General features: G+C 41.8%; 2 protein-coding genes and 1 long non-coding RNA gene across 5 annotated transcripts; all 3 read left to right on the top strand.

Annotated features, from left to right (window-relative positions):
- The first annotated feature begins 36,296 nt into the window (after positions 1-36,296).
- Positions 36,297-38,634, top strand: LOC107311769. The gene has a single exon (XM_032443857.1). It carries the CDS (start codon positions 37,956-37,958, stop codon positions 38,571-38,573), a length of 618 nt encoding a protein of 205 aa, XP_032299748.1. The 5' UTR covers positions 36,297-37,955; the 3' UTR covers positions 38,574-38,634.
- A 951-nt stretch (positions 38,635-39,585) lies between these two features.
- Positions 39,586-44,587, top strand: MARCKS (myristoylated alanine rich protein kinase C substrate). The gene is made up of 2 exons (XM_015858769.2): positions 39,586-40,164; positions 41,182-44,587. Exons 1-2 carry the CDS (start codon positions 40,066-40,068, stop codon positions 41,926-41,928), a joined length of 846 nt encoding a protein of 281 aa, XP_015714255.1. The 5' UTR covers positions 39,586-40,065; the 3' UTR covers positions 41,929-44,587.
- Positions 44,588-44,655: 68 nt separating this feature from the next.
- Positions 44,656-66,481, top strand: LOC107311773. 3 transcript variants are annotated; one of them, XR_004306646.1, is made up of 5 exons: positions 44,656-47,907; positions 59,106-59,409; positions 59,937-60,038; positions 65,018-65,215; positions 66,396-66,481. It is a non-coding gene; the product is annotated as an uncharacterized LOC107311773 (long non-coding RNA). The 3 variants fall into 3 exon arrangements; XR_001554246.2 differs by lacking the exon at positions 59,106-59,409 and having other exon boundaries at positions 44,670-47,907; XR_001554243.2 differs by lacking the exons at positions 59,106-59,409; positions 59,937-60,038 and having other exon boundaries at positions 44,669-47,907.
- The last annotated feature ends 5,451 nt before the right edge of the window (positions 66,482-71,932 follow it).

Genomic DNA, 71,932 nt, shown 5'->3' with positions numbered 1-71,932 from the left:
CTGACCAATCTGGCATTTTCACTTTGCACAGCAGGTCAACCCGTGTTCTCTATGTATGTCAGGGACAGTGCAGAGCCATCCTCTCCTATCTGGGTGAAGGAGGCGGATTTCCCCCAGCAGAGCTTGCCCTGACTGACGGTGCCCCTCTGCCTCCTCCATCACTGCAGCTCTGAGGGTCTGCCTCAGTGCATCTCTGTAGACACACTGCCCACAGAAATGTGGCTCAGCACACATACACTGCTATACAGCAAACATCTCTACAAAGTGTCACGTGTTTATCTCCAGCTCAGTGTAACTGAGCAGGCAGCATCTATACATTGAGACCTGGCATCCAGAGCAAGCAATTACAAACTGCTTTAGTTAAACTAGCCCTTAACAGAAGATGGTGAGCATAGTCTTCACTGAAATATTAGCTTTTAGACAACACTATTTTAAGTTTCACATTCTTCAGTTTGTTTGTTGTCCTGACAGTTTGAATAGGGATCCATTCACAGTTAAGAAGCAGCAAAGACCTACTGGCGATCCCAACCAAGGAAACACATGGCCACCATAATTTGTTTCAATATCTAACTGTTTATTTTAAGCTTTTAAGACAAAAGTTATCCATTAAGCCTAATTGCTTCGACTCAAAATCAGACTGGCTTGATATCTGCCATCTGACACATTCTTGAAATTACAGGATAATGAACAATATCATACAGACTAAGGCAAGTATAATCTGTAAAACATTTTTTAACTAAATATGTTTGACTCTTTAATGTTTACTGCCATACATTACATACTTCAAAGCACAGAGCTGGTCCTGGAAAGTTTTACAGTACAAGGTGTGAAATCTAAAATACCACAAGGACAACCAGATCAGCCTTGAGCAGTCTGAACAGCAGACTGAAAACACAAAGGATATTCCATGTGAAACTAAATAACAGGAAAAAATATCTTGTTGGTTTTGTTTAAATCATTTTGCAGTGATTTGAAATTTTAATAATTTAGCATGCAGTCAGCCCTCATTTTCTTCTATTTCCACCATCCAGCATCACTTGGATTGTTCTGGGCTATGAGTAAAACTCAGGATCTTTTTTCTAAAATTGAAAGGCAGTTTTATGGATTGAGCATTGTGCTCAAAGCTGGCCTTAACACAGTCCAGTGTTTAGCAGCTCAGTGTCAGAAAGCCTTTGGTGCTGTTCAGCTTTTCCACTGTACATAAAGACTGTAAGTCACTGTATCAGTGGGGCATAGATGATAGAATCTTTACTGGCTCAGGACCACTGTGTGCTATAATTTGTAGAAGCCAGTGCTGAACACATTTGCAGCAGGTATAATTCTGGGCTACTAAAACTGTTTGTATATCGTGACAGTTTCTGATTACAAACTCGTTTTACATGCTCTCCTTCCTTCAAAGTTATATCACAGTTTCACTTCTCAACTGCTTGAGCTATAACGTTTATGTGAGGATTTATCTTATTCAGCTTCAGCATTTTTCACTAATAACATTAATGCCTGGCAATCTCTTCCAGCCACTGAAATGAAAACTGTCTAGATGTGCAGCATACAAAGTATTTTTGTACAGAAACATCCTCTCAGTGCTCATCATGCCAAAAGCTACTTCCTTTCTGTTTACTCACGCTTCATAGAAGTGAATGAAAACTGCAATAAAATGCTTAATCTTAAAAGGCAGCCTGTCATTAAAGTTCATTTTATACTCTTTTTTTTCCTCCCCATCACTTGACCCTCCATCCTAGTCATAAAAATAATTCCCTAAAATACACAATTCCAAGACTAGCCACACATACATTTCAATTATACAGAAAAGCTATTATTCAAAGCAGCAGGGTTACTATACGTGTGATCTGAAACCTAAATCATGCACAGTATAGCATGTGCTACTCATACTGTTAACAAATAGGTGTAAAAGTATATGTAATACTCCACATTCCCAATGTCTGACATTGAAAATGCAAAACATAAGACCAAGTCAGTTTGTTTTGAGAAGAGACTTTATTTTCTGTACCAGTCTCCTGCTCTGATCCATGTTATATGTTGCAAAATCAAAACTTACTGTAATAGTCTGCTTCTGTCACGTTTCTCTTTTTTTAAGGCTGGTTGCTGAAACACAAGCAGCACATCAATTCCTTCTGCGTTTGAAAGGTGTATGAAGAAGTAAGACCCACAATGGAATTTCTGAGCTTCTATGGTTAAAGTCAGGTGCTTAAGGCAATTTAAAACAATTAGAGCCAGATGCTCTCAATCACATACAAAATTCCTTTGATATCCATGAAAAGCAAATAAGAGCTTTGTTTTCTTTTTATAAAGAATTTCAAAAGCTTTGCTTTCTAAGGCTGACTTCTGGCTTTGTCAGAGGTCTCACAAATATGAATATGTTTTTCCTCTGAATTTCCATTAGCTTTTAGCAGTTGAATCAATTTTCTGGAAACACTGTAGAGCACAAATTAGCAAAGACAAATAAACAAAACATCTCAACTTATTTGGGCAGTCATAGGGAATACATTGATATTGTAATATTTTGAGGAACCATCATGGAAAGTATATTTTCACATAGAGAAGGTCACTCATGTAGGACCCTGCTATTGGAGCTGTTATAATGAGGCTTTTGTCATATGTTTTACCTGATAAAAGTCTGGCCTAGCTCCAAAGGTTACTGAAGGCACATTGATCTAACTGCAAGCTTGCCCTTCTGGGTCTGAGCCCCCAGCTGCTGGCTCCCTGATGGAGGAACAGGGGCCAACCAAATACCCAGATGCGAAAGGGTCTGGAACTCCCATGGTGAAACCAGGCAAGCTGATCTGCTGGAGCCATGTCAAGCAAAGGCGCATATGAATATAGAGAAGTCTCTGTCAAATGATGGTGCTCTCAGAGAAGGGGTGAAGCAGCTGTGGCTCGCAGCATGCCTGTTTGTGAAGCATGATTTACAAAAATCCTAGCATAATTCAACTGTAGGTGCTATCCAGAGTCATTCTTCTTATTCAATATTGAGGCATCCACTGCACTGCAATAAATGCTATACAACTATTTTAACTTCACAATGTGTTTAATTAAGAGTATTTATTTATGCTTGATTAAACTCTTGCAGGTCTTGTAGGGTTTTTTTGTGGGATGGGGTCTGAAAGATGTCTAATACAATTATTTTCAAATATTTACTGCACCTATTGTTCATCCATAGTAGAAGCTAAAGTAGCATATATATATTAAATCAAGAAGTAATTTGTAGGGCAGGACAGTCATATTTGTTCCTCTTCAAGCAGTAGTGAAGAGACTGAAACACTGTGGGTGAAAAACAAACCTTTAAAATCAAATCCAGCAGTTCTTTCCAGAACATTTTGAAATACTCAGCTTACTAAATGCCTGTACTGGTGTAAGGTAAGTGACAGCAAACCCCTTAGAATGAGAAAACATCAGACAAATGACTCTGTCTGTCAGTTCAAAATGCTTTTATAGAAAAATTGCAATTGTGACTTCAATGAGATTCTGTAACAACAACTGAATCATGGACAAAATCTGACTGTTTATACATGAGCTGGAATTTCCTAAGTCACCAAAATCTTTTACTGTTATAAAATATTCGCCAGGGGCACAAACAAAAAGTGTTTGAGAAAAAAAAAAAAGAAAAAAAAAAAAAACACATCAGAAATTTTACAAAAGTTCCACTTCAGAGGGGGATGTACTTTTATTTGCTTATTTTTAGCTTGCTATCTGATTTCATATTATGGATTTCATCCTGAGTTCCCCTGCTTTGTCTCCAGCTGCTCTGTGGGAAATTCCAATTCAGCACGGCCACATGCCACTCCTGTTCACATGCTGCCCTGGCTGTACCGCCACTGCATGAGATCCCATTGCTTCAGACTGATTTACAGAAGTCAGTGTGACCTGCTGCGGGATCATTGTTTATTTTACTTGATGTTTCAAATATATGCCTTTATTCTTTGACAGGGAGAAATAACACAGCAAACTGGTCACAATCTCCCAGCATAGCAGACATATGCCAGCATTAGGAACACTGTCATTTCTGAGTCAGATCATTACTGCAGAAAAACCTTTCTAACTCTTCTCAGAATATTCAGTGAAACAGTAAAAAAGAGGTAGTGTTATTCTGTTGCTGCTGGGCACCTTCTTCTCTACAGCTCCATGTAATGACAACAGAAGGAACAAATGATGCCACAAGATTTCCTGAAAGTTGCAGTCTCCTGTGAAACAATTCAGCATGAATTCATTTCCATTTTTCTCTGTGAAGAAAGAACAACTGAGTAGTTTCTGAGTAGAGAAACAAAAATGACTGTATCTAGATTTTTTTTTTCATACAGAAATAGGAAAGCTTACTTTTTTTTTTTGATCAGTTGAGAAATGACTGGGAAATCCTGTGGTTTAAACACCTAGCCCTTAAAGAGAGAGGAAGGGAAGTCCCATAAGAAACTGCAACCAACTGAGCACTCTTTACCAACTGGGGAGAAAGGATTACATATTTCCAGGCTCATCACAACTCACAGAAATAAAACAGGTTGCCCATTACATTCTCACACCTTTACAACATTAGTGCCACCTTGAAAAGAACTAGTAGGACTTCTGTCTTGGATACTAAAGTATGGGAAGTGGTTTCAGGCATGGAGTCCATTTTCACCAAGTTACTTGTATTAACACTGAGTGAAATATCTGAGGGAGAGAGCTTCAGAAGCACAGCAACCTCAGCCCTTCTTCAGTTAGGCTATTGCAGATCCGATCAATTGCAGATTGTCCCACATTCAAAGTACAAGGAACTCAGCAACATAAACCCCATCTTTTGAGAAAGGCATCCATTATTTTAATTATTATTATTTAATATTTCAAGAATGAAAACAACACACACAACTGGGTGAAAGAAATGGAATGATGATCTTGACTTAAACCTCTGAGGCCTCCACCACAGGCATTCAGTAAGTCTAAATTAGAGTCTCGGTGAGTAAGTAAGCAGAAGTTCATTTTGCACTCAAGTATGTTATTTCCATAGCATAGTTCCTTATTATTCCTGGGTAGAACATTGAAACAGGCCACGCTTTCATGTTCCTTAAGATTTTTAATGAGAACTGCACATATCAAAGATCACATTTTTTGTGGAGTTGCATCTCAGGGAGCTTGCACATAACCACCTCTGCTCCACAAGTACAAAGTACATCTCCCTAGTAGTGTCATCCATGTATCAAATGTGCATCACTATAAATCCCGCACTGTCCAGAGGACTCCATATTCTCACCTACATTTTACAGAGGATCACTCTCAAATATTTAGATCAGGTGTGTAGCTTTCATGACATTGTTTCTTTCATATGAAAATGGGGATCTTCTTTAAAATAGGCAGTGATAAATGATAAAACTTACAAAAATGGTGTTGGGACACAGGGATGCAATTCTGGAAATGTTTTGTGTTTGCAGCTTACTCGCCTCAGTCTCTACTAAACGTTAAGCTCTTCTTTAGTCCTTTTGATTTCATCTCTCCATGTACCTCTGACAGTCTGCTTGTCTCTGCTGCTGTATCAACAAATTCAGTTCAAAGAACTTTCCTGACAATTTTTCCATAGATGGTAGGGAAGCATTTGCATCCTGTATCTTAGGTAGCTACTCTTACATTTGCTGGGTTCTGTACTCAGCAGCAGGCAAGGGAATTATCCCAGTCTCCCTAAAACTGGAGGAAACATGTCTCTATTGAACATCCAAACACATCCAACCTCAGCTGAATTTATCTTGAGTGTACAACTAAGGACTATTCTCTTGTTTGTGTTTTCAGTAACATTAACAATCTCGCAGATTATATGGCCTTTATCAGAATACAAATGGGAACAGGAATGTTTTTATGTTCAGTGATCCAATGGTCTTTGAGGGCCATCCTGGCCTATTGGGTAAAATTGTGATGGTAACGCTCTAACTGAATGACCGTACAACCCCTGCAACCAGAGATCCATGTCAGCCACCATGGCCCAGTATTACCAGGAGACTGCAGAACCCATTTTCAGTTGGACTGCTGCAGCAGTTTTGCTCTCTCTAATCCTATGACAGGGGCAATTACAACAGAAGTATAAAGCAATCAAAAAGCAGTATAAAAGTCACAGGGCTTTTCTTCCCCTTAAACTGGCTTTTTTCTGCTGTGGCTTACTGCTCTGATCTAGCAGAGAATATGCATAAAAGTTATGTAGGAGTATATTTTGGCTCTGAAAAAGGCAACAGAATATTGTAAAAAATTCTATCCATGACTGGGAGGGTTTTGCTCTGTTTCTTGTGGAAACTATTTTGCAGCTGCTGACCATTTGTCTGAATTAACAACAGATCTTTATTCCTTCTTGGTCTGACAGATTGTGTATGCTGGACTGCTCCATACGATTTTTCCTATGCATCGTGGCAGTGCATGTGCACATTCAACTTTTTTGAGGGGGAGGGGGAAAGCCAGTCAGATATCATTTGTAGAATACTATATTCAGGAAGTTCTGAAAATTTTCAGTGTTGCAGAACATTTGTGAAGCAGTCCAAGGACTGCAAATTTTATTTTGCATTTAACTACTCCATATACGCATCAAGGAAGCAACCAGCAGCCTGTGTAGTATCAGATCAAATGAGTGGTGTTTGAACATGGCCATTAGGCTTTGCCATTAGCCTTGTCGATTAGTTCACCTATACTAGGCCTAGCAGCATAGGGAATCCTAGGGTAGGCATGTTGCCATAGCACCATTTTTAGCAACAAACTAATTAAATCTGCTGAAATTAAGAGATTCTAATAACTGATACAACACTGAGTGTGAGAGATGGAGCCAGCATCCCAGTGTTTTTGGTAGCTGTGGTTCGGAAGAAATGGACATTTTTATGTGTATGTGGTATAGATAAAAAAAAAAGTCACATCACTACCCTGACTCATCCCTAGGATATATTAGTGGCAGGCTCCTTATCTGTACTGAACAAAACAAAAACTGTATTCAGTATTGATTTATGTGCTGAAGTAAAACAACCAGTCCGTTTCACACATCTTACAAAGGCACAGACACTACAGTGCATAAATACTGGCACAACGTACCAAAGCTCCATAATCTGTAAAAGAGCACAAACTGTTCCTCACTGTCTTCACTCAGATCTACATTGCAGAGTTTGTTTTTTTTTTTTTATTTGCAGAGACTCCTTGCCTCCTTGGTTGTATCACTCTTCCTATTCTTACACACACATCTTCTGATGGAACTGTTGTTGTTAGCAAACTTGTACCTTGCATGTTTTACTGTGCCTTTGAATAGCCCAGCTGAGATCCCAGTCTGTGTCCCACTCTGTTGCGTCCAGCAGAAATACTGCAACACAGCAGAAACTCGTTTTGAACTTCTGGTCCTAAGTGAGGACTAGGACTTTAAACTACCACTCATCATGGTGAGTTATTCGGCTCACTTTGGTTGTCAGACAATGACTTCTGTTTATGCTTATTCAGAGGTGGCAAAATGTATCAATTTTTTCTCCAAATGATACACACCAAGGTTTTGGCTGCATTAAAAATCAACAACTTTTAGTAGTGACTTACCTGGCCAGAGGACAAGAAACACAGAACAAGTTCATATCTATCCACAAAGGATTTCATGGCAACAGCCTCACTCTTCTCTATGCTTTCTGCCTCCATCTTTCTTTCATCCCCTGCTCATCTATGTTGGCTTCTAACATCATTTTCTCTTGCTGATTCTTTTCATTCTTCACATATTGTGCTTGGTCAAGGTAACAGAAGCCTTGTTAGTGAACATTTATATAGTACATAAATAATTGTTGGGTTTTTGCTATAGAACTAAGCAATTGTGTAAAACTTTTAAGAGTTCTTATCCAGGCATGGTAGGAGATTAAAGTCACATACCTGAAACAGGCATGATGCTCTGCCATCTGCCCTATGCTTTCTTGGAAGGGCGCTGCTCTCATAGGATGGCTGGGCTGCACTCAGAGCAGATAGAATCATTTGAATTGGAAGGGTCCATTAAATGTCACCTAGTCCAACTGCCCTGCAGTGAACAGAAATGCCTACAGCCAGATGTGGTTGATCAGAGCATGCATCTGACCTTGAATTTCTCCAGGTCTTGAGCTGCTGCAGTGTCTCCAGCAAGTTTGTTAATACAAGCTAAATTCAAGAGCTGCTTCATAAGTCATTCAAAGAATTCTGCAGTCAGGAACAGCCTCCAACGTACATGCTGGGCAGGTGAAATCCCAGTTTTTGCCATTCTTTTTAATATGCCAGTCTGTACAAACTGCAATTCTCAGTTAACAGCTATGGAAAAGGTGTAACCCAACCCCAGCCACAAGTGCATGTTAACATTAGCAGAATAACACCTCTCTGAAAGCTTTATACTGCTGCACAGGTAATACCAACAAAGACAGGAGAGCATGTACATGGCAATTCAAGGGATCGATGGTATTTTCAGATGGCATACAGTATGTCTCACTTAAAAGCATGCAAGAGTGCTATGTCAATGTGAAAGACTTAATTTCACAAATAAATAACCAGGAGGAGACAGAACACAGAGAGCCACATCCTGCCCATATGGGAAAGCATCCTGGAGGCCAGAAAAGAGGTGTGGTTGCCTCATGCCAGCTTCAAGAACCACTCTGCCAGAGCAGCAAAATATTTCAAAGCAGGAAAGTCAGAGCCATTCTCAGAGGTTTAACAGGCCCCACAGACATTTCCATCTGCTGCTTAAAAGGCTGTGAGCAGACTCTGCCCTCAGCTGAGACATATTTGGGGCAGGAGAGTGTGCACTTGGTAACAGCAGCTTTACTATTCAAATAGGAAGTGTTTTTTCAGAAAAAAAAAATAAATAAATTATTGCAGTGTTTGTTTCTCCTAACACTGGAATGAATGCAGAACACTTCTGGATTTTTAAAGGAGTAGAAAGGATGTGAAAGAAAGAGAGAGCTTCTCCTCTTCTGAAACAGTTAAGAGACAATTGCTAGGACACTCACCTGGGATGTAAGTTTAGCTGTCAAACCCCTCAGTATAATATGAGGTGAGACTCAGCCTATCAATTGATATAAGGAAGTCCGGTGTCCTATGAAACCTACTGCATCATCTGCACTCTGTGAGAGACAGGTCAAAAGTCATCCCAGCCACATAGCTCAGGGGGATGTGAGAGAACTAAGATTTTATGTATATTTTTAATATATATATGTATACATACAAATATATATATATACACATACATATAAAAGTGGACAGCTGTAGCAGCATGGCCTTTTCCAGCTCCCTCCCTGTTTGTTTTGTCCCTCTCTCTCTCCCAGGATAGACTTTGGCACAGTTACTCTGAAAGCCTGACAGTATGTTCTGCAGGAACACAGCTAATTACTTGGACACTAAGCCAACTTCCTCATTTTTGAGGCTGAGCAGGGAACACTTCTGTGTCCATGTGCATTTATCCCACTGCACGTATTTCTGCAAGACAGGAAGCTGAGGCAGCTGAGCTCGTCACATTCCTGAGTACCAAAAATTTCTGAGAAGAATCACTACAGTCCTGCAAGGCCATCTCATGCTTTTAGGTTGAAAGAACTGTCAAAACTCACCAACCTCTGTACCATCAGTGACTCCTACAACCCATCTATAAACTAAATAACAAAACCAAGACACGACTTCCAGGGCTGCAAACACTGCTTTAGAAGCCTGTGCCAGGGAGCCAGATGTTGCAGGAAAAACATCTGGGGTTTTTGATTGCCCTTATGAGTAGGAGGAGAATTGTGATGTGGTATGAAAAATAGCCTGCTGCATAATTTTTGGACTAATGACAAAATTATCTCTTTTAAAATACTGTAAAATGTAAGAATTTTAACTCATATAGAATGGCTTAGCAGTAATATATATATATATATATATATAAAATTTTTACAGTATGGAAAATCATGACAACCTTCCAAATATGACATACTTAAAACACAGAACCCAGAAGAGTTTCATAAGGATATTTAAAGAGAAAAATGTTCCTTTTCATCCACAAGCAAAGAAAATGAGGAAGAATGGTGGAAGGAGGAATGAAAATGGGGACAACTAAGTGAAGCAATCCATTGCAGTTATCATTGTTTTATGTAGAAATCTGTTGTAGTGTACAGCCTGGGTGTTCCCTTGATGCAAGTCCTGAGAGTGTAAACCAAGAGTAGGCCTGGACCAGGGGGCATTTTTCCTATTTAACAATATCTTTTTAGATGTCAAAAATGCCCCATATTATATGTACACAAGGGAAAAAACAGAGACCTACAAAGAGAAATGCAACAAAAACTTCCTCTCCGTCCTTCTGGATGGTGTTAGTGACAGCATGTGTACTGTGTGGCAAGGGAGCAAACACCACACCAAAGGTGCCTGTGGCCATCCCACATCCCTGGCTGGAGGCTGCTCTTGGAGAATTTTTCCCACCCTAGTGACAGCAAGAAATCCAAGCCTGTCCCAGACAGGTACCAGGGATCCTATGCACAAGAACACCTTGCCCTGTGAGTTGAGTTAGTAGAAGCTGAACCATGAACATAGATAATTTGGTATAGCATAAGGTACTGTGAAAAATCAGCTCCTTATGATCTCCATTTGGACACCAAAAATCAATGGCTACTTTCATTTTAATTTCTCTGTTCTTTATAAAAAATAAACCTTCCAACTCCACAAGCCTGTGCTGAAAAAACAGTTTCACAGGGCAGTCAGGGAAGCCCATATGGAAATTAGTAATTCTGCCTTTAAAGCAGGGTTACAAAGCATGCAGCCACACACAGAACAGCGAGGCGAAAACAAGCCATGGGCTGTCTGCCTGCATCGTGAGCACTGCCCAAGCTGCTCCAGGAGTGCTGGAGAAGCCCTTTGGAAAAAAACAGAGTGTTTCAGCCATTAATAACCACGTTATAATGTTTGCATGTGGGGGAACTGGCTCCAGTAACAAAGCGAGTCTCAGCAGTAGCACAGCCCAACTTCAGAAATTCAGCGTGCCCTGTTTTGTCATCCACATGTGCTGTGCGCCAAGTTCAAAGAACCACACGGAGCAGAAAATAGTAGCTCCAAGTAACCTTTTCATCTGTGAGAAATGAACTTCTTCAAGAAAGGAACTACAGCACATTTTGCTTTCCAAACTGTTTTTACTTCTTCCATCTACTTGCTTCAGCTAATATTCAGTAAGGCATGTCTTACCCACCACACTCAAACTGAAAGCATCTTTTTAATAATGGAAATCACATTTCTTTAGTGATGAGTATCTACTGTATTTTTCTCATATTCTGGAAGCAGCTTTCCTTGCCATTGCCAAATTATCTTCTTTACCAAACTGATCCACAGAAATCTATATTAATGAATTTTCTAACTGGATTGCGTTGTCCAACCTTTCGTTGTAGCACCTACCCCAGCTATTGCCATGAATAGCATTTATCTAATTGAAACATGCTCCCTTCCACAGTTTTGAAAATAATTCACTATCTAAAGATGCAGACAGGAACGCAGGCAGATTTGACATGTTTGTGTTTGTACATACTTGCTATTTCCACTCACAATAACTGCTTTTCATCTTCCAGCAAGAGAAAGGGCTTTGCAGCTATGCATCAGAACTTTACTGCATTTTTCAACCCATCAATACCTTAAGTGCTTTTGGAAACCTGAAACATACTCCACTTCAGTTTAGACACAGAAATACTTCTGGAAGTCTGGCTCCAAGCAACTCTTCTAGCTGCATAAGATTGGTACTAATCTTGCTTAATATTTTCACTCAGCACAGAAAACAGAGGGATGATGGTAAAATTTGCTAGTGACGCAAAACTAGGGACATCCTCAAAGCAGGAGATGCTGAAGAGCTCAAGAAGAAAACTGAATGACTTTGAGAGCAACAGCAATATACTAGAGTACATGCAAAAGACACTAAGAACAAGGCCATGGATTTAAGGGCAAGTAACACAAGCATCTGCTGTGAATTGGGAGAATAACTTCTGGAAACATTAAAAGAGTGAGAGACTCTGAGAACACTCTCTAAACACATGGCTCCCCTAGAGCTGCCAAAGGCTCAGTTATGAGCAAAACATGAACAAATCCTATGGGACAGACCTGCAACCAGAAAAAATGCTCGTGTCAGTGGGTAGGTGGGCTACCAGCACGCTCTGTACAGCTCAGCTCAGATTTACTCAGGAACAGGACCTGATGGCGAGAACTAGCTGCATAGAGAAGGCTGTTAGCACAGGCATTTGAACTGTTTCTAGAAAGAATCACATGGTGTAAGCTGTCGTTCCTTGCAGCTGCAGAGGATCACACTCACTAGGTGGACATGTGGTGGAGCTTGTGCTGTGAAATACTTCAGCTTCTGAAAAAAACCCACAACAAACAGACCTCTACCTGTGATCAATGTATTGCTATTAAGTCCACTAAATCTGTGCCACCTTATAACTGCTGGGCATCTAGGCTCTTGTGTGGATCGCCTGCATCTGTATTTTAACAACAGTAAAATAAATTTAAAAAATGCTCTTAAAATCTTTTTGTAAATCCTATCTCTTACAATAGAGCTTGGCTAAACTTGCCTTAGTAGCTTGAAGTAGAGCAGCCTCTAGCAAACCATTCATAACAGTGCTCTGTTCCATTCAGAAAGATGGGGTTTCAATACAGAGCAGCTACATCTTGCATGAAAAAGAAGAAAAAGAAAAAAAAGATGCTACATGTGGTTGCTTGCGTAGTGCAGACAGGACATAACTGTCCTGGGAGACTGCCTGTCTCCTCCGATAGCATCTGTGTTCAAAGAGCAGAAATCTAGATGACAAACTCCTAGTGAATAAAATTCAATGTCACAAAAATGTACACCTTGAACTGCCACTGTACCTCCCTCACTATAATGCAAATGCTGACAGGGTCGTGCCTCCCAAGCAGGCCCGGTGCAGCCTTGCGTGTGTTTCTACCCGACTGCGTTTTATGAGGACAATGTTCATCAGCTCAATGCAACAAGTGAGGTGTGAGAGTTAGCTACTTTTCTGAGCTCACTCATGTTTACTTGTCATAAAACAGATGTAGCAACACTAGAAGACATTGAGCAAACCCAAAGTAAACACCTTTCTTTGTCTATCATGGACATATCTTTCACAGCTGCTAGATGAGAGTAACTCCACCCTTTTTTACTGAACATGAAGGAAGAGTATATTTCTGTTCTCACAAACAGTAACAATATAAAGAGTGAACCAACATCATCACTCATCGAGAGCAGATGAAAACAGCAGAGTATACCTCAGCCTTAGAGCCAGGCAGGCTTCTGTCCCATCCTATGTGCTGGTGCCCACTGGTCCTTTCTGTGCTTTGAGGTAGCCTTGATGAAAACTGACCTATCAAAAAAGTACATAAGATGGTATGACTTGGGACCAAGAAACACAGAAAGAAGAGAGAACAGGGTGGAAGAGAGAATGAGAAGCATGATTCGCATTTCAGCAGGAGTGAGCAATATACTAATGGACCACAGCTGAAGGTAGAACCATGATCTTCAAAAGACCGCCTGCACCTTGGCTCATGAGCAAGTGTTAAAAATTCTAGAGAGTTTTGCCATTTTGACAACTCCTAGTTAGGAAATTCCCAAATCAAACACTCACAAAATTATTTGCAGCAGCTTAGATCTAAAATAGGTAAGTTAATAAATAAAAATGCTCTATCTTGATTCAAGCTATTTGCAAATTCTCTGCTACTACTGTTGTTCCTTTGATCATCCAAAGGTCTAGCTATTTGTAGAAGTTTCCAGCTGATGAGAAAAGCTGTTGATGAACTGAGTTGGGTTTTTTTGTTTGTTCGTTTTTGTTTTTCTGATGCAACTTTGTTCAGAAGGAGTTCACAGTACTTCCATTTCCCTCAGTGTGGAAAACCTGACGGATGACAGCACTGTGTGCCTGCGCTTTTAGCTAGCAGCTTAGCCAAAGTGCTCATACTTGCACCCCTCTCCCTCAGCCTACCTGGCTGTGCTGTCTTGCTGTCTTTCATTTCCCCAGGCAAGATGTTATTTCCACTGACACACCCCAGCACAGACTCCTCAGAGCTTCCCCCAGTCACTGGTACACCTAAGCAGCTTTTAATCTTCCTTCATTTGGATCAGAAAATATGGGTCTAACAGTCTCTTGCACTCCTTTAAGTGAAAGGCAACGATCAAACCTGATAAGTAGGGACAGATTTCTGAGAACAGCAGTACAATCTCAGATAAAAATGTTCTTCTGCCATTTGCAGGCAGGGAAAGAGATAACTGCTTTTTAAATGCTTGTAAAAATGGAGACAAGCCTGTTGACATCCTCATGCTTCCTGGTTTGTATTCAGTAGCAGGATGAAGTCAAAGTTCTCCTGTAACATTTTAGACACCTGAGTGCTCATTAAAGGGAAAGCATTTAAGAGACTCAAATAGCTGTTGTGTTTTCAGAAAACTGAACATAAGTAAATCTCTTATTTGTTAGCGTCTGTGCCAGCACTGAAATGACTATTGAAGGCTTCAGCATTTCGAGTTTAGTTTTTATTATTTTCCCACATCATTATTTCTATTAACAATGAGTGCCTGGAAAACTCTCCTTAACCAAAGCTTAGGACTGAATCCCATTTTCCAGTCTAATAATTCTTCTGCCAATCCTATTTACCCTAAAGACTCACCTCAAATTTTCCCTCTTCTGCCAAAAGTTTTTACTCCTCCATGCATTTAATAACTCCATGCATTTTAATAACTCCATGTCTCTAACTTGGCATCCTGATCTTTCAAATTACACTGATGTTATCAGATGAGCAACATCTCTGCAACTGTCATAATCAGACTTCTGTAGCAACTAGCTTCAAAAAACTTTGGCCAGCAAGAAAACATCCATGAGAAGTTCTAGGAAGAAGTCTGGTACTAGGTCATAAGGAAGACCCTGCACCTCTCCTTTGCCTCTAGAATGTAAAGGATCATAAGCAATAGGACAATATCAGGGAAATTAGCTGCTGAAGGACCTGGAGCATAGGCCTTATAAGGCTGAAGGAGCTGGGTTTGATCAGTCTGGAGAAGAGGAGGCTCAGGGGAGGTTGTAGTGAGCTGGGGGTCAGCCTTTTCTCCTGTGTAACTGGTGATGGGACTAGAGGGAATGGCTTCAAGCTGCACCGGGGTAGGTTCAGGCTGGACGTTAGGAAATACTACTTCTCTGAAAGAGTGGTCAGGCAGTAGAATGGGCGGCCCAGGGTGGTGATGGAGTCACCGACCCTGGAGGAGCTCAAGGAACGCTTGGACATTGTGTTGAGAGACATGGTTTAGGGAGAACTATTGGTGATGGGCAGATGGTTGGACTGGATGATCTTGTAAGTCTTTTCCAACCTTGGTGATTCTGTGAAATTACTATTTACCTGTGCAGTATGTTTTTAATAGATTCTTGGGAGCTCAGATGATCCTTGCTGATTTCCTTCCTTACAGTGAAGAAAAATAGAGCAACGTGTGTTCTTAATATACCCATCTCACACCAGTCCTTGTGGTTAGTTCCACCAACAGCTGAGATACACTGACCCTCACCAAAGCGACACTCCCATTTCAGCTCCGAAGGCAATCAGCTCTGTAGGCAAGGCTAGTTATGTTAGCTATAGGACACAGCCAACTCATAAGATTCATCTCTGTGGTTAGTAGAGCAAGCCAGCCAAATCTAGTCACTAGAAACTCACAAGGGGAGGATCTGTTTTAAATCCTGTTCTACTGAAGATTGTGTAAAGCTTTAGCTCTAAGCATCAGCCAGAGCCCATGGAAGACTGAAATTAACAGCCCTTCACTCTCTCGCTTAAGTATGATGTTCAATAAGATAGGGCCACTGCCTGTTTTATCTCAGAGGAGATAAGAGTAGAGAAAAAAAAATACATCTTTTTCTACAAGAAATCCTCGACTATCAGACTGCAGCTACCTAGGGGCTGAGTAGAGGAGACAAAAGGATTGTTTCCAAATCCTGTTGAAACTTTTTCACTCTGAAAAAAAATCAGGTAAGTAAGGATAGAGAGAAGAGAGTGAAAAAGGCGAGACCTTCTTTCTGTGCCAGTGAAGGACTCTTATGTGAGGTATGTTTCAGCAAATCATTTCTGCTCCTGAAAGTGTTAAAAGTTGGATAAATTGTGGAAGTTTCTCACTTACCCATAGTAAGTCTAAAATATTTTTCAGTATAGCACTCTGTGAGCAAAACTCTGAACAAAGTTTTTCACTTTAGGCAATTAGCTTTCCTTTGCTACAGGCAAGAAGCACAGCCACCTGGATCCATGGATATCTCATTAACCCACAACAACATGTTCATGTAACTTGGCATTCAGTCATTCACATGGCTTTGAAAGTAGCTCCCTTAATGGCACGTACAAAAATCATTACTTACACAGGACTAAATTCTGTTCCTGGTTATGACAGTTATTCTTGTATTTAGGTCTACTTGCAGTTCTCATATACTATCCAGTACATAAGAATACCATCAGCACTTAAGCCCTGGAATGAAATCACTACAACAGCCTTATGCTCTTATCTAAAGGAAAACAAAACAAAACAAAAGAATATTGCTTACAGCAGGGAGAAAATGTGCTTGCAACAGTTATACTTGTGTGCTGTGAATATGAGTGGTTTGAATAACACATTTGATGAATAAGAGCTATATTTCAAAAATAGTGTATTCCAGCTTACTAATCAGTGTGAGTGAAATGGTGGGAACAAAAATATTATGCTAATATGAAACCACTTCAAGAAAGAAATTTAAAATATGTGTAGTTAATCTTCCACCCAAGAAAATGAAAGCATGAGAACAAACATTAACTTTTCTCAGAGACAGACGATGCTGGTGTAAATCACTTGCACATTAGTATGTTATTTTCATTTAGAATTATGTACTGAGCGGCCTATATATCCTACAGTTCCTGTTCAAATCTATATAACAGTAATAGCCATAAGCTTTGCAACTTTCCAGAAATACAGTACAATGGAATTATTCTAGCAAGAGGGCTCATTTTTTGTTTTATAAATGACTTCCACAGACAACAAATTGGAGTTCATTAAAAAGCGCTGATGAAAAGAGTAGCACCTTTTATTCTTCTTCTCTGTTTCTCCTCTCAAATGCCATAAGTGAAATGAAGGTAGGACAGGAGACATGGAGTGAAACTGTGGTTTCCAAGGCCTGCACCTGTAATTCAGGATGAATGTTCCACCCACCTGACCTCAGACAGGAGTAACTACACCTGTTTGATTGTTTGCAGCAAAAGAAGATGTAACTTTGTAAAGAGATCTGAGAGTTTATTATTTATCCTTGGTGGACTCCTATAAAGTTCCTACTGAATTAGGAATCAGATTCCAGACTGGTGAAACAGCCTGTGTAGTTCAGTTGAGATTACAGAGTTTAGCTCAGATTCACAACCTCGATATTTTCTCTGTGTGAAAATATTTGCTACAAGCAAATATGTTTTCCACTTTTATATTCATTTATAAGTTATTTAATTTAACAAGGTACTGCAAATATCGAGAAGATGAGATGGAGAGCAGAAGATGAAAAGTCTTTGTTTTGTTAATTTATTTGTTTTATTCCTTTTCATTTATTAATCTCTATAAGTTCCCACAGTGCTGAAGGACGTGGAAAAGATCAGGCAGATGGAACAGAGGAACAAGTACTTACTGGGTGACGGTCCCCACTGCAGGCTTCTGCTCTCCTTTCAGCATCTGGGCCAAACTGAGATGTGCTCCCTGCCCTGCTGTGTCCAACATGTAACTTTATGATGAGGAAGAGATTGTATGGCTCAAAAAAAAAAACTCCACACTAGAGCTGCAGCCCAGAATCACAGCCCTTTCCCTCTGCAAGCCCTTAACACAGTAGCCTCTCTAATTGTAGGATCCTGTTTGTCACACACATCAGAGAGGTTTCTGTTTCTGAGGTGGAAATGTGCAAAGTTGATGGGCAGTATATATGGGGACACACTGATCTTGGCTTTTGTGCACACTTCTGGAAAGAAAATACAAGCTACATTACACTATTTTACAGTGTTATGATGTGAGGGTTGCCCTGAAAGCAATATCTCCTGTTTTATTCTATTGGCCCATGCTGTCAGAGGCAGATGGTGGCCCCAGAATTAGTTTTTTAAATCTTTTTCCTCTCTAGTCCCCTAGGTAATATGATCTCTTTTGCTCATTTGGAAACAGCAGTGTTTCAGCAGTGTCTTTTCCCTCCCTGGGCAGATGGTCTGAGATGTGTGTGCTATGTGTGTGTCTATAGCAGAAGGAAAGGATGAGTGAGCATGGCCAGGGGCATCAGGCTGCTCCTCTGCACTGGGGAACTCCGGGAGACCTGACAGGGATGTAAAGCATCCCCCAGAAAAAGAGGAACAAAGCATGAGATTTATCACCACAGAGGGCTGATCCACAGTGGCCATACTAAGGAAAACTGGACTGTAAGTGGTCACCTGAAGATTAGCTATATCCCCTTCTAGAAAAGCAGACCACAAAGAAAGATCATGAAGAAAAGCAGACAGTGAGGAATTGCTCTAAGGACCACGTTTATGCATATATTTATGTATATATAAACACAGATATACATTTATTCATATGCATATGTGTATACACGTTTATAAATGCAAATTTTAAAGCAGGCAGGGTAGTATCAAAACTGCTTGCAACTTATTGTAGAAACAAGAGCAAACTGGAACATCTGCAGTTTGGCTACACAACAACCAGGAGCAGAAAACAAGTAGTCAACAAGAAAAGCAAGGGTCTGTGCCTGCTGTTGAAGAGGTGAAGCAAATGAAGCAGCATGTGCACTTTTTCCCCCCCAAAAAAAACCTCATATTTTTGCTACTACTAGTTACTATGCTGGGGAGGGTGAAGGGAAGGGAATGGCTGTAAGAACTAATCTTGTGGCCTTCTATGATGGAGTGACGGAGTTGGTGGACGAAGGGAAGGAGACCGATATCATTTACCTGGACCTGAGCAAGGCCTTTGACATGGTCCCCCACTACATCCTCATCTCCAAATTGGAGGGAAGTGGATTTGATGGATGGACAACTAGATGGATAAGCAATTGGTTGGAAGGCCTCAGACAGAGGGTGGTGGTCAATGTCTCTACGTCCAGGTGGAGGCTGGTAACGAGCGGTGTCCCCCAAGGGTCTGTCTTGGGACCGGTGCTCTTTAACATCTTTATTAATGACATCGATGAGGGAATGGAGTGCACCCTCAGCAAGTTTTCTGACGACACCAAGCTGAGTGGTGCGGTCGATACAGTGGAGGGAACGGATGCCATTCAGAAGGACCTCAAAAGGCTGGAAAGCTGGGCTTGGGTGAACCTAATGAGGTTCAACATGACAAAGTGCAAGGTTTTGCACTTGGGCTGGAAGAACCCCAGGCACCTGTACAGGCTGGGAGGAGTGGTCCTTGAGAGCAGCTCGGCAGAGAAGGACCTGGGGGTCCTGATGGACGAAAGACTCAACATGAGTCAGCAGTGCGCTCTGGCAGCCCGGAAAGCAAATGGGATCCTGGGCTCCATCAGGAGAGGGGTGGTCAGCAGGGATAGGGAGGTGATCGTCCCTCTCTACTCGGCTCTTGTGAGGCCCCATCTGGAGTACTGTGTCCAGGTGTGGAGCCCTCAGTACAAAAAAGACATGGAGATTTTGAAAAGGGTCCAGAGGAGGGCCACGAAAATGATCAGGGGGCTGGAGCACCTCCCCTATGAGGACAGGCTGAGGGTGTTGGGCTTGTTCAGCCTAGAGAAGAGAAGGTTGAGGGGTGACCTCATTGCAGCCTTTCAGTACCTGAAGGGAACTTACTCCCAGGAGGGGAGTAAACTCTTCAAAAGGGCTGACAATAGCAGGACTAGGGGAAATGGTTTTAAGTTAAAAGAGGGAAGATTTAGGTTGGATGTTAGGGGGAAGTTCTTCACTAGGAGAGTGGTTAGGCCCTGGAACAGGCTGCCCAGGGAGGTTGTGGATGCCCCGTCCTTGGAGGTGTTCAAGACCAGGTTGGACGGGGCCCTGGGCAACCTGATCTAGTAATTGTGGAAGTTTGGTGGCCCTGCTAGGCAGGGGGGTTGGAACTACATGATCCTTGAGGTCCCTTCCAACCCGGGTCATTCTGTGATTCTGTGATTCTGTGATTCTGTGAACACTTACTACTGGGTAATCTAACATTCTCCAAAGAAACTTGCTAGATACTTCGAGGTAAAAAGTGGCAACCTACTACTAAAACCAATACTACCTCCTGCTTTGAAGATTAGTCTGTTTTGAAGTATAACTTTCTAACATATAAACATATACATATAATTTTTTTTTTTTAACAAAATAAGTACCTTGAATAAAAAGCTTGTTACAATTTTTACTGATTACTACTGCTATGTTACTACGTTTCTAACCTAGTTCTGATCCTTCACATCAGGTTGTCATTCCACATTACCATTTTTCAGGTAGCAGAGATGTTTACCACAGTGCTTCAGTTCTCATTTTCCTCCCATCTAACAAACTTATTTATATCCCTGAAACATACTTCCCTGTCCCTCAGTCTGTGGCATTTTCCAGAGCTCCATTGACAGAATGTTCTGTGAAATCATATGAAGTATTTTTTTAATAATTATTATCCAAAACACTTTTTTTTAAAATTTTTCATTTTTATTGTTGCTGTTGTTTGGTTGACGTGGTTGCTCTGTTCTGTTCTTTTGTTAATCAAATTGTTTCATTAAGCAATTTCCACTTTCCCTCATCCTTCAACAAAGTATTTGCTTATTTGCGTCTCTATAAATGGAATCATTTCACTAATGTGGTTTATTGCACAGCCCTATAAACAGAATAGTAACAGCAGTAGACTGCAGATTAGACTGCAGACGGCTCCCCTACTTGAAGAATGTTCCATAGACTAAACTCCCTTGCTTGTTTTATACACTTTGTCTCTGCCTAAGATGATTGTGAGGGTTAAATTAGACTCTGAGTGTGCCTGGACTCTGCAAAAAAAAATTGAATTCAAATCAGTATTTCCAGCTGGTTCAACTGCCGAGGTGTTTCAGTTGCTAGAAGTCTTGCTGTGTTAGATGTTTAATTTAAGTTACTGGAGGCTGAAATTTCAAAAACAAATTGCAAATCTGAGTTACAGTTTGGAAACAGTTTGGACTGAAATTCCATAAACACTGGAATTTCACAGTTGAAATGAGTAGTTGTGGTTACTGGAATTATGTTTTCACAGTCCTGTTTGGCTGATCCAGTGACTGTAGTCTTGGTCATGCATTTTCTCTACTGAGCTGCTTGGAAATGTAGTGTTGCCCCTTCATGTTTCGGGGAGTAAAAAAGAAAGAAATCTGTTCTGCTTCTCCACATCAGCTTTGTCAGTTCAGGTTTCTAAACTGAATAATTGCAGTCACAAGAGTGACCAAGAAAGACCTTTAGCCTTGAGTAGAAGACATCCTAAATACAAGTCAGTTTCTCCCTACCTTCTATCTGAAGAATTGTGTTATACTTCTAGTTTCTTCTATCTAGTTTATCTCATGGCTGTTGATTTTTCACTGTGATCGTGTCAGAAAGTACTCTGCATAAAGCAATCTGATCTGTTATCAGAGGAAGGACTGTGAATAAATATAGGGAAATGGGCATTTCTTTTGTATTCAGTATTCACAAGAACCACAGTTTATTCAGCTTTCATGGACAATATTTAAATCAGAGAAAATGCTAAAGTAACCACAAAATTTGTTTGAGGGCTGGTTAAAGTGCTTTAAAGTAAGAAACTAAAGGAATCCAATGTAGTATATCAAAGATTGGGAAGTACAGTGAATAAATTCCTTCATGAGTAGTTAACACTGAGATCTTTAATCTGGTGGTGAGAAGAGTACTAAGAACCAGTGGCTGAAAATGGAAGCCAAACAAATTCAATCTGGAAAGAAAATCCTTTTTCTCCTGTGAGAGGAATTAATTAACAGAGGAGATGCAAAGGGAGTGGTGGATTTGTTCATTTATTTATTTTTGATGTCTCCAAATCAAAAGTGAATAACTGTGAGGCTGTGCTTTTGCCAAACACCAGCTATTGGGCACAGAACAAGGGTCACTGGGTGAAAAGTACAGCTATGAAGTCTAGAGGAGGTCAGAGGAGATGATCTAACCCTCCCTTCTGGCCTTAACTGCTATGAATCTATGAATTATCCTAGATTTGCTGGCATCTTTTAAGCTTGAAAAAGCAAGCCTTTGAGGAAAAAACCTGCTCGTGATTCGCCTCAGGAAAATAATCTAGTTCATGCAAAGGAAACTAGATTGATCTGTATTAATGGTGTCTGGCAGAACATTTTCTCAGTTGCTTGCCAAAATTTTGGCGCGGGTTATATTGCCAACTTTAAGAAGTGATATGAATTGATATAAAATATACAAACAACTCAAAAACCTTCTCATGGGAGTGAAATATATATGATGAGCATAATTTCTTTATTTTCAGTTCCCTTGGGAGAATTCAAGAATTTGGCTCTCGACAAAGTGTAGCAATCATGCCTAAGCATTTTATAGACTTCTAGTGAGAAACTGCCAAGCCCTAGAGACTTGTCAAGGGCAGAGGTTGAATTTTAATCTTCACCACTGTCATTTCAACTGCATCTGAGCTCCCTCTTCTGACATTTAGATTTGGTTTTAACCCCTTAGAGGCACAGTAAATTAATCCCAACAGTCATAATCCCTGGAGCAAGTACTACATGTGAGGCTCAACAGACTGCTGTGGGCAGTAGCACCTGAATAGTAACTCCCTCACATACAGGTCCATATTCAAGCATTTCAAGCAAAGCTGTCTGTGAAAAGGAAAACATCCTTTCTCACTGATGCAAATACTTAATTGTTATTGTTTTGGTTTGCTTTGCTTTTCTGTTGTTTTGTTGGTTGATTTTATTTTTTTTTTTTCTTGGTTTTCTTTTAACTACAACATTTTTCTGCCACTGTTTGCAAACTCTTTCAGGGTAACGTTTTTGAACTCGTTTTAGGAAAAAGAAAGGCCCCAGATATTCAGCTACTCCTCCCTGATTTATCGCATCTGGATAGCTTCCAAGGATGCAGTCCAGGACAGATACTGAGACCCTAGTTTTAAAGCTTGCACAGTGTTTAAGGGAATCAGTTCTTTATTATCCGCAGAGTTATGTATTCTTCTTTAATCTCACCACAACTCCTATTGTAGTTTGTGTCTAAGCTGTCATCCTCAGATGGCAACTTTTATTCTTTTTTAAATACCTAGACCCAGATATGAACAAACATCTCCTGTCTTTTTGACTGCCAGAGGCCTGAGAGTATTTTTACACTTCCTTTTTCTTTTCTTTTAATTTTGTGGTGATATTTATCCCTCTGACTCCATTTTTTTTTTTTTATTTTCTGAAGATGTAAAGATTGTCTGCATAGTGTCTGTGTAGTCATGCATCCCCTCAGACATCTTCACCCAAAGCCATAAATCAGCATCCCCTCCCAGCCTCTTCAGTATTAAGTTTCTTCTTAGCAAAGCTCTTTTTCTTCGCTATTTTTTATTTTTGGAAGGAGTCTGAGGGCAAGAAAAGAATTTCATGATGATTACTTGTTCAGATTGAGCAAAAGAATAAATAAGGGAAGACTAACATCAGTTATTATCATTTTCATGTGAGTTCGCACAATAATGCTGTTCTTATTTCATGCTTAGAAGTTTTATTCAAATTGGTATGCATCCAGATAAGGAATTTTCTAGCATGTTAGAAAATGATCTCCTAGAGACTATTCAGTTCACTCAATAGATCTTGGGTGTGCCTATGAGTCCAAAGTAAGCTTGCCTCTAATGGAAGACAGGAGAAGAAATTCCATATGGTAGATGACTGTCATCTTTTAGGATGCATCATCTGAAAAATATTATGATGGGCTGGGATTTGTGGAAGTGGTTTGATTGCTGCCAGTACAATCAGATATTAAAATCCCACTTAATACTTAGGCTGTCACTGAAAACATAATCAAAAAGAAGGGTGTTCTTTATCAGTTTCCACAAGGCATTTCCTATCAGCAGACTAGTCTTCTGAACATCTCATCTTCTCTCAGCAGACCAGCTTGATAATACCTTCTTCCTACTATGAGTACCAGCAAAAGAGATGAACAAGGCACAATGATGGTAAAAATATCAAGAGAAAATGTTAATAAAACAGGTGTAGAACAGCATATCAAGGCATAGCCTATATAGGAAAGGATGGCTTTCGAAGATTGTTGGGACATATTTAATTGAGTGTGACAAATGCTGAGAATTTACAAAATATTAATAAGAACTAGCAGTCAATTTTGTGTGTACTTTCATTAAAAACTGCATTGTTGCTGTATTCAGACAGGTAAAAGTTTTACCATCTATTAAACTTTTCTAATTTCAACTACTTGTCTTTCTCTATCTATAAATACAAAAATAATTACAGAGTTGGAAATATACAAGAAAAAAGAACGAGAGAAAGATGACGACGCTCCACAATAGTATGGCAAGGTGTAATCTAGTTTTCTAGCACTGAATAAGCATCTGAGTTAGGATTCTGCAGGCTACAGACAGTGAGGTTCTCCTCTGGCAAAAATATATGTTTTAGTGGATACCACAGTACCAAGTAGCCAATATGAATTTACTTCCTCATCTTCTTTCTCTCACTTTCACTCTGACCATAAATTTCATGCTGAACTGAAAAGTTTATCAGTCTTGAAACCAATATATTTGTGTATTTTATTTTTTTTAATTTCATTTTCAAATGTAAAAAAAAAAAAAAAAAAAAAAAAAGGACTTTTTGCCAAAGTCTGCAGACCTCTTTTCAGATATATTGGCTGCTAATGACAGCTGTCTGATTACACACAACATATCCATAAGAAGTGGTGCCTTGTATTTCTTGATTGTCCTGGATGTTTTAGTCCTGGCTTCCTCTGGACTCTTCATGGCTCTATTTCAGCTCCAGGAGCTACAAAGAGGTAGAAGATGAAGTTCAGACAAATCTTATCCAGGCTCACCATTCTACCACTGTGTTTTCTAACCCTGAGGTTAGCAGGGTTAGGTAGTCAGTTCTGAAAACAATGGCCTAATTGAAAGCAATTCCCTAATCTGTAAAGCAGCTTCTGTGAATGCTGCCACAATTAGAGACACAGAACTCTGAGTGCAGACACTGACTCTCCCCAGCTCATTTGCCTTGCAGCTGGTATATTCAAGTACTGGCGTGACCTCTTTATGCCTTTCCCTCCCTATATTTTTATTCCTGAGTGTAGAGACATAAATGTATTATTATGTCTTCCATTGTGTGGTAAAAATACTGATTACGCTTGAGCGTACTACACCAGCTATACAGGCAGGGAAGTTGTGAATGGATGCTACTTGAAGGTAGCTTCTGTTCTAAGAGAAGATAGTTCTGATTAGATGCTCTCATTTCTGTGCATGATTCTGTGACCCTGAACAAAACCACAAGCAATCTAATGCCAAAGCTCTTCTCTTCTGATGATAACCAGATACCTGAGAACTTACAATGTTTATTCTCTTGCCAGGGATGACACAGATTAGAAAAAAAAAATAAAGAAACAACACAGTGGACAGTGGTTTATAGAACAGAAGATCTGAGAAAAGTGACTGGCAATTTGGCAGGCTCTGAAAAAGTAATGAATTAGAAAATATAAAATTATAACACCAACATATAAACATTAAGCAAAAGAAAATGAAATTTAGCATACAAATATATTCTCACTAATTAAAATGAAAGAACTAGGAAACAATTCTTAAAGAGCATTATATAAATAATTCTGAATACAAGAGTCAAATACACTGTCCAGATGGGAGTTTCAAATTCTTATAGTTTGTGTTGACTGTTTATATACAGGCATATGCTAAAAAAACTCATTGTGAAAAAATGGCAATGATCCTTGTGTAAACCAGCTGCAAGAGAGTATTCATTATGTTGAACACTCTAGTCTAACATTACACAAACAAAGACTCTGTTGTGATACCAGCTAGCAGGACACAGCATGATCCTGCAGTGATAAGGGGGGATAAAATTTTCACTGTTTAGCTTGCTAAGTTACTCTTTCCAGTGTGAAAATAAACAAAGTGTATACTTGCCTATGTTGTCATCAAGCAACCAATGACTAAGTTCAGACCTACAAACAACACATTAGTAAGGAGTTACAAATAACTAACTGGCCTACTTAATGCCCACACAGTACCCTGTCCTTTTTGCAAAGTGTTACACATTTCAGCTAGCACCTCGGCCTACAGTGCAAGGACTCTAACAGATCTATCAGCAGTTGCAAACTAGGTATGAAGCTAGGTATAGAAATAATGTGTTTTTCTTTCAGGCCATTAATAAGCATTCAGAGTGGTTCCAGGGCTCTGAGCCCTATCTTGGGAAGAACAGATCTAAACCTGGAAATGTCATTTGGTCTGAAGCCTCAGGAATAGTGCATTTATAAGCAGTGGGAACTATATACAGTGAGCCACGTTGTTCTTGGGATGGGAGGAAGGGTGCTCAGGCAGTGGGCAAACTGAATTGCTGTGTCATGACTCAGTATAAAAGAAAAAGGCAAGAATACACAGGATCTCAAGCACATATAACAACCGTTACATTCCAGTGCTGAGAACACATCCAAAAATGTTTCGAGAGGGAATGGCAAGGGAAATATATGGGAGAGGCTTGAAATTTCTTCCAACAGAGAGGACTACAGAGGGAAATGCAGGATTCCAACCTTTACACTAGCCTCTTGATCCAGCAACATTTCTTAGAGACAAGGAAAGTGCATGACATGACGGTAGTGCTTGGGAAAAAGAGGTCTCATTTGGGAGCAACCATGCCCACCTCCCTTCAGACCCACTACGTAAAATAAAATGTTTATGAATCTGCTTCTTGCAATTGCCCACCCTCTATGTTCATTCCATCAATGTCAAACTCGTGTTTCTCCAGCTCCTTAGGAGCAGCTTCCCAAGGCTACTCCTACAGCCAAATACCCTGAAACTGGTGATGTACTGTTCCTATGGCTTCAACATCTTCACCCTCCCTGGTCTTGCAGCAGGACTGAACCCAATATGTAATTCTACTAAAAAGGATCCTAACAAATTTGCAGGCCAAGGAAGCTCTTAGAGAGCAATATAAACACAATATAAACACAGATGATAGTGCAGTGGACTTCAGATTCATAGAAATCCAATTTAGAGGAGGTGATTTAAGGGACTGAGGAATATAGATTGAAACTTACAGTGTTTTTGCTCTACTGCTGAACCCAGCCTCAGCCTTCCCAGGAACCCCAAGATAACACATTTCATCAATCGCCTGCCTGATTCCGCCTTCCCAAGATGGGGATAAAACTATTCTTCCTCACTATGATTTTGTGAGGATAAAATCTGCTAACGACCACGAGGCATTCAGATAAGGCCCTAGAAACAGGGCATAAAATATCATCCCAGGCTACATTTCTGCCAATATTTTCATTTCCTATACTGCTTGACATGCTGCTGTGCAGAAGCTTAGCTTCCATTAACACGCAGAACAGGAGTAGCTGTGAGGCTGCATGCTCTGCCTTCACTAATCCTTTTTCCTCTTTCCTTGACTTCCTTTTGTTCGCACCAGAGCTGCTGAGATTTTATACTCAAAGTGCAGCGTTGTCCTTTGGAAAAGTAAGTTTTGTTCTCCCTTCTTCTGCTGACATTTTGTGTGACCTCCAGGAAATCATTTAACCCCTTCGTTGTTCACCTGCAAAAAGAGAGTAAAACCATTTTCTTCGTTCAATCTGCCAGTAGAAGAGAGTAAGCCCTCCCAGCTGCCTCCTGCTTCAGTTGCAGACAGTGGATTTTGTCTACAGCCATTGAACATCACTATAGTCACGACAAAGAAAAGAAGCAGAAGACAGATGGTGGCAGTAATGCTAGGCTTCCAGCTGTCCAAAGCAGATCTCCCAGCTTTGAGGTTTTGAAGAGAAAGGTAATGTTTTCCACTCATCTCATTTCCACTTCCACATGGCTTTGGGCTGTAAAGGAGAGGGCACCTGCTAGAAATAACAGGAACCTACCCCGGAAGCACAGGACACATGCATCTGCAGAGAGCTTCCTGCTGCCCTGTCCTCCCCAGACAGATTCTCCTATGGGGCTTTTAGACCTGGTAACAGAACAGTTGTCTGAAAAGAAAATTTCTACAATTTCCATATATTTGCTAAAAACTGCCACTAAAAGTAGTCAGATAATCGCATACTTCATATACTAACCCTATGCTTCACAGAGAACAATATCCATCTATGTAAGACCTCTAAAAAAGCTGACAAAAGCATAATAGCCAAGTGCAACAGTAAATGAAGTTTTCAGTAACTTCTACAATAACTTCAATAAAACTTATTTGGAAACTAGAATTGACTTGATTTGCTATATCAGAAATTGGCAAAGACGGTGGTGATTTGACTAGTGAGCACTTTCCCTTTCACATTTTCTCCTCATCCTATACATACATTTCTTCAGCAGTTAAGATCTACTAAATACTTAACCATATCATTGTTAATGAAGTATACCTTAAAATGTGTACTGAATTTACCAAAAACATGTTTCAGAAATATAATGTACAGCTGACATATATAAACACACATGCTGAGTAAAGCAGAATTAAAAGCAAACTTAAGTTGCTCTTATCTCTGTCTGACTGCAGCAACCTTGTGATATTTGTAAAGGTCCATGTGTGATGAATGGATTTGTGAGTCAACACATAACATATGTCTGCATGTAGATGTACTTGTAGGCAAATACAGATTTGTGTTTTGAAATGCAAACCGTAAAAACACTGTTCAGAAGACTTCCACAATATTTAACTGAGACCACAATCTACCAGCATTTACTAGAAACAAAATTAAGAAATACTGAGTCTGAATGTTTCTATTTTACATTCTGTTACTTTTCCTGAAGACTGGTAACTGGTCATATACAGCTAGGAGTATCACATTGGTATAATGTTTGCAAGGAGCTGGAGATGAATTCTGTTCAATGAAACAAATGACAGTGCAAAGTATTTACATATAAAGAGATGTTCAAGTAGCTTAATACAAATAGAAACAAATATGCATACACATAAAAAAAAATATCAAAATTTCTTTCATTTCTTTGATAAACGTGGTGCTATCTCTACATGGCAATTTATGAAGGCTTGAGAAAGAGACACAGTAGATCACTCCAGACCTCATTTTAAGGCATTATGTTATGATGCTCCCAGAAATACTGCTAGTGAGAATGCCTGTTTTTTCCTAACGCTCGGGGACCTTTTGTTCTATTAATAATTTACATGCCCACTCCCTCAACTCACCAACCCATGGGCATAAGGACATCCACTGGGGGCACTGAGATGGAGTTTCCCTCACCAGAGTTTCTGAACAGAACTGCTAGAACCATCTCAACACAGGAGCTGAAGTCTGTATTCATAAGAAGGATGCAGACATGGAGAGCCTAGAAAAGGTTACCCAGAAGTGAGATGTTACCTGTTTTTTTGGACACTAAAAAACAAACTGCACATCCAGTAAGAACTGTGACTTTCCCATCATTTTTGGCTTAATTTTTCCTACCCTGACTAGCATGGAGGTGCTCCATGTTTGCTTCTTCCCTGCCTTCCAGAGCAGCAATGGCTGCATCCCAAGTGCTATTGTAAGTACAAACTGCACAAGGTTGAAGAATGCAAAAACTTCCTGTGATTATAAATGTTTCATAAAATTCTTATTTAAAGAAAACAGTTTCACCATTTCTCAATACTGTGAGTGCAATATTAGGTTTATAAACATTTAAATGAGCAGATGCTCTATTAGTCTGTTTCAGGAATTTTTCTTTGTACATGAATGAAAAAATTTAAATGAAAATGATTATGAAAGAAACAGCGCTGAACGTAGCACATGAAAAGCAATCTAAAAATCCTGACAGAGCTAAAGGAAAATAAATGAAAGTGCCCATGATGTATAGTGGGTTAAGAATGAAAGATAAATTCTTCCTTGCATGTGCTGTGTTGAACCAGTTGTTGCTCCAAAGCTCTTTACAGGCTTTATGCCCACACAGCAAGGGAGCTGCACATACTCCTGGGCAGTGCTGAGTAAGATGCAAAAAAGGGAACTGTGCCCAGGGACCCTGAAGAGCTGCCAAGATTAAAGCACCTCAGCAGCTTAAATCTGCACTTTTTATGTCCATGTGCTAACTGATAAGGCACCACCAGCACACAGAGGAAGGCCTGACCCCATAGAGCTTGCATACTCCAGGTAACTACCGATAAATGCAAAGAGATCCCAAGGGGAAAAAAAAGAAAAAGGAAGTCAACAAAGTAACCAGGCATTGCTCTGTGCTGGTAGGTGTAGAGAGAGAGTTTTAAGGAAGCATAGGAAGGAAGAAAATAATGCTCCTCCTAAACTCAAGAGGCAAAATGGCTAAAAGATTATAACTGTCACTCTGAAGACAGAAAACTGGATAGTAGAGGCTGCAGTGCAGAATGACTTGAGGAAGATGCAAGATCTCAGCACTTAAGCATACTGTACATTTTAGGCAGTGCACCATGCCTGAGAGAAGAAAAGGGAGTAACTTAAATAAAAATGAGGAAGAGGGAATGAGAAGCTTTAAGAAAAGAGAACTATAAATTCTGTAGGAATAGCAACTATAAAAAGGACATTTACATGCAAAGAAGGAAGAAATAAAGGTTACATCTGAAGATTGCCAAAATAGATCTAAGCCAAATGTAAAATAGTTTCCAGTAACTCAGATTGCTTGTGGGCACACGGGTTGTGTGCTTTCCCGTGCTCAGAGAGCACCCAGAGGCAGGAGGGGTATGACAACCTATCCTCCAGTACGTTCCCTGGGTCTCACATGCCAACCAGTGGAAAGGAAATGGATTGTGAGGGAAATTGCCATCTGCTTTTGTCAATAAAAGACCATGTGTGTTGCTTGAGCCTAAACAGATTTAAGTTAGTCTTTTATAGCTGCATGGAGGAAATGGGAAACCTTACTACAGTGTGAGAAAGTGTAATTTGAAAGGAATAAACAAAAATTACTATGACACAACTTCTTCTACTCTGTATAGTCTCTAATGTAGTACCGGAGAAGTCATGGGAACTTATAAAGGCAGGGGTTCACATTAAACCTATGATTTTCTCAGCTTCCTAGAACTAATTTCAAGAACATTACTACAGATATTGTTTTCTTACTTTTCTGTGTAATTTGTACTGTACGGGGGAAAAGGATTGTAAAGTCTCTTTTTCCTATAAACATACAAAGGAGGCGTTTGTACTCCCCATGTACTGAAAGCGTGTCACAATCGTTGGTGTATTTATTCTTCCAGCACACAAGTTTGTAATAGCCTGAAGTGAGGACAGGTATAGCTGGAGCCCCATTGAAGATGGTGTGTCACACTGGATCACACACTGCCACTGCACAGCTGAGGTGGAAAGGCCCTGGTAAGGACTGTCCAGTCCAGGTCCGCTGCTCAGGCAGGGCCGCTGAGAGCTGATTTCTGTGTCCAGACAGCATTTGAGCATCTTCAGCAATGAACACTTCACAATATCTCCTTGACAATCGAGGTGAAGCACTCAAGCCCGTACTTCCCCAGATCCTTCTTCTTGCCCTACTGATGATAGGAGAGATACTCGCTTTCTTCCAGTCCGCAGGATCCTGCCCTGGATTACTATGGTCTTTCAAGGGCAATCAAGAGTATCCTTGTAGTGATGTCAGGCACTTCTTTAGCTCTCCTGGGCACATAACAACAGATCCCATGGACCCGCACACATTGAATTTACTTTAACATCTCTTACTCTGGTTCTCCTCAACCAATGGTATGCCTTCTTGCTCCAGACTTCCCCTCTTGTCTCAGAGGCCTGCTGTTCGTGAAGGCTGGTTTTACCAGTAAAGATTGAGGCAAAGAATCGAGCACCTTGGTCTTACTGCACTATTTGCTACATGGGCCCCTGTCCCATTCAGCATTGGGCTGATGCTTTTCCCAGTCTTCCCTAGCTGATACTACACATAGATCTTCTTGATCCTCACCAGAATCAACTCCAGGTGGACTTTGCTTTCATAACCCCATCCCTGCACACTTAGACAGCATTTCTACATTCCTCTTGGATCACTTGTACCTGTTTCCACCTATTACATGCTTCTTTTTTAAGCCTGTGTTTAGTTAGGACCTCTTGTTTATTCATGTGGCCTGCCAGTTTCCTTTGCTTGTCAAAGGCTTGATAGCAGCTTGGGAACATAGATATAGAAAGAGAGTTCAAGGCAGAAAATTTACTTCATCAATGAAGGGAGTAATATAATCTGTGCTTACCTCCACATCTACTTCCAGTACTCACACAAGACATACTACAGATAATGCCCAGCACCCTAGTCCACAGGGCAGATGTAGCTAAAGCAACTTACTCCAATCTTTGCAGAGCAGAATTATGGACACAAATATCCCTATCTTAAACTAGCTGTTTAGCCAATAATCCCTCCTGTCTCTTGTGTTGAGCATATGTGCCATTCTAAATTAAACAAATGAATCTGTAATTGTTAGTCTATTTGTTTTAGCAACCCTTAATTTAATGGCCTGCAGCTTTTGGTTTCATAGCTGTGGTTTCTTGTAATAGTGGCTACAGAAATGACCTCTCCATTGTTCCAGTTGCTGCATACTCGGGAGTCAGTATGCGGATGCAGGAACATTTATACAGCAAATGGCTAAAGCTGATGTTAGGAAAAAATAAATAGATTAATTAATAAATTACTAACTCTTACTAATACTAATACTTACACTAAGATGTTGAATCGATCCCCTCAACACACAGATAGTAATTTGTGTTACCCATTAAACTGGCGGCTCTCATCCTACTTATCCATATCACTCTAACAATTTGACTTGCTGTATATGTGAGTTAGACTCTCCTAATGGTTTGCAGAGGTGCCCAGCCACTGAACCACATCTCATCTTAGAGCTCTTCTGTGCTCAGTGCTCCAGAAGTAGCTCCCCAAGGCATTCCCAGAAACACAGAGGAAGATCCTGACTAACTGATATCCAGAGCAATGATCTCAGCCCAATGCTTCCATGGGCGCTGAGCTACCCTGCTCATAGAGAAGATCCTATCACAGATTGGGGTAGGGACCGTGGCACAAAATTCACTCCTACCCCTGAATGGAGCACAAGGGTGCAAGGCTGCACCAGCCCCACATTGCAAAGAACTGATTTCCTGGAAGTATGAGTGATGAGGGAAAAGGAGATTGTGTTTTGCAGTCAGAACTGGTCCCTGGGTGCCAGTTTTTCCTCTGAGACCTACAAAGTACAAAATGGCAGCATTTTCAGCAGAGCAAGGGCCTAAGGTAAACCCTCTCCTGCTCCCAGGCGTGCACAGTGAGCAATTAGATTGCAGAATCATGCTCTTTTTTTTTTTCTTTTTTCTTTTTTTTTTCTTCTTTTGAGCAATTACTATATAATTCCTCATGCAAAAGAGCTACTCTTGTTCATTTGCTGAACAGCTTCAGAAAGAGAAAATGAAAACATTTGTGCTCGTACTCTCTCATCCTAGAAATTCATGGGAAAAGCAGAGGGAGGTAAATGAAGGGATTCTCTCTCTCTTTTTTTTTTTTTAGGTGGGAATTAAACTCATGTTTCCTGAGCCTCACCATTGAAATGCTAGATGAAAGGGGACTGCCTCTTAAGTTTTCAAAGGGGCTAACACACCTCACGGCAGGAAAGAGGTCAGCATGCCTGCTCCTGAGTGAGGAGAAGTACTTCCCAGCAGCTCAGCATCAGGAATCCAAGACTCTGAGGCAGGCACAAATGCTTCCTATTTCCTATTTTAGATGGCTTTACATATATCTGGGGAATAGATGATCTTCGATATCAAATCCGCGCCCTGCCAGCACACCTGGCAATATAGATCTCATGCATTTCTATGAGCTTTAGGCATACACTGTACAGTGTTTATTCTGGATATCTGTAGTAAAAGCCTTCTTGAGCAAAGATAATTTTTATTATTAATAATAATAACAGTAATAATAATAATAAACATGTACTGACTTAGCCTTTTGCACTCTGTGGCTGCACTGCATTTGTTCAGGTAGAGCGAGCCAGGCCCAGCATACTAGCCTCCACCTATCAGCAATTTAGACTGGCACTTGGCTTTCTCCATACATCAAGAGCCCTATGGAAAGGTTAGATGTATAACAGGTTGGATATCAGAGAGTGGCTGGACACCGAACAGGCTCCCCAGGGCAGTGGGCAAAGCCCCAAGCTGCTGGAGTTCAAGGAGCACCTGGACAATGCTCTCAGACGTAGAGTCTGAATTTTGGATGGTTCTGTCTGGAGCCAGGAGTTGGACTGAGTGGCCATTATGGGTCCCTCTCAACTTGGGATATTCTGTGATACTGTGGAGAGGAGGCTGTAAATTCTACAAGCTTGAGCCCTTCCCTTGCTCGATTCTCATTTGAGAAAATCAGTTTCAGCTCACCTTGTGACACTTCTTACTGTCACTGCGCATGGTGACAGTCTTATTCAAGTTTTCCCCGCTCCCACTCTAGCTGAAATTCATAAAAACAGGGCTGGCTTGTTGAGCAAAAATGCTGTAGCTACACAGCATTCATCATTAAAGCACACCTGCTCTTTCAGAAAACATTATGAGGCATCACCTGCCTGCGTCTCCCTAACGAATATCTGGTTATAAGGTATTTTTCACTCAGATCATTTCTCCCAGCAAAATGGAAGGAGGAACACGAAAATGGAAGTGAAAATAAATTGCAGAGAAAGGGGGATTGTGCACGGCAAAGATGCTATTAAAAGCAAACATCACTGGGACTACAGCTTACCTTCATGCCAAATCAGGTTATCACCTGCATGTCATTGCTGCTGCTTGTCTGGCCACACCAAGTACAGAAGCTAAACATACAGGAAACTGCTACTAACCCTTCCTCCCCACAAACGAAAGAGAGAGAGAAGGAGCAAGAGAAAGAGAAAGAAAGAAAACAAGTGAGAGAAATTTTCACCTGGTGTAATTCTCTGAAACTGCTTATCATGAGGTCAGCTGAAAGCCGAGGCATGAGCAATGGAAGGAGTGGAGCTGAAGGGCTAGAGCACAAGAATGAAGGGAGCAAAGGACTGACACAGCGGTAACCCAGCCTCAGTGAAACTTCTGGGAAGCTGCAGCCAGAGAAACATCTGTCCCTGGAGCTGACAGATGCAAAATGTTTGTAACTCCCCACTGCATGGCTTCTAGCTCTGTTTTTCACCCATTTATTTCTTGATACAATGGAGCCCTGATGCCCAACTTTTGCCCCAGCAACACAGTTCTTAAAAGCAGGAAAAGCACATACCAGGGAGCAGTCACTCTGTGGTGCATTCACACCCTGTGTGGAAGCTGTTGTTTCTTGGAGTGATTGCTCCTGAGAGAGGGCCTTGCTGTACTGGATTGCTTTTGCTTTTTACGATCTAAGGAATTTTTGCGTGGATTGGGTTGGATCTGTTGTTGTTTTTTCTTATTCTTGATTTTTTATTATTTTTTTTTCTTTCTTTTTTTTACCCCAGCAGTAACCAGCCTTTCTACTGATGCCTGGTTAATTGGTTGGTTGGAAGATATATACATTTTTATTAGAGAGGAAAAAAACACTAACTGCATGGTACTTTTAAAACATACAAGCTGTGTTAAGTTTCCAGCTTCACAGTACACCGGACGTTCAAACAGTCTGGATCCTATTTAACAAACACTGTAGAATGTATTCAGTTAATAAAAGCTTGGCAAATATTAGTAAAAGGCTTGTAATGGCTGGGAGTGATGTAAAGGTTAAAAGCTTTGATAGCATCGTACCAAGCCCGAATGAAGCCTGAAGAAACCAAAACGATGGGTCAATGAGAAATCTCAGTGCTGAAGAGGCCATGATGAAATATTAATTTCTTGGAATCAGGAAAAGATGCAACTACTCTGTAAATCTGTGTTTATCTTCAAAACTTGATTTTTTTATATATTTTTTCAGGTCATGCACTCCAGTTCTCTCATTATCAGAGTATACAAAGCAAAACAAGGAAGAAGTTTCCTCACCATTCCCAGCCTGATGAGAAAGCAAGATGCTCTCTTCTTTATGCTTATGTTACACTGTTTTTCCCTAATTACAAGCCAGGAGAGAGCTGCGGAGAATGCTACCTATTGGTAGGGTCATTTTGCTGCAGCTGCTGCCCTGATTGGGCAGAGAGAAGCTCCCCACAGCCCTGAAATTCCAGCACCTCTCAGGGAAGGCCTGGACAGGAGAGGCAAAGCCAGGACTACCAGAACTCATGTGCCAGATCAGGATTCCTGTAAACACTGCGTTCCCACTTCCAAAACCGCCCTGAGATTCACTTTCCTTTAAAGGCTTGTCTGGACGAGGATAAAGGTGTATTTAAATATTTAAAAAAAAAAAAAAAAAAAAAAAAAGTCAGTGAAAAACTTCTAATTAACATGATTTCAGACCCGCAGTGTTGACGGGGTGTGTTGCATTTTAGCGCATTTGCCAGCAAACATGTTAAAATACATTTGTGTCCTGTCTACAGGTAACAAGTTAGGACAAGTTTCCGAAAGTTTCAACATTTAACTGGAATTAAAAGTGCTGATTGCTGTACTTTTACCCTGGCTGGGCCTGGGCGTCACAGATGGGTTTTCTGGGGCTCTGAGAGCAGCTGTGAGGCACACACTCAGTATCGGCAAACACTGCATCACAGGTGAGCAGCTGTAGCTGGAAGGCGGTGGCTCCGTGGGTTTGCTGGGCAGCACCATCCTGACTTTCCATCAGCCCTATCTCAGCCCTCCCACTTCCCGACAGAAGAGCATGAAACCAATCTTGGGCAAAGCATTCTGCAAGAAGTCACGTGTGGAAGCGCTGCTGACAAGCCAACTTTGGGGGTGCAGCGTGCCACTGGAGATCAGGCAGTGGGATAGGGTGAGACATCGCCTTTGTTATGGCAATGGGAGGGAAACCCAGAGCTGCCCTTTCTCGTTCACTTTTGGGCATCTCAGAGCTGCCCCTCAATTGATGCTCTTAGAAATGTTACCACAGCACGCAAGGGATATAACTACTTGCTGACACAGCTCTTGTTCTAGATGCCAAAATACACTTATAGTGGAGTCATTATTTTTTTTTCATACGCTAAACCTCTGTAAGCACCTGGTACATCATTGGTCCTGTCAGAGAAACAGTGCAAGATGGTCACTGTGGGTCCCTTCCAACACAGGACATTCTATGATTCTATTATCTTTGTGTGTGGAAGCTGCTGCAGCACAATGGTGCGTTGCACACTCATATCTCATTAGTCCTGCAGTACATCAATCAAGGTGGGGGGTTGGTGGGGTTTTTTGTTTGTTTGTATCTTTTTTTTCCCCCTTTCTTTTTTTTCCCTTTGGAAGGAGATGAAAAGATCAAGAACTTAAGTGAAGTGCAAGATTAAGAATGAGGAATCTCCCCTGCAGGGTATCTGTTCTTGCTGGCGTCCTAAAGGTGTGGTGTGACAGCGAGCAGCCCAGTGGCTGCTGGGCCATAGGCCAGCCACAGGGTTACATCTGGTGGTGGCACCTCTCATCAAGGGGTCCCTGTTAGAACAGAGCTGTCCAGGTTGCGATGCACTGGGACTGACAGACAGTCTGCAGGTATTCCAGGCTTCTTGTTTGTCTGCTCTGGAGAACAACTTGAGGATCTGAGAGTCCAGAATAATATCAAACAAAAACTTTTCCTTCTCTTTTTTTCTTTATTCCAAAGTTGTAAAACAGAAATGGTTGAAAACCACACCGAGTTTGCAAAGCATGTGCTGCCAAAACTCCCACAGCTGCTCTGTGCAGTCTTTCAGTGCCACCGCTCTGAGATCCACGCATTGCTACAGCAGAAAGGGAACTCGTAGATGCCCACGCAGGTGAAATCCCGGTGCAGGTGGACGGACGGATGGCTTCTAGTGGCGGCTGTGAGGTCCTGGCACCTTAAAGGAGGTGATCTCCGTGAGCTGGTATCTCGACTAGCGTGAAAAAGACAAAATATTTTAAAAAGAAGAAGAATCACGATCCAAACGAAGAGGGAGCAGACCAAGCCCCGAGCTCGGAGTTCCCTCGGGAAGTGGTTCATGAAGATCTCCGCCTCTCCGTCGCGCAAACGCCCGCCGAGTAACCGCGGTGCCCCGGCCGCCTTCCCCAAGCGGGCGTGTCCGGGCGGGGGGCGAGGGGGGGGTTCCGGCCACCGCTGCGACCCTGCTCCCACCCGCCGCGGGGCCGCAGGTGACGCCGCCCGCGGGAGGCGGCTGCGGACCGCAGCACGGAAAGCGCCCCAGCACCGGGGGAGCCCCGGGGCGCGGCGGCCCCTCCGCCCCTCCCGCCCCGCCCCACGGAGGGCGCGGGCACGCGTGGGCGCCCCGCGGGGGCCGCTCGTCTCTGCTCGGCCGAGACAAAGGGAGCGGCTGGCAGCGGTGGGGCCGGGCGGGGGGCGATGCGTAATGGCAGATGCTTCCTTTTGCCCGAATAAAAAAAATACAAAAACTCACAATAAAAAGAAAAAAAAAAATACCCCCAGCCCCCAATATTCCCTGGACCGATTCCCTGCAAATCACTGCTTCGGGGACGCAGCGGTCACACAAAGCCCCTCGGCACCGGGCGATCAGCAGGGGGAGGGAGGTGGGCGGCGTGGCCGGGCGTCCCCGCTTCGCAGCCCTTCGTTATGGGAATCGCTTCTCCCTCCGCGCTTATAAGCAGCGGGCGTGCGGGGTGCGATGAGCCGCGCGTTGGGGAAGGGCCGTTCTGACGCTGTGCTGCTTTAAACGGAGGGGGCACCGGGGGTGTATGGGTGGAGGGGGGCGAGAGGGGGGGGGGGGGGGGGGGGGGGGGGGGGTCGGAGAAGCGTTTCCCAGCGCGGAGCGATGGCAGCTCCGCACCCCCGAGAGAGGGAATCGGTGGGAGCCGCCTCGACCGCCGCCGCCCGAGGGGAGCGCCCCGGCTCCGGCACCGCGGCACCTCCCGCCGGGGGGCTGCGCGCCCGCTGCTCCTGCGCGGAAACGCGGGGCTGGAAGTGGGTCACCGCCGAGGAAAATACTTTGAAAACACAACTCGGGGATAATCAGACAGCGGGGTTTAATTAGGGCCGCGGGCTGATCGCCGCGTATTTTATTCCGAGCTCGTATCGCGCTGGGGGGGGGAGGGGGCGGCCGCTGCCCGGCCACATCTGGCCTACAGACCCACTCCCCGCGCCTCGTGATCGCGTTTGGCGAAACCCGATCTACGTGGTTCAAATACCTTCCAAATTGGGGGCGATTTAACAATCGCGACCAATTAAACCTAAGGAAGAAAAGGAGGAGGAAGAAATATATATATATATATATATATAATAATGAAATAAAGAAAATCCCTCCTTCCCGCTCCCCCCGCCCCGTGCTCGCACACTATCTGTTGCTCTCACGGCGGCAGAGGGTGGAGGCGGGCGGACGGGCTCACACTCGCTCTCCCGCTCCGCGCTGCCCGCACGCCCCGCACACCCATTGTCCGCGCCCGCCCGCCCCGCTTTATTGGGGTGTTTTGTTCGCTCCCCTCGCGGAGCTCCGCGCACCCGCCCGCTCCGGAGCGGCACATTCATTATCGGCCGGGGGCTGATTTCAAACCGCTGCCATCGCGGCTCCATTGTTCGCCGGGCGGCCAGGCCCCGCCTCCCTTTGTGTGTCGCGGCGGCGATTGGCCGGCGCCGGGCGGAGGGCTGCCGTCACCGCTCGGGAAGCCCATTCATCTGTGCACTTGGGCGTTGGACTCCGCATCTTATTAGCAACCAGGGAGATTTCTCCATTTTCTCCTTGTCTACAGTACGGCTACAAATCTGGGATTTTTTATTACTTCTTTTTTACTAAACTTGGGCTTTTTTTTTTTTTTTTTTTTTTAAGAAAAAAAAGCTCGACTTTTTTCCTCCTTTTTTTCCCCCCCCCTCCCTCCTGTGCTGCTGCTGCTGCTTTTTTATTTGATCTCTTCAACTCAATATTTTTAATATAATTTTTATATATATATTTTTAAAGAAGGAGTGCGTTATAATCGCTTCTGTTCTCTCCTTTTTTTTTTCCGCCCCCCCCCCCGACTCGACCCCCCTTTTGGTGTGTGTGTGTGTCGCTGCCGCTGCCGGTCGCCCGCTATTTATACCGACTCGACGCTCTTTGTTTCCCCCTCCTTTTGGATCTGTTGAGTTTCTTTGTTGAATAAGCCAGCATGGGTGCCCAGTTCTCCAAGACCGCTGCGAAAGGCGAAGCCGCCGCCGAGAAGCCCGGAGAAGCGGTGGCCGCGTCTCCCTCCAAGGCGAATGGACAGGTAACAAAAAAAAAAAACCTTTTAAAAAAAAAAAAAGAGAGAGAAAAAAAAAAAAGAAATTCCAAAAAATTAAACCTACTCCTTTTTTTAAAGCCGACTTCGACGGACTCTCTTTTGCATCCTGTCTTAATTCCTCTCTTCCTTTGATACCCCGGTGGCACGTTCGATGGGAGAGAATTACGGGCAGTCCTTTTTATCTTTGCGACTCGAGGCGAAGGGATTCCTTTCTTTCTTGGTTATTTTGTTCTTTTTTTTTTAATCACGGGTTTGGCTTCGAGTGATTCTTTCTTTGAATGGTTGTCTTTCCTACGTCGCGGGGGATGGGGAGCGGGGGGGGGGGGAACCTTTTTAATGTATTTATTTATTTATTTATTTATCCGTAAAGAAAGACAAATCCCTCGTGTATTGCGAGCGTCCCGATGGCTTCTAAACGGAAGGACCTTAATATCGCTCGGCTTTTCCGCCCGTTTCACCTCCTTCCGACGGCGCCGGGCGAGGGGGCGCGAAGCCTCTGGGGGGTGAACGCGCGATGCCGTCGGGGTTTGGGGGCTCTGCTGCTCCCTACGGCCGGGTCTCCCCGCCGCCCCCTCCCCGCCGCACGCCGCCCGGCTGTCGTGCTGCCCCCCGCAGCTGCCGCCCGGGGCAGCCAGCCGCGCTGGCGGGAGCCTGCAACATGCAAATAGAGCGGGGGGGCGGCCGGGAGGATGGCGGCGGGGGCACCGGCGGCCGGGCGCGGGGCCGGGGCCGGGCGAGCTTTGTTCGCCTCTCCTCGCCATCCCCCGCCCCGCGCCGCGGCGGCCGGACGGGGCGCGCCGGGGGCGGGGGTGCGCGCCGCAGCCGCAGCGTGGAACTATGGCGCCCCCTCGTGGCCGTCCCGCCGAGCGACCCGCCGCTCGGGGGAGCGCCCGGTGCGGGGCGGCGAAGGGCGGCGGGGAGGGAGAACGGGAGATCGGGCCCGCGCTCCAAACGGCAGCGGCCCCCTCCGTGCCCCCCGGTAACGCGGTCGCTGTCTTGCAGGAAAACGGCCACGTGAAGGTGAACGGCGACGCCTCCCCCGCGGCGGCGGAGGCGGGCAAGGAGGAGGTGCAGGCCAACGGCAGCGCGCCCGCCGAGGAGACGGGCAAGGAGGAGGCGGCCTCGTCGGAACCCGCCTCCGAGAAGGAGGCGGCCGAGGCGGAAAGCACCGAGCCGGCCTCACCGGCGGAGGGAGAGGCTTCTCCCAAGACTGAGGAGGGCGCGACCCCCTCGTCCAGCAGCGAGACCCCGAAAAAAAAAAAGAAGCGTTTTTCCTTCAAGAAGTCCTTTAAGCTGAGCGGCTTCTCCTTCAAAAAGAACAAAAAGGAGGCCGGCGAGGGGGCGGAGAGCGAGGGCGGCGCCGTCGCCGCGGCCGAGGGCGGCAAGGAGGAAGCGGCGGCGGCCGCGGCCCCCGAGGCGGCGGGCGGCGAGGAGGGCAAGGCCGCGGCCGAGGAGGCCAGCGCGGCCGCCGCCGGCAGCGCCGAGGCGGCGAAGGAGGAGGCGGGGGACTCGCAGGAGGCCAAATCGGACGAGGCGGCCCCCGAGAAGCCGGCGGGAGAAGAGGCCCCGGCGGCCGAGGAGCAGCAGCAGCAGGAGAAGGCGGCGGAGGAGGCCGGAGCCGCCGCCTCCGCCACGAGCGAGGCGGGCAGCGGCGAGCAGGAGGCGGCCCCCGCGGAGGAGCCGGCGGCGGCGCGGCAGGATGCCCCGTCCGAGAGCAGTCCGGAGGGCACCGCCGAACCGGCCGAGTAAGAGCCGCCGCAGCCCCGCGCCGACGAACTTTTCTCCCCCTGTTTGTTTGTTGGAGTGGTGCCAGGTACTGGTTTCGGAGAACTTGTCTACAACCAGGGATTGATTTAAAAGATGTCTCGTTTCTTTTTTTTCTCTCCCCGCAGATTTCCCATCTCAAATCATTCTGTTACCACCATTCCAACGGGCGAAGGAGGGCCTCGTCGCCTCCCTCCGCCTCCTTCCTTCTCTCCTTTTTTTTTTTTTCCTTTTTAATTTTTTTTTTTTTTTTGCATCAGTATTAAATGTTTTTTCGATATTTTTTTCCTTTTTTTTTAATTTTTTTTAAATTTTTTTGCATACTTTGCATCTTTATTCGAAACGTCAGCTTTTCTTTTGTCAAGTCTGTGGACGCGCCCATATATGAAGGAGATGGGTGGGTCAGATAAGGGATCTCGATGAAGTGATTAAGGGGCCACAGTGGGGAATCCGTGGCGCATCCATTGCCAAGAACGTGCCACGAGACACGATGTGAGGGGTTAGTCTTTTTTTAAAAGAAAGTTATTACGATGTATTTTGTGAGGCAGATGTTCTATAAGGTTTACAACACTACAAGTCTTGATTAAGAAGGAAAGGAAAAAAAAAAAAGATAAAAAATTAAAAAAAAATAAAATAAAAAAAAAATCAATACCCAGATAAAGAGATCATAGTCTTAGGAATTCATTTAAACCATAGGAACTTTTCACTTATCTCATGTTAGCTGTATCAGTCAGTGATTAAGTAGAAATACAAGTTGTATAGGCTTTATTGTTTATTGCTGGTTTATGACCTTAATAAAGTGTAATTATGTATTACCAGCAGGGTGTTTTTAACTGTGACTATTGTATAAAAAAACAAATCTTGATATCCAGAAGCACATGAAGTTTGCAACTCTTTCCACCCTGCCCGTTTTTCTTTTGTAAAACTTGCAGTCATCTTTGGACCTTTTAAAACACCGATTTTCAACTCAACCAAGCTGTGATAAGTGGAATGGTTACTGTTTATACTGTGGTATGTTTTTGATTACAGCAGACGACGCTTTTCTTTTCCAGTTGTCTTTGAAAATAAAGGAAAACTTCAGATGCAATGGGGTATTTTTTTTTTTTTCGGGGTATATTTTTTCTTTTTTTTTGTATTTTTTTTTCTTGTGTAGCATCTTGTCTATCATGTTGGGTTTTTTTTTTTTTTCTTTTTTTTTGTAAATACTGGAGAAGCTTTGACCAATTTGACTTAGAGATGGAATGTAACTTTGCTTACAAAAATTGCTATTAAACTCCTGCTTAAGGTGTTCTAATTTTCTGTGAGCACACTAAAAGCGAAAAAAAAAAATAATAAATGTGAATAAAATGTATAATTTGGTCGTGTTTCTTTCATGGATACTCTGGTAGCTTCAATGGGCTGCTGTTGCCTAAATTTGTAGAGAGAAAGAGATGCAGCTTGCTGTTGAAAGCTGCCTTCCTAATCCCAGGCTCTGTAAGGTTGTGCTTATAGCAGTGGGCTGGGTAAGCTGTAGCTTTCCCGGTCCTAATAGGAGAACTGGAAGGCAGGCTGAGCACGCACGGCGTGTGATGTTGCTGTCCAGGCTCCATCTTGCTTTAAGACCAGAGGTATCCAGCACGTGAGATTCTGGCCTCTTGAGGAAAATGAGATGTAATTGGAATTGCCGAGTGTGGGGCGCCCGTTTCTTTTCATGTGCTGAGTTGTTTGAAAATCAAGCTCTTGGACAGACGTCCCTGTTTATGTCTCTTAGTATGCTGTCCCTACTTAGGTACCTAGATGATTAGCTCAAAAACTTTAGCCTGGAGGGAGAAAGGGGGGTATTAACACTGCCATTCTGCTCAAGGTGATTAAAAGCAATATTTTCTCTCTTTTATTTTTTTCCTCAAGTGCTACTCCCAACTGCAGGTGAGTTAACGAAACAAATTCCAAGATCTGTCTATAAAAACAATCACTTGGTGCTTGCCTTTAATTGTTAGGCTTTTTTGGCTAATATCCAGCATTTTGCTCAGGGCATATTATGCCTTAATAAAACGGTGGGCTCATGTAAGGAAAGCACTAGTGGTATTTTTGGAGGGTGGAAATTGATTCAAGAAAAGTGTTGCTTCTAAGTTTATAGGAGGAAAGTTTAGTGTTACACTTATTTGCTTCCACCTAAATTTTCAGCGGAAACTCTTTGGAAGCAATTATGATTCATTTTATGAGAAAATGGCACGTTAGCACCTTGTTCCCTAAAGAACAAAGCCTAAACTGAATGAAGTATAGTAGATTTCCTGCTGAATGCGTACTTTATTTTTTTTGCCTTTCTTTTTCTTTTTTTTTTTTTCTTGGTTTTTTTTTTTTTTAATTCGACTGTCTACCATTTTAACTTTGGCTTGTATGTACTCTAGTTGCCCTGGTATTTCTCTATAGCTTTAGAAATGTATTGAAACTATGCTATAATTGCTGAGGGACAAAAATAAATGGATGTAAAACAAGATCCTCCACACCAGTGTCATTCTTGGAGTACATGTGTTTGAAGTCTAGTGCATAACTGCTTTGCTAAGGGGTTTTTATAACATGGCTGTAAAAACCTGTTCTAAGACGCATGATGTCTTGGCCATAGAGTCAATGTCTCTTTTTAATAAATATATATATTTAAATCCAAGGATTCTTAAAGCGAAGTCTGAATTTCTTTTTCTTTTTTTCTCATCAAGATGTATGCATAGAAATGAAAATAATTGCTAGTAAAGTTCTTTTCTAGTTTTTCTGATCGTCCTCTGCTGAAACCTCTTGTATCAGTTCCTGTGGTGGCTGGTACTGTGTCCTGAGCTGCTTCCAGTTCCTGGAGGTGCAAGATCACTTCTACTGCAGCAGCCAGGCTCCTTGGCTGGGACTCTGTAATTCCCTAACATGGCTTGACCTGCAATCACTTTCCAGATCTAATACCCATACAGTCTCAACAAGAAGTCCTAAGAAGATCAGTTCTGTGGTCTGCTGTTCTGCTCGCAGCAGACCAGTGCATGTTAGGATGGAATTCCAACAATGCCACTTTTCAGCTGTGCCATTTAAGAAGATGGGAATGGCTATGGGTCTGGAATGGTGGGAATGGAGGAGCTTTGTGCTGCCTCCTCCGGCAGAAGAATTGTGCCACAGCATCCACATCCCTGAGGGACTGTCTGGTCGCTCCCATAGAATGCGGGAGTGTTGTAAAATATCCTCATTATTTGTGAGGAAAACAAACAGGCTGGATGTTCATTGATGTAAACACTGTTAATCTTACCAAGAAAGTTTTATGCCTTTTTTTTTTTTTCTTTGCTACATTACATGCTGTTATGCCTAGGTGAAAATACCAAGCGCAGTGTTATTTCAACAGATTCAGAATTCAAATGCATATGGCTTTAAAATGTACGATTTCAAGCTGTTTTGCCTATCTTGTGAGCTGTCAGGGTTCTTTTTAAGCAGAACATTGCACTCTCTGTGAACAAAGTAGCTTCTGTTGTGTTGGAACAATGACATAATTTTAGGTAAAACACTGAAATCTCATTTTACCTGGATAGGGACTCTAGAGATTTTCTCATTTTATGTTTATTTCCTTAGACAGAGGCACCTATCTTCCTTGTTCGAGGTCAAAACTTGGTTGTACAAAAGTTCTTTCAGACTTCATGCCTATCTTAAGTAAAATCTACACTTGATTTCAGACTCTCCAAATTGCAGTGTCTGACCTCGAGTACTTGAGTTCTGTATCTGGTCCTGGGAGTTATAAAAGAGAAACTGTAGAAACCTTGCTTTCAGGCAAGGAAACAAGGCAAAGAAAAGAAAAATATGCAGGGGGTGAAAGATGTTGAGTGTGGGCTTTGGCTTCTGTCTGGGGAGTGCTCACCTTCCTGCCTGTGTGCACAACTACTGTGTAAGAACCAGGCATCTCCACACCAAGTTCTGACTTAGCTAAGAATCTTGTTGATGATGCTTGATGCGGTGTTGCACACAGAAGTGAATCTGGGAAGGAGCACTTTTATTTTGGAACTTATTTTGGTACGTAATAATGATCAAAACAGCCTACTCTTGGACTGTGCTTATGGAAGATTAGATGAAGGTCAAAGGTTTCCATCTGCTCTCTTTGTTTTGCTTTTGTTTTATTTTTTTCTCTAAGTCGCAAGGCCTTTCGTGTGGCTTTCTAAAGCAAAACCTAGCATAATACACATGCCAGTCAGAAACTGTAATACCTATTAATGGTTATCTGTGAAAGGAGTCCTGTGAATTTAGTATTTATACTATCTGTAGAGTAAAAGAGTGGTGTAAGGTCATCATTTGTGGTACCCAACTCGTTTCAGTGTTTGTTAGGTTTTGGTTTTAAGAGGTGTTTTCCACGACTGTCTGCTGGCAGCCTGCTTCCAGGCCGTGACAGCTGTTACACCACGCTCAGATCACTATCCTGGAACGAAGCAGGTAGTTTTCTTCCTGAAGTAAACAGCAAGTTCAAATAGTAAACTGTGGTTTTAACATACCCTTGTCAAAGAGGTTAATTTGCCCCCTCTACAGTGGAGAGGACCTCAGCTAATTGATGGTGAATGGGAACGGTTAAAATTGCAACTAAATCCAACTGGCCTGAGAAAAGCAGGCCTGGTGATACTTGAATAAGGGAAAGCAGGAGGTGCTGCTGCAGTGAAGTACACAGTTATGGAAAGTCCCCGTTATCTTGGGGTGGTGTGCTTCTAACACCTTCTGCCAGCCCCCCTGCTTAATCAGGTTCACTACAGCCAATCACACAGGAAAGCCTCTGGGCAGGTTTTTAATATCTCCGGAGAAGGAGACTCCACAACATCTCTGGGCAGCCTGTTTTAGAGCTCTGAAACATGGAAGCACAGGACTCCACTTCTGAACGCCTCTGTCTTAGGATATGGATGTTATCTGACAGGGGTGATGTAAAGCTTCAGTTAAAATCTGCAGAATGTTTTGAAGTCTTAAAAGGAGTACCACAAGTAATATTTATACGTCTTTACCTCTAGTCTTTGTTACAGGATGACATGTCTGTCCAGAGCAGAACTACAAAGATCCAGATGAAAGAAGACATTGCTGCTTACAGTTAGAAAGACCCAAATAAGATACGGGGAATATGAGCTCTCAAAGCTGTGATGGATTTAGATAAAGAGGCACGTTCATTATTCAGTGAAAATAGGCGTGTCTTTGTGGGTTCTGGAGTTTTTGTTTGTTTTTGTTTTGTTCTTTTGGTTTTGAAGTAGAGAACCAGTGGGCAATTTTCCTAGGAGAAAACTGAAGAACAGAGATGGAGTGTTAAAATATCCAATGCCGTTCCCATTACACATCTGCAAGTGCAGGGAACAGTTACTTGTGTTATACACCTTGTTACCATCAAGTAGGTAAGTGTGCCAGGACTTGGGATTCTTAGGTTAATTCTTGTGTTTGTGTATGTGATAACTTGTCCTAGAATACAGCTTGAAAGATAGTAGTCTCAGCCAATCAGTGCTGCTTTCTTTAGTTCTTTCCAGTACCACAGCTCATACTGTTGGTAATGAGGAAGGGATACCACTCATGGAGACCTGGAAAGCTTGAAAAGTGAGTCCATGAGAACCTCATGAGGTTCAACAAGGCCAAGGGCAAGGTGTTGCACTTGGACTGGGGAAATCACAGATGTGAGTACAGGCTGGGAGAAAAATCCATTGAGAGCAACCCTACAGAGATGGACCTTGGGGGTCCTGATGTGCAAAAGGCAGGACATGATCCAGCAGTGTGTTTTTGCAGCCTAGAAGGCCAGCAGTATCCTGGGCTGCATCAAAAGAGGTGTTGCCAGCAGGTAGAATGAGGTAATTGTCCCCTCACAAAGAATAACCTTTGCCCTTGTGAGGCCCCTGTGAGATATTTTGTCCAGGTCTGGGACCCCCAGAACAGGAAAGAGACGAGCTTTTGGAGGTCAAAAAGGATGGTCAGAAGGCTGGAGCACCTTTCCTAGGGTTATTACAGGCTGAGGTAGGAGGGGTTGTTCAGCTTGGAGAATAGAAAGTTCTGGTGACACTTCATTGTGACCTTACACTACTTAAGGGGATATAAGCAGGAGAGTGGCTGACTTTTACGTGGTCTGATAGTGTGGTAGGACAAGGGGTACTTGCTTTAAACAAAAGAGAAGAACCGGTTAGGAAGAAATTCTTTACTCAGAGGGTGGTGAGGCACTGGCACAAGCTGCCCAGAGAAGCTGTGAATACCCCCGGAAGTGACTGAGGCCAGGCTGGATTGGGCCCTTGGAAGCCCTGCCCACCCCAGGAGAATAGCTTTAAGATTCCTTCCCACCCAAGCCATTCTATGACTCTATGAAAGTATTTGATAGATGCTCTTATCAGACACTACTGTAATCAGAGATTAATTTTTAGGTATAGTGCAAACAGAAGCTATCCAAACTAGTCTCCTGAATTTCACAGCTGAGTTTCCAAAAGAGGAAGAGAAAATAAGGTAGCTATGGATCTCTTGGTTAGGGAAATCGTACCTCCTAAGTAGATGCAATAGCTCCAAGAAAGTGATTTGCTAACCCTTTCTGGATTAGTTCTCTTTCTGGAACTTGGTATGTAGACCCACTTGAATATTTTAAATTATTTTGATAACATAAAAGCCACGCTTGCTATTCAAAGAAAACAAACTCTGTTGTGGAGCAGTTGGTAACAGGCTCCTTAGTGGAGAAGAGACCTTCTGGACCAGCAAGTGAAGACCTGCACAGACAGGACCTTTATAAAAGGAAAGTGAGGGAAAAAAAAAAACAACAAAAAAACATGCACAAAATAAGAAATACCACCACCAAAGAATATGTAAAACAAACAAACAAGCAAACAACAACAGAAATGACAATGAAGAAAGAAAAACAAAACAAAAACAAAAAAAACACCCCCAAAATAAAACTTCATGAACTAAATTAGTTCTTTCCCTGACTCTCTGGAGCAAGCTGAGCAGGCTGTCCCAGGTGTAAAATGCTCCACCTTCTGTCTTTAACAAATGTGATTTAATTACTGTCTCCACTGGAGTGTGAAGCCTAGCCCCTTTTGAGAACCACTAAGGAAACAGAATCCAAAATTGATTAAGGTAACATTTATGAGGAATTAATCATTAAGCCAGTCACAAGCCTTACATTGCCATTTAGGAGCCTGTCAAAGCAAGTTTACAAGACATCATACCTCTGAGGAGAGCAGGAAGCAAATATTTTCCATGTTGATGGTGAAAAAAATGACAAAAATCATGGACTGATACTGACAGTACTTGAAGGAACATGATTTCCCCTTCACCCTCTGGGTTTATTTTTGTGTGTCTTACCTATGTATTTAGTTCCTAATGAATATCAGGCAAGAAAATGTAAAAGAGTGGGGAGATTAATACTTGGAAAAAAATCTCTTGAGCCTATTTTCTGAATGTATTTATTTAGGTTTATTTGAATTCTTTTTCGATCATTTATTCTGCTGTTAAATACCTAGCTTTGTGAGTAAATGACCACATGGAAACAATGTCATTTGTAAACTTAAAGAGAATTTTTAGAAGGACTCATTTGGGCTTAATTCTTCTGTCATTGAGCTCTGTGGGAGTGAAGTTAAGCAGTGAAAAGTGCTTCTGGAATTCACCCTTAAATGTTGCTATTGCTAAGAGAAATACATCTGATTCTTCTGGGCTGTATTCACCTGCATTCCGTCAGAAATGGAGCGTGCACAACAGAAAAACGAGGAAACTGATCACATTGATGTGAATTAGGAGACTGAAAGTACGCAGGAGGACTCACACATGGTGCTGTCACAAATGATAAAATGATCAAAATGAAATGCCACTGGAAATTTTCTCTTGTTGTTATCTTTTTAAGTGTTACACCCTGAAGGTTCATCACACCTCACTTCTCCCCTGCTGTTTCCATGTTAAGTCTATCTAACACTCAGCAGAGCTATACATTGAAGTGATGGTGCGGGAATGTATTTAGAGGCTCAAAAGGATTAAGTGTTGCCCAGAAAAGTTTATTTTCTGTACAGAATTGTTTATTTGAGTGATCACTGATATCCACCAAACTCTGTCTTACCTTAGCAAGCTTTTGCTTTTGTGTTGCCCACACAGAAAGTTGTTGATTCAAGATTACAAAGCTTCTGATGTAATTGCAAATTGGGAGTAAGGTGAGAAGAAGGGGAAAATACCTTCGCAGTGATGTTAGAATAGGACTATCAACTCAAATTAACTGAGAACAGAGATTCAAATCCAACTGTTCTCTATTTAAACCCCAGTGCAAATCTAATCTAATCTAATCTAAAGAGGCTTTAGGGCTTTGACTTGCATCTTGTTGTTATTGCATACAAGTTATGATAGTCATTAGTTTAATAATCTTTGGATATACGGAAGCAAAAGCAAAACAGTTCTTCTGAAGTTCATCTCTTCCTAAATGCTTTACAGAAAACATGCTAGGTGTAATTACAAGAAGCAATACCTGCTCTGGAAACATTCTGCATGACTCTGTCATTTCAAGCTGCAGAACATGGAAGTGCTAAAGTGTTCCTGAGGATATCAGGAGAAATAAAACGTTCCTTATCTCCTGTGACAAAGATAAAAAAGAGGAACATGTGTAATGTAACTCTTCAGGAAAGCCATGAGTTCAAATGACAAACACAGTGGAGGGGAGCTAAACACAGGATGTTCCCAGAAGCATTCAACCGGAGCAACATAGGGGTAGGAAATGCACCATTTACAAGAGAGATTGGACATTTAAAAAAAGAATTTAGTAGGCTACATTTAGCATGTATCTGCTGTGTCAAAGGCAGTGTAATAGTAAACAGCAGTGAAAGGTCCAATTAAGACTGAATCCTGAAGGAGGAGTGTGGCTGGGGACGGTGTTTGAGCAGCAGCACAAACAAAAGCACATTCCCATTAGGACTACTGCTAGGAAAAACTTACAGTGTGATGCTGGCTCCAAAGGCCCAAATTAAATAAGAGCCTGGCTTGTGCTGGGCACTGTGTAAACATCGAGGAGACAGTCTCTGCTCTGAAAAAGCACCCAGGCTAAAGCAGAAAGGTTAGGCAGTTTTACTTCCTACCATTGTTAAAATCTCATTTCTATTTGTCTTGGTCAAGATTATGAAGGGGGAGAGAATTAATTACCAACTTCCTTTTTCTTTTTTTAAGATCCTTGTTTCTTTTCTAGTTCATGCTCTTTGCTAGTTTCTTTTCTCAGCTCTTTGCCTTCATAAAAGTTGAACTGTGATTCCAAAAGGCTTCCACCCACATCCGAGTGGCCTGGGCATTTTCAGAGGTACAGACAACGATGGGTATTTTAGGCAATAAGTATTAAATTAGATATGGTTCTTGAGTGACAAACAATCACGAAGCCCAAAAACCTCAAAATGAAGCTCGGGCCAAATTACTGATAGCTCTCTAGTGACGCTTTGAGGCCGTTCTCGTGTACTGAAAGTAATCTAAGCTCTGCTCCTTCAAGTGGCTGCTCTCATTCTCTGACAGCAGTATCTGCTTGGGAATAGTTTGGCTTTTTGGGAAGGAGGGAAGGATGGTACCTACTTTGGAGAGACAGTTTTATACGTAGGTGCACGATTTTAAATTTTGAGCTGGCTATTAGTATTCATTCTTATCAATATATGCCCTCACCTTTATAAAATGCTGACAAATTGAAAGACAGAAATGAAGAATCCTTGTGGATATTATTTCTATTAACAAAGTGCCTTAACTCCTTCATTTTTACAATTACTTTTTGTGATTACTGGGAATATTAATAAGAAGTTTGTTCAGTCCAAACTGTATTTCAGTACTACAGATATCAGGAGAAAATGTTTGCATTTCAGCTGACTTGCTGTGGAAAAACAAGAGAAAAACTGCTAGGAAATCAGCTCAGACCACTGTCTATCTGAAACACTCTAGTTCTTGTTAGCCAGCTGCCCAATGAGCTTTTGTCTGACATTTGTCAGAGTCACCCATAAATAAAAAGTTCAAAAAGTTCTCCATCTATTCCTGTAACATAGACAGGACTGGTTGTACAGGCATTGCCTGATGATATTTTCACCATCATGTTGCATAAATCAGCTAAAGTGGTAAAAACACTTGTGGTTTGGCAATATTTATGATCTCTATATTGCTAGCAGCATGTGGGAGCTATGAGAGGGAATTTCCCTACAGTTGTTACAGCCAGTGTAACCACTGAGACATATAGCACTTGTTGCTACCAAGAGTGTTAAACTTGGATGTCTCTATCTATAACTTGCCAAGTGAGGGAAATAATAATATTTTAAAGTAATAATTAAAAAATAGTAGTCAAATAATTCACACATTAGGAAATTAACCAAACAATTTCTGGGCCAATAGTGAGAGAGACTGACAGGAAGAAGAGGGATAGTCTCGAGAACTGGAGAAAAGCAAATAGGATACCATTTTTAGGTACAGTTTCACAAAATAAATGGGGGGGGGAAAAAAAGAGAGAGAGAGACTAAAAGAAAAGAAAATGGAGGGACAGACAGAAAGACAATGAGACATGGGTGTTACGGAATGACAGCACTGTGAAGCAAAGACAAAGGGAATTAAAGAAAATCAGCCAAGGTAACTGAAACTGCACTAGAGCAAATACACATACAGATAAATAAAGCAGTAAGAATTAGTCAGGATCAGCTTCTCAGAAATAAAACACACCAGGCCAATGTAATTTTCTCCTTTGATAGCATATCCATCCTAGTATTTAAAGGGGGACACAAGATCTTGACTGCACTAATATTTTCAATTAGGAAATGAGAACCAGAAAAATAAACTGAAGGTATGATCCAAAATTAATCAGAAGTTCAGCAGAGAAGAAATTTCATTCAGAAGAAGAAGATGGGAACTACCCAGGCAGCAAAAAAGGGGCTGGGGTCTAAGTGGCTGCCCAGCACTAGTCTTCTTCACAGCACAGAGGCCAGGGTTCAACACTGCTGTAATGAGCACACACTTCTAAGAAAGATGTGCTTTACAAGCAATCTTCAGCTGTATGGAAATTGCACAGAAAGGCAACACACAGGCTTTACAAAGCAAAATGTGGGTTTGTGTAGCCTAACTAAGGAAAAGTTCGGAGGGCTACGAGTGTAACAAAAGGTTAAAATAAGGAGACATCAGTCCCTCTTTGTGTCAGCTGGAGAAAGGACCAAAATAATTACTATAGTTTGTGAGAAAGAGGATGTTGCTTAAGCTTTAGAAAAAGATTTCCAATTGTGAGCATAACTCAATGGTCTAACAGATTACACAACAGGAAAGTAGTGGAAAACCTTCTTCCTTGTTAAGGTTTGAGGCTAGAATAGATAATCTGTAAAGGACAATCTGTCTTTATTCTACCTTAATACCAGTGGTGAGCAAGACTATAGCTCAAATTTCTTTCCTCACCTCTGTATCCTTGCCTTAGAATGTGAATTCAATGCAATGTTTTTAAAAGGTCTTGAGAGACCAGGAGAAAGCTTTGTCTTGTGGTTCAGTAAAAGTTAAGATGGTGTACAGGAAAGGGAGGGTACAATAACAGTTGCCCAGAATTTACCTCACGAGATACATGTACATAAACGTCCAACTAAATAAAAATACACACGTACTACTCCTAATGTGCTTATCAGTAAGGAGTCTAAACAGAAACAGATTTAGGAAAGAAATCAATTGCTTTTAACATTTATTTTACAAAATAATTGCATAACATTCCATTATACATTAACTATTTAGTCCAAGAAGCAGGCCATATTAAGTTAGGTATTGTACACTCACAAAGATCCTTGTGAGATTTCCTCAGTGTAAGATTTCATCAAAATCTGTAGCTTGTTTAGAAGAAAAGCTGCAAGCAAAAGAGCACTGAATTATTGCCATTCGTGTTTCATGGCAAGGAATGCCAGTAGGAGTGCTCCAGTTCTTTGGAATTTTACATTCATTAGCTTGAATTTAAAGTCTGTGATGATCAAGCTATCTGCTAAACATAGCAATTTACATATCTACATAACATAGCTACAAATACAATTATATACTTGCAGTACTTGTGTTACATACCTAGATACTGGTCTGTGGTACAACTCTATACAATGGCAAACACATCCATAACAAGCTATTGAAGTCATTTGTCAGGAAAAAAAAAGCATTTTTAGTCAAAGAGAAAGAGAAATTTTCTTCATTCTTCACTGAGTTGTCCCTTTTGGACTAATCTTCAGCCACCAAATAGACAACCTATGTTTTACACAGTTTGAAACATCTTTTTCCACATATGCACTATATAATTCTTTTAAACACATAAATATACACAGTCTACAAGGAACAGTAATATCTCTCTGAATTGACCACATTACAGCAGGGTGTGGATTTCAGGGAGCATTGTTGGTTTTTTTTTTGTCACAGTTTCTGTCATGACATTAATAGAATCATAGAATCACTGAGGCTGGAAAAGACCTCCAGGATCATCCAGTCCAGCAGTCCACCTACCACCAGTGTTTCCCCACTAAGCCATGTCTCTTAGTAAAACGTCTTGAACACCTTCAGGGACGGTGACTCCACCATCTCCCTGGGCAAGTCCATTCCAGTCTGCTGTTTTGGAGAAAGAATTCTTCCTAATATTCAACCCCTCTGGCACAACTTGAGGCCATTTTCTCTAGTCCTGTTGCTGTGTAATATGTCATGGGCACACACTGCTCTTTTGGCTGTTCTCTTTTAGCATCTTCTCTTAGTTTTAACACTCTCCTATGAGTGTAACTGGTTTTATTTCATGGAAAATTCAGCCCTCTCATTGTGCACGCATCTTTTCATTATGCACTCACATGCTGAAGTTAAACCCAGCCTGATGGGAAGTGTGTTGAATTTCTACCCCTTCATGAGCAGTGATTGCCACAGTCTGATCATGGTGGAGATGAAGGTTCTCTGATCTCAGAATTCTGTCAGTCTGAGTACTTCAGACCAAACTGTTTTTTCGTCTTTTATTTTTCAAAGTATCAACATTTCTCATTTATCTGCTACAACAACCTGACTACACAGAGGAACATCACTTTTACGTTTCTATTATGAGACCAATTTCCTCTTAAAACAAGGAAATGCAAACAAAGTGCAAAGCCAAGGTTCAGAAACAGTCTAAAATAGGAATGAAAACGTAATTTGTCTCCTTTAGAAAAAAACAACAAGATTTTTATTGTTTTTTTAATTGAAACTAAGATTGTTGTCATAAATAGGAAAGATTTTTTGTAATGTCCCTGCCTCAGCCAGTAGATGGGTTTTAGTAGTACCTACCCCTTACGTGTCTGTTGTCAGCTAAGATATAGCTGTTTATGCAGTAGATCAGAAAATATAATAGTAATGTAGTGTTTCTCAAAACAGCACAGAATGATGTTGATATATCTTACATCCTTATAACACAAGTAACAAAGTAGTAGGAAAAGAGTGAAAGGAATTGTGTGCTTAAAGGACTGAACCAGAGTCCCACAAAAAAGTGTTCTGATGCTGTCTCTGCCACTGGTTTATAGAACAACTTTGGGCAAGATTAATCCAAAATCTTAGAAACATGTTGTCCATTTTGTTTGGTTTTGGTTTCGTTTTCCAGGTTGTCTGAATATTTTCTACTCTTATCTAACAAAATAGGAACTATTTTGATGCTATTTAAAGTGTTAGGAGGAGAGTGTTATAGGAACATAGGAGAGTGTTAAAGGAACTGCTATTTAAAGTTCTCTACACAAGAATGAAGAATGCAGAGGTCGTAGATGGTTTGATTTTAATCCACAGCTCTGTGCTGTAGCTCTGTCTTTGTAAGGGGGCAAACAGCACTCCTCAGCTTCACATATAGATTTGATGTCTAGGCATCCTTCCAAAGATCCAGATAAAGCTACCTACCTGGGAAGTTCATTTTCAGTGTCCTGTTCTCAGGTGTCCTCTTTAGCCAATAAAAAACACAGCAAAAAGGGGGAAGATATGAGGGACTTACTTTCTATCTATGGTTTTATGTGTTTATCTTTACAATAGTTGAGAGCTGGAGCGCTCTTGGGAACTGCTGGTGAGCTTAAACTTCTGGCTGAAGAGACCTGAATATTCATCTCAGAAGAGTCCTTGCCCCCCAGCACATTCAGTTTGGTAGAAGAGAAGGAGTAGGAAAGGCGGTGGTTAACGTCTGCCTTATTGAGGCTAGCCCATTGGGTTCCAAGTATTAGTTACTTGGTGGGCCAGAGAATGATCTGCCTAAGTCTTTTTTTTTTTTTTTTTTCTTCCTGGATTTAAATAGTTGAGTTTAAAGGCCTGATCTTTTTCTAAATATGGGCTTTTGTCAAAGCAGGCTGTAAGCTCAGTAAGGATATAGAGGGGGTGTGAAGTTTTAGCACTGTTGTAGCAACAGTGATTAGCCTTTGTGATCATCTGACTTGTATTTGTCACCTTTTCTAACATTCAGACTAGTTTCTGTATGTTACTTCTCTGTTTGAGATAAAGAAACAAGCTGTGACCTCATATGCATGCAAAATGGTGTGCCCTGTACCAATTTAATTTAGGTTTTCAGATCTGAGCTCAAACTGATATCAGCTGGGGAGGAGAGCTGACAGGAGAGCTAAACTTCTTCACTCCTTCTGTACTGAAGATATGACAACCCCCCCCCCCCCCCCCCCCCAGCCATTTAAAGTCAATTGGCCTTAACATCTGGAGTTCTTGAGAAACGTATTCATAACTGAGATGTCATTAAAGATATTCTTAGTAAATGCATCCCTGGCAAACTTATTTTAAACAAGGATTTAAAACTAAATTAAGAAAAATGGAGAGGGGAAAAATGAAAGAGGTCTACACAATATGCGCAAAAATGACAAGTTGATTTAAAACTACTTAACTAATTTTCTTCAACCCAAGCGTGTTTTCTTGAACAGGCTATATTGTAAGCCAATACAAAGTTTTCTGGCTTGCCATTTTTGACTTAACTAGACACAGAATATTTCAACAAGAACATATGGAAGATATATATAATTTTTTTCACATTCATTTAGCTGAAGATATTTTGTTCAAACTTTTCTGACATAACCCAAGAGTAAAACCAAATATGGAAATCCTCAGCCCTAGAAGAATGTAAGAAATTAATGAGAGGTGCTAAGCTGAAACTAAAATGAAAGTTGGCACCAAACTGCAACAAAACAGTCATTAGAATGGATTATTTAATAGAGCTGCAACCATCTTGAGTACTTTGTTAAAAAAAAAAAATGGAAAAGAAAAATGACATAAAACTTCTCCTTAATCACTCACAAATCTTTAAGAGAGCAACCTTTCCAAGTTGGCCACTAGAGTTTGAGATGTTCCACCAGGCCTTTTAAGTAATAACACTTAAGTTATACTATAGTGTATATGTATGCGTATATGCATATATATATATATATACCCACGTCTTGCAGACGACAGGTATTGTCACAGAAAGCAAACGAACTTGAGCTGCAACTTTGAATAGAGCAAGCATGGCTGAAAATGTTTGATGGACAATGGAAATGGTTAATTGTGAACAGCAGATGTCAGAATAGAAAGTGTGAAAGACATTTTCCCACTGCCCTATTAAGTCATGGCCTTATATAATACTACAATCTCTTCATAGTTTGTACGCAGTAAAAGTTATATTTTAAAATTTGCTCTGTGTGCCATGCTGCTGAATTGACATTTTTAGTGACTTGTGCCATCTATAGTGAGAACGCAACTATACTTGTACATCTGCAGCTGAAGTTGTTCTCCTCCCTACAGCAAACTGAGACCTTCAGAAAGAAGAACTTAGAACTTTTACATCAGCCCTGATGCTCTCAGTGAAGCAGGAAGCAGAGACATGGCATTTCACATTGCTAAGACAGTCAGCAGAGCTCTAGTGTTAAGACAGGGTGAGAGTTAATGACCTTAGGTTGCACCAGGGGAGGTTCAGGTAATATACTAGGAAAATTTCTTCCCAGAAAGAGTGATAATGCAGTGGAACAGGCTACCCAGAGAGGTGGTGGAGGTTCCTGGAGGTGTAGATTGGGCACTGAGGGACATGGTTAGGGAGCATGGTGGGGATGGGCTGACGGTTGGACAAGGTGATCTGAGAGGTTTTTTCCAACTTCAATAACTCTCTGATTCTGTGGTACAACCACCAGGACAGTGCTGCAGGAAGAACTCATATGAGCTGATCCCTCAGCCTGTGGACTCCCAGGATCAGATGGGTATCACCCACACCATTTCATCTGGCAGGCATAACAGTAGTGGCTGGAAACAGCAAAGCTCTGGGACCTCCCAGCCAGCTTCACCATGAGCTGCAGCACAACTTGCCCCAGCTGCAGAGCAAGCCATGGAATCCTGGGTGGTGGATGCTCCTGGATACTTCCCAGGAAGGTCTCCACAGGGATGTGGTGTGCTGCCAGCAATGTAATACGGCCAGGCTCCTTTCTGCTGCAGAGCACAGTCAATTGGCTTTTGGCCACCTGTTTCACATGAGCCCAGTGATGGACTAAGGGTTCCCTCTGCAGAAACACAGCTCTCTGGCTTTCTTGTAATTTGATCTATGGCTGGCAAGAGCAAATGTTGCCTTCACTTAGCAAAACACATAAAATAGCTCATATAAGAAGTAATCTTGTTAAGGAAAACCCATTGTTAAATGCTGTTACAGAATTGAATGAATCATATTTATACTGAGAGCATTTCATTAAATCCCTAGCACAAAAATATTTTGTGTCCATGCCCCAACTACTGATTGATTTTATCTTGCTGAGTTTTGTTCAGGTTTTGCTATGACTGTCAGAAATAAACAGCAAGAATTCAATTTTGTCCCCTGTCAAAGACTGAATTCTGCACACTTTCTTCATGGAAATAATCTTGCTAACTTTAGTGTCAGTACATGGAACCACTGCATGCAACAGGAGCAAGAACTAAATCTGATGTACAGCACTGTGGTGTGGTAAATGCTGATTTAAGTACCTCTAATGATATAATTGATGGCCTGACTTGTTGCTTTTCATTATCTTGTTCAGCTAAGCAAACACATTTCAGAGCTCCAAAGGAGTCAGGCAATGTCCAGAAAAGTTGATTTATCAGTAACAGACAGCCAAAGCTGTTCTGTACCCCTTTCAAATGAATAATCCTTTCCAAAACTAAATAAGTATATGAACTACTTTGTGAAATAAATGTGTCATTTGTGCAATGAAAAACACATGAGTTGTAAGATGGTTTCTACTGCCTTTTCTCTTTTTTCCCTTCAGGTTTTCTATGTTGTCAGCAATTTGAAGTCTTTCAGAAACATCAGATTATAAATGATCCAGAAAACTTCATTAAAGCTTCTAATTTTTACCAAACTGACCATGCAAATTAGCTAGTGTGGAAATGAAAGAGCTACAGCAGAAACGCCACATCATTCTATTTGTACAAATTTGGAAATGTAGTCAGAAACTGACTTTAGTTCCCTTTTAACTAAAAGAGCTCATTTCTTCTTCAAAATATATATTTCCTGTTTAAAAGTTCAAAGAATGACCTTTCACCATCAGCTGCACATATTCAAACCAATAGGTGAACGCTTATGTAAGAACTGCCTTTACTTCATTGTACATCAGCCACCTACACAGGAAAAGCAAGCTCTTACTCTTCAAGATGCTTCCATTTTGATTTTGAAGAACAACTGAGCACCCTGAATTTGGAAAGTAAAGCACCTCTGACATATTTCAAGTTGGGAAAGTGTTCATGAAAATTCTCAAAGTCACAGGTCATTTCTTAAAGTGTAGGTCATGAAGTTTAATTGTCTGCTAAGAGAATTGGACAAATCAAGTTTTTTAAGATTAAAAACAACAACAAAAAAGAGCAAACTCCAGCTGTTAGGCTTGAGGAAGATATAGCTATTCACATTTTGTTATTGCATGCAGCGAAACACACTGCTTAGTATTTCAAACAACTGCTGTGTTAAATATAACTCTCTCTGATCATTTTTGAAATAGAGACAGTGTCATTTTTTAGCACTACAGAATAATGCAGGCAACGTAGATCTGAGTTATTAGATGGGTTCTCTGGATCATAAGACTTGTAATAATTATCCTTCTCAGGAGAAGTCTTTTATAAACTTTGAGACTGAGGCACGGCAAGAAGACCATGTGTGAAGTATTGAAGATGTTGTGGGAGAGCAGCAAAAGCCAGCAAGTTATCAGGTCAGCAGTCCTATCAGCATAACTCTCTCCCTTGTAGTTAGGGGTGCCCAGCTGCAGTCTGGATTGTGGTGCCAGCAAGTGTGCTCCATTAAGGAGTTTTACTCATCGATTTGTAGGGTGCATTAGAGTGCCATGAACAAGTTCCTGTGGCACAGAATTTGAGCCATCTCACTCAAAACATCTGTCCCAGAGTTCATTATAGCATCCCTTAAGAAGGCTCTGTGTCTCTACATCTGCTATATGTCTCTGCTATTGGACCTGCTCACAACCCCATTATCTACAGCTTATCTCAATGATTTTTTTTGCATCCACAGATCCTCTTTACACATGTCTACTGAAAAAACAGGGTCCCAAGCATCACTGAGGGTGAACAAGAAGGGGTTAAAATAGATGATCTGCTTTCTCGCACCACAGGAGGAACAGCAGTCTGCCCCTTACTCCTTCCATAACTCAATGCCTCTTCACAGAAGACCCTGCACTCATGAGTCACTTTGCTTCAGAGGCAAGTTCCACTTCCCTAGCTTTTATCCTGGGCTTGTTCAGCCTAGAGAAGAGAAGGTTCTGGGGAGACATCATTGTGGCCTTCCAGTACTTGAAGGGAGCTTATAAACAAGAGGGAGCTTATAAACCAACTTTTTACATGGTCTAATAGTGTTAAGACAAGGAGGAATGACTTTCAACTTAAAAGAGGGGAGATTTAGCTAAGATATTAGAAAGAAATTCTTTACACAGAGGGCAGTGAGGCGCTGGCACAGGCTGCCCAGAGAAGCTGTGGGTGCCCCATCCATGGAGGCTCTCAAGGCCAGGTTGGATGGTGCCCTGGGCAGTTGAGCTGCGAGGTGACAGCCCTACTCATGGCAGATGTTTGAGATCCTTTCCAACCCACACTATTCTATGATTCTATTATTCTGTTCCCACTTTCACCCCTTCCAGATCTGAGTTTTGGGAACAACTCTTCTCCAGAGAGCCTATAAACCCACCAGAGTATATAGCAATTCCCATCTTCTAGAGACAGGGCATGAAAGGGTAGTGGCTTCATCCTGCATGGGATAAAAGGGTGGGACAGACCTAAGGGCCTTCCCAAACAGCAGTTAGTCCAGAGGAGATGCACTGTGAAGTAAAAAAAAAGCAACAAACTATTGTTGTCAAGTGCAAACAAATTTTATTGGCCTCACACAGAGAGGCTGCTGGCAAGGAGTAAGTTCTGAAAGCCAGTCCATTCTTGATAGCCTTCCAGGGACTCTCTACCCCACTGGGAGACTAAAAGAGAAGAAAATGTGTTCACACAAGTCAGGCTTTCCAGATAAGCTCAGCCTACACTGCAGTGTTCACAACCAGAAACTATTTTCAGATAGATAGGCCACCCTTGTCCATTGGAGCCATTTGGACACCCTCAGGAGTCCATTCACATTAAATGCACACAAGGATCCTTCTCAAGCAGTGACAGTTTGTTAACCTTAGAAAAAGGGTTAAATTTTGGCCTGGCTCATAAGAACACCTGGAAACAGAAAGCCCCCATCCTTCTAAGGATCACATGTCCTCAGGAACAGAGAAAACAAGAGCAAGTGCCAATAACCCTTCCCACCATGCAGAACTGAGCCACAAACCCAGACAATAGGCTGTCTGTCCATGCACTCACTAAAAGGCATCTGTTATTACAGCCTATGAAAACATAGACAGAGCACCCTGCCCCTAGAGATGAAAGCAGACAAAGCCAAAAAACCCAGAAAGAGAACTTTACATCCCACAACAGTCCTATAATACCCTTCCTCTGATCCCTGTACCCACCATCTCCCTTGCTTCCTTGCTTCTGGCTCAGGGGCTCAAGGCAGGGCAATGCTCTGCCAGCCCTCAGGGAGCTGCAGGCTCTCCCACCAGTACCTCCCACGTGGAAAGGCAGTGCCAGCTGCTCCTCACAGAAAAGCTGTGGGTCTCTGCCTTCAAAATACCCCAGTTTCACCTCTCTCACTGCTGCTTCTGATTGACAGAGATCAAGGTAGTTTTCTCCTCGCTAAGTGTCCTCGCTCATGGCCTGGGGAGTGCCTGAAGGTACATGGGTTAGCACCTACAAGAGCTTGGGCTTTCTGAACACAACAGCAAGGTCTGTGCAGTTCCTAACCTGGCTGTGAGCATACAGTGGGGAAATGGACAGCACAGAAATATGTTGTCGAGGGACAGTGCAAAGACAATTTGTCTCTTTCTTTCTGCAGTGAGTTCTAGAAAGGAAAAAATAAGTGAATCATCTTTTTGGATATGGCAGCTTAACAGCTTAGAGCAGTCAGATTGTCTACCTTCTTGCAGGAGATGTGACAGCTCTAAGTGCCAGCAAGCTGCATTCCTGTGCTTTGAAGAGCAGACTTATAATTCATGAGCAGCAAAATCTAGAGGGAGCTATAAAGGCTTTCTCAAACAATAATAATAAAAAAGAAACAACAGCTACAGCCTCAATTATACGTGGAAGCTTTGGATTTGTGGTTCTGAGTATTTTCACATGATAAAAAGCTTCAGCTGAGCCAGAAAAGGATGTCACAGGCCAGATGTTAGAGTGCACTATAAAAGATTTCAGTCATTGCCCAGAGTCAGGCAATCTTGGCTGTGAGCAGACCCACCCTTGGGTCAGGGAGGATTCCTCTGTGCCTTACACAGTACAACCGCACACAGGCAGAATGGCAAAGGCAGGCGGTGCTGCAGCCAGCTTCTCCAAAACATGATAGCAGCAGCCAGCAGCCCTCAGGGTATGGCTCTGCATGCTGGCAGACCAGACCAAGGAAGAGCCTCAAGATTTCCTTCCCACCTTTCTTCCTTAACTTCTTCAGTTTGTGCAAGTTACCAATTAGTGGGTCTCCTCCAGTCCAGGCTACAGGAGATAGGAATCTGCAATAATTTTCAGTGGGGAAAGACTCCAAGAGTTGTCAACATTCAAAGTTTTTCTCCAGAGAAATAATGAGATTGCAGACTTTTTCTTCTCCAATACAGTGTTGAAAATTTATCAGGCCAACACAAAATCCCGTCAGATGCTGTTCTCCTTGTAAGGGAAAATGGCTCTTGACAATGGGGGCTGCAGTCTAGTAAATGGATACAGTTTTGTTCAAACAAGTAGTTTGTTGGTGGTATACATGCACAATTGAGGGACACATAGATGCCTTTCCTTCCTCCCAAAGCTCTCTCCTTTTTAATGTTTAGCCTACCTGTTGCATTAATGGTGCAACAAGCTTTAAGATGAGTAGATTATTCATGACTGTGTAAAGGCTTATCTTCATTTTTCTAATGAAAAATATGCTTGTTAGGGAAGTCTCTCCTGCCCCTCCATATAGTCTCCACTGCTCTTCACCCTCCTGCAAAAGCCCATGTAATCAAGGCTGGATGGTAGGAAAAATTTCTTCTTAGAAAGAATAGTGAGGCAGTGGCACAGTCTGCCCAGGGTGGTGGTGAATTCACTATCTCTGGAGGTCTGGAGGTGTTCAAGAAACATGTATATGAGGCAATGAAGGACATGGTTATTGGACATAGATGGTTGGACTAAATGATCTTAAAGGTCTTTTCCTGTCTTGATGATCCAGTGATTCTATGATTTTAATGTCCACTTTGGTCCCTGAAGTGCTGTCTTTTATTTCTTCGCTCCATTTTTTCCTCAGAAGCAAGGATTACTGTGGGAGAATGAATGGTGAGATCACTGAGATCACTGTGGTTCTTCCAGTATCTTGTCTCCTTCCTGCCCATTGGTCAAAGTAGATAAAATAATGAAAGATATCAATGCCTTTGCATCTGTGCTGGATGCTGACAAACTGGTAGCTACTTCTTAAATCTCATCAGCCTTACTGATGAGAAATAGAACCAAAGCTGGACCATGCATACTTCATTTTGGTACAACAAACTTGTGTCAAAGTAAAAAGAAGGTAGAAAGCAGTGGTGATCCAGTTCCCACTTGACAAACATGGGAGCTGCCAAGAGAGTGCAAGTTGTGATGGGGCTTCACCAACATCCAGGCCATCTGGCACTTCCTGCACCTACATTTGGCACAGCTGTCCTTCTGCCATTCTCACCTCCAGCAGACAACTTAGGTCTCAAACAGAGTAGAAAGCTCTATCTGCCCAGTTCTACCTGATCTCTAGGGACATCAGAAGTCCTCAGCAATTTTTCCTCTAGATCTGCCTTTCCTCCATTTTCTAGAGAAGAGAATTAGAGTGATCGAAGCTCAAAGTCTTCCTAAGAGATAAGAAGACCTAAACATTAGCTTTCCGTATGGATTTTCATCTGTAGTGTAAGTATTCACAGGTCTGAAGCAGGGTCAATATGTGGTAGCCGCGGTCCCTGGGAAAGCCATATCACACAGAGGTGAATCGGAAATTTTTAAGACATGTTGTAATATCCTACAGCTTGCATGGATGAAGAAGGTAACACAGATGTATTGTAGCAATTTGCCAGGCACAAGGCAGTCTAGGGCATTTCTGCTTTGGAGTATTTCTGTATCACGTAACTGTGACATTCAGATGAGAAGCAACCTGCCCATTGACTGCCCCCTCCCTGGCAGCTGGAGGGACTTCTGTGGCCATAGTGCTTCATGTAGTGATTTCTTGCTGCCAGCTCTGTGACCTGCCTAATACCTACAGTTGTAACAAATCCTGTGCACAAGTAATTCCTGCATCCGCAGAGTCTGGATGACCCAATTTTCTGTCTTTTGTTATAGTTTACATTGTAGCTGTGGATGTTCCTCAAGAGGTAATGTTAGGGAGCACCTTAATTTCTTTGCTTTCAGTGACTGCCTAGCCTCTCAGGTGAGCCCTGTGCAGGATCAGATGATAATTATGTTATTAGATGCCAATATAGATAGCTAATGTAAGTAAAAGTACAGTAAAGAGTCTCACATATTCAAGCAATGCTGTCTGCTCACATTCTCTTCTCCTCCCTTCTGATACTATTTCCATTTCTGCACACAATTCTGTTGTCTTATTTTATTTTTTTTTTTTCTGCTGAAATAGATGTTTTCAAATCTGGGAGCTGAAAGGCTGAAATTGCTGATATTCATGGAACTTGGAAGGACCATCCAGGCTGAAATTGCTGCTCCACTGGTTCCACACTGCCAAGCCGCTACATTCCATGCCTGGGAGCCAAAGGAGCTTCACGTCTGTGTCCCAGACGAGATTACTGCATTCTCATTGGGAAGATAATATTGCTTGGTATGTGTCCATAAAGGAGAACCTGAGCCCTAAGAGCGTGAGAGAGACTGAGAGATTTCCCTCACACTTAATGTAGCTGTGTTTGCTAATTACCATTTAACTCGCATAATACTATTTATTATCCTAGGACTGAATAGATGCAACCAAGATCAAAATTGGTTTCTTATTAAATTTCTGCAGCTAAGTGAGACAGAGCTTCTAGTCCCAGAGGATGGAGAGAGCATGGTCATGAAAACAAAAGAGTAAAAGCTGGGCCATTAAATTGCCCAGAGAAAATTTTTAATGTTTTTTTTCAAGTCATACAAGGACAAGGGGATGATGTGCATAAGGATTAAGGGATTGAGACTGATCAGAAAGAAGGAGGGCATTTAGTCCATCTCAATAACTTATTATCCTGGAATCACCATTGCTGGAAAAATATCTGATATGAGTCTATATTTCTGATGAAAGTATTTACACAGCTTGCAATGACAAAGCCCATTTCCATATAGCTCTACCAGTCAAGAGTTCTCCACTTTGGCTAAATTTTCTCTGCTGCTCCTTCAACCTCATTATTTCCATTCAATTTTCACTAGCTAACGAGTGGAATTTGCCTGTGGCCTGTTCTTTCAGTGTCTCTTAAAAAATAAACAATCCTGTTCACTTCTGCTCTCACCATCAAAACAAACCTTAATTAGGAGGCAATTAAGGTTGCTTAAGCAATATGCCACCACTGAAACAATTGAAAGGATGGACCTTTCCAGCTCGCTCTGTCTCCATTGTTTTTAGATTGTCTTCTCTGGAATACCTCATCTGCATCTACTTGTCAGACCCCAGAAGCTTTCTGCAAGACCTTTCAGACTTTTACTAATGACTCTGAGGAGGTGCTATTACTGAACTGACTGCAGTTTAGAACTGGTGAAGATGTGAACACCAGTCATCTTTGAGTTTTACTGTGCAGCTGTTGCTTCAGCCAGTTATGCCAAAGGACTGAAATTGCTAATGGCCTCAAGTAGCTGTGTTGGTTAACGTTAGTAAAATTTGATGAGCTGGATAGAGGAACAACTGTTTGAAATTCAGCAAATTCAGTCATGAAAACTGGATATTCATGATGGGGGTGGGTGAAACAAAACCTTTTACAGGGAAAAATTGAACTAATACTATGAGATTCCTATTTTACTCTTGTTTTTATATTTAATAGATTTATTCCTTCCTTTTGATGACCATTTGATGGCTACATAAGAAGTTTTTGGCAATAGAGACTCTTAGAAAGCCTGTGCTGCTGCCGCTGGGCACACAAAGAAATGACATGGTGACCACAACTTTGAGTCACTCAGGAAGGACCTTCTACAGAACAGAAGTATTAATGTCCCATTCTGGATCTGTTCCTGAAAAAGACTGAGCTTAAGGCACAATCCCCTTTCACATTTCTTACCAGCTTACAGGTCTGCAACCCACTCTGCAGACTGGCTTTCCAGGAACTGATCTTCTGAAACCTCTGGGACCATATTTAGACATCCTAAATTCCACCCAAGTCCATGTTTCCTCAAGGTGGTACTAAGCAGCTTGCTGACAAGAAACAGTGATTTCAGGAGAAGGCTGGAATTGAGGCCACCTGCATGTGACTGAAGGCCCTGTGGATGAGCCTTACTAAGCTTTAGAGAAGGAGGTGCTTTGACATTAGGCACTGCAAAGCCACTTGATATATTTGATATATTGCCTCCTTTCTTGTCAGATGTCTAGCATGATAGGGTATAGAATGCTATCTGCCTATGTTAGCTTTAAAATAAAACACAAATCTCATAATCTAAAGAGGAATTTTTCTACAGTTCTTAGTAGTACAGAACCACACAGAGTTGTGGCTAGAATGAATGAGATTCTGTGTTTGAAGAAGCTAGCAAATTTGGTAAAAAAGTGTTGCTGGAGACACTGTATCTATCATTTCTATTGTTTCCAAAGAGAAATGCTTCAATAATCATCCTTTAGCTGAAACCTATTGTTCAGAGAAGGATAATTTTAAATACAGGGTAAAAATAATATCTGCATAAGCTTTTTCTGATTCCTTCTCTTCTCCAAAGAAGCACAGGTAGTGCACTACATGTACTTTTCTATGCAGAAGCATCAGTGGTACGATGCTCATAGAGGATGGGAAGCAAACCCAGACTTTGGAGAGGATCACATTATGTTAATATTTGTCAGTTTTCCCTGTATATTTAAGGTGGGGCAAATGTGTTGTACAGCACATCTCAGCTGTGCACATAATCAGAAGCTTCTGCAAACAAAATTATTCTCACTGTAACTATCAAAACATTAATTCAGGAAAACTGAAATTGAATAAGTGGAGTTAACCTGTATCTGCCCTTCTCTTTACACGTACATATATTTACAGAAAGTTTCTGTCTCTTCTGGTTGTGGAGATAACCTTTTAAGTATAAACTGAGGGAATGCTGGCCTGAGTCTGGAGCCAAACACATGGAAACAATAACACTAGAGATAAGTTGCCTTCATTCATCTCAGTGGGACTCTAGCAATGAAGTCTGCTTATGACAATGTAAAAGACAGACTTGTTAACTATTTCACTGCTGCATTTTGTTAACAGAAAATCTGGTGCCGCTGGTCTATCCATCACAGCCTGATGCCTTTTTCTTTGAAAGGATATGCCACATGATATGACTATGCATTTGAAATATGTACATAACACCTCTTCTGCCTTGAAGAGATCACATTTGGACTGTTTTAATAACCAATACTCTGCATACCAAAATTTGCTCTGTAATAAATGCAAAATAAAAACCGCTCCTGAATAACTCTTCATTTTCAGGGTCAGTTGTGACTGACCAAACCAAGGACCAGACTTAATCACCAGAAGGTATAGAGCGCAAATATCTGTCTGTCCTGTGGTTTTTCCAAAGAGCGCTTTTTACTCATGTAATAGTTGCAGCATGCTCAGTCATCAAGCAAGGGCTCAGCTAAAAGAATTTTCCTCTGATCTTTCATGGGATTCACCATCAAGGTCTGTAGGGCCTGATAGGTGGACTGCCTTAAGGCTCTGTTGTCTTGGTAATTTGTCTGTAGGTACAAAGCGGGGGAGAGAGAACCATAACAAACTTTACGAGCAGGAAGCTTCTGTGTCAGAAGAAATATATCAGGGCTGCATACTTCGCAAAAGAAAATAACTTCTATTCATAGAGAAATGCATTGTAAGAATAAGCAACTGATGGCTGTCCCCTCTGTGTTGTACTCATGGATGTGCCTGCACCGTCCATCTGTCTGCCTCCACCAGGGCAAGGGCTGGAGACATGAGCAGCAATTCTCCTTATCGCCTCTCTCTGATTGGCACTGAGATTCAAGGGAAACAAACGTATTTATTAATATTGTCCTTTTAAGTTATTTACTTTCTGTTGCTATCTCTTTTTCCTCTGTCCCATGCAAGGGAAATGAAGCCAAAGGGGAACACGATGGCATCACTCCAAGGACTGAGCTGAGTGATAATATCAGCAGGGTTCAAGAACATTTAATATTCAGTGTTTGAGAAGGTAAAGAAGAAATAGAAAATTCATTTTGGATTTTTAAAATATGCTGACAGTTCTTAATGGTGAGGATTCAGTTCTGTATGGTGCCTTATGATTTGTTCCTAAACAATCCATAACAATCCTTTGCTTCATTCTTGGCTGCTGTTTCCAGCTGAATAAAACGTCCCAACCCAGTCCCTCTGGAAAACAAGGAGAGTTTCTTGATTTCAGTGAATTTGCAATTGAGCTTGAAATGCAGACACTAATGGCCATATGGAAGTCTCTGTGTGCAGAAATGCTGGCCTTTGCTGAATCCCATCAAGCTGAGCAGGTCAGAGTTGCGGTATGAAATTATTTAGTCTTATCAGAAACATCTGCTCCATTAGATTGTGCTTCCAAAAGTCGTGGGTTTGTTCTTTAGAATTTTTTCTTCATGAAAGTGGCATTTTCTCTGCACTAAAATGTTTAGCATAATTCTTAATGACTACACAGAAACATTGTGGCATCCTCTTTCTCCAGCTGCAAGCTGCTGGGTTTTGAAAATGTTTAGGTTTGTAGAAAGCTCTTGTGAAAGAAGTTTACTTTCTTACAAGTATTATTTATCTATTTTTTCTTTTAAGTCCAAAACCTAATTGTGATCATTATTCTGCATATGTGTTTTTATTGAAGGGCTGTTGGTGGTGGGCTTGGAGAAGGTTCTTCAGTTTGGATGGAAGGCTTTGAAGACTCCCTGTGCTCCTCTTTTGACTTTCACTGTCAATATTTTATCTTCTGGAAATACAACTCCTGATATGAGTTCAGCAGACTAAAGGGGTAGCTCCAAAATTAATGCCTCCTATTTTATGATGATGGCCAGTGATGTTAGAGGTGGATGTTGGTGGTATGGCAGTAGAGGCTGAACCTTCTTCTGTTACATTTTGTTGCTGTGTGACAGATGGTAGCAGAGGGGCAGTCTGACAAAATGGTGTCTGACATGGAAGTGCGTATGAAGCAAAGATGCATCACTGAATTCCTCCATGCAGAAAAAATGGCACCCCTCAGTATTCATCACAGGGGCTGTGAATGGTGCATTTGTGAATGGTGATAGTAACATGAAAGGCAAGTCATGTTCCAGATGGCCACGCTGATTTTTATAAGCATGACATGCAAGCTCTTTTTCATCACTGATGAAAATAAACAGCTGATGGTTGTGACTATGTTGAAAAAATAGCAGGTTTTAGCTGAGAATTTGCTCTATCAAACAGAGTATTGTGTTGGTCTTTTTTTTTGGTATCTGCTGTGGTTTCCATGGAAATAAATAGGAGCCATTACTTTTGGAGTCACCTACATAAGTTACACACTCTAAAAAGTAAATGTCTAGATGTTTGGGAAAGTCAAGGGGATAGGGATGGACTATGATGCCTTCCATTCAGCCATGCCAGTTAGATCCTATCCCTCTTAACTCAGTAACAACTTTTCAGCCATTGATGTAAAATATGTGGGATGAGGTCAGGGTAACTCCCACGAGAAATACACCTATTGGAGAAACACATGCTCCTCTTCACTGTCTCCCTCAACACAGATGGATAACTCCCTGAGGCAGGGAATCCCTACTGTAAGATTCTTCTTCCAGCTGTGATCTCTGTACAGGGACTTGATGGCTGGGTGATCACATTCTCAGGCTACATGGGGGATGACTGCACACACAGAAACACAGAGAGAAGCAGCATCCACAGGAAAGAGGCTGACACACAAGAGAAGGATGCAGGAATACTGATGGCACAGCATGAACGAATTTCTATTGTTTTCTTTCAAATATCTTCTAGTGCTCTAGGTAGGGAACAAAACCTGCCTCTTCATAAGAATTTAAGCCACATTATTCATTTAAGTGTGGAAACACCGGCACAAATGTGTAAAAGCCTAGTAGCACAGGCTCAATAGACTCATGCAAAGTATACAGACAGTTTCATATCGTTTGTAAAAAATGCTGTATTCCCAAGTTCCAGCTGTACTGTCACAGTTGTTATTAGATAGCTGGATAAAATGCCAATGCTGACAGCACTGGGAGAGTTTGTACCTGTTAAAATGTCACTCAGCACCTGATTTTTCTGACAATTTGGGTGCTGTTGAAAAGAGCCATTTCAGCTTTCTTTTTCCTGTTGTGCACTCTCATCTCTTTTATGTGCTTTACAATAAATACAACCTCAAACTTGTCCACCAAAACCGACTTTCTTACAATAAGGCAGTCCTGGTTCAAATAATCATTCCCAATTTCATTACGTTGAATGAACAGAATGCGTGTGCTCACACACGCACGTGGATAACTAAAATCTCATCCATAAGTCTTTGTGTTTCCTATTGCTGTAAAGGGAATAGTTAGAACCTTCAAATTCCCGTCAGGTCACTCAACAAAGTAAACGCAATTCACGTGGTGTTTTTCTTCAGTCTCTCCACCCTTGCCTGCAAATGTGGTTTGTCCTGAGTGCTGAAAGACTTATTCCCCTCTGCTGGTGTGGAAGAAATATAAATCTCTGGAAGTTTTGGAGCAGTTTTTTTTGTTTGTTTGTTTGTTTTTGTTTTTTTATTTTTGTCACGAAGTTGAATACCACCAAAAGGAAATACTTGCATAAACTATGCTTGGCTACATCTACCTCTGCCCACCTCAGCTGCTTCTCCACCACCAGCACTGAGGATCTTACCTTGAGCTCTTGTTGTTGAATGATAGCTGCTACATTTCATTTATTTTTTAATGTTTCTTAGTATGTAGGTTTGTGATTCTCTTCAACGTTTGAGTGCTCAGATGCCATCTGCAGATTCCTGGTGTTCAGTAGAACAGAGCTTTGATCTACAAGTGCTTATTTTAAGGGTAACTTTATGCTCCTCCATTTCCACAAGAAACAAAAGAGGTGGATGGAAAGAAATGATGGGACAGAGACAATAAAATAAAGAAACAAGTCTGAATTACAGTCAGCCTGTATCAACCTTCTTCTTTTTCACACAGTTTGAAAGGCCAAAGTAAGTAAAACTTAATGGTTACTGAAATCTTTGAAATGTTCCCCTGATGTCTATTCAGAGTTGTAGAGATGTGGAACATTTCCTGTCACCTACATGTGGACAGCCTTTATGTGGGGGAAAAAAAGAAAAGAGGCAATGAAAATAAATCCTCTGTTGGAGCGTGCCTACAACAGGGTTTGTGATTATAGTGTAAACGCTTGTTTCTGCTTACACAAATAAAATGGGAAAAGCA

The sequence above is a fragment of the Coturnix japonica genome, chromosome 3 (assembly GCF_001577835.2).
Source record: "Coturnix japonica isolate 7356 chromosome 3, Coturnix japonica 2.1, whole genome shotgun sequence".
NCBI classification, from domain to species: Eukaryota; Metazoa; Chordata; class Aves; order Galliformes; family Phasianidae; genus Coturnix; species Coturnix japonica.
The sequence above is the reverse complement of the archived record's forward strand: the minus strand, read 5'-3'. Positions and strand labels throughout refer to the sequence as shown.

Coding starts and splice junctions, on each gene's coding strand:
- LOC107311769 (XM_032443857.1), top strand. CDS start 37,956: ATGAAGATCTCCGCCTCTCCGTCGCGCAAACGCCCGCCGAGTAACCGC.
- MARCKS (XM_015858769.2), top strand. CDS start 40,066: ATGGGTGCCCAGTTCTCCAAGACCGCTGCGAAAGGCGAAGCCGCCGCC. Junction 40,165..41,181: donor CCTCCAAGGCGAATGGACAG/GTAACAAAAAAA, acceptor GCTGTCTTGCAG/GAAAACGGCCACGTGAAGGT.